This window comes from Vidua chalybeata, chromosome 11 (assembly GCF_026979565.1).
Source record: "Vidua chalybeata isolate OUT-0048 chromosome 11, bVidCha1 merged haplotype, whole genome shotgun sequence".
In the NCBI taxonomy this organism is placed as follows: domain Eukaryota; kingdom Metazoa; phylum Chordata; class Aves; order Passeriformes; family Viduidae; genus Vidua; species Vidua chalybeata.
Window position 1 is genome coordinate 1,514,303 of NC_071540.1, and position 67,668 is coordinate 1,581,970.

Consider the following 67,668-nt stretch of genomic DNA (forward strand, 5'->3'; position numbering starts at 1 on the left):
CCTACCACCAATTAAGGTTTAATTTTAGAAAAACTGTCCTTCCAAAAAGAAATATTTACCTTACATGAATCAAAACATTGCAACCTTAGGAACACTTTAAAAGCACATAAATTTTTGCTAGTTCTTGCTTACCCTGGACTTAGAGGGAAAGCAAGTTCTAGGCAAAAACTTCTAGAAATGTTGAACCTTAAAAAAAAAAAAAAAAAAAAAAAAAAAAAAAAAAAAAAAAGAAAATAAAAAGAAAGCCATGGCTGGAATGTAAGTCTATAGGATGACAACCCCATCATTCTCTACTGTGCCCCTTAAGCCCCTTTTCTCCACCCCATCTCCTCAACATATTTCTTTTCCCACTTTGGAATGAAAACTGGAATGTGTCCCAACACGAGCAGACAACCACCTACTCCCACTCAGTGCATCCCCTGGCCAGCAGCGACCACCCCAGGCTCAGCCCAGTCCAGAGTGGCCAGGGGTCCTTTCCCAGCACCCATGAGAACACGTGGCACGGGTCTCCAGCAGGCAGGCAGGTGTGCAGAGGCTCAGGGAGGACAGACAGACACAGTTTGGGATGGACAGGCCCCGCTGCCTGAGTTATTGCTGAGTGCCTCTGGCTCCTTGGCACGTCTGGGTGCTCCATCTGCTCCTGTGGGTGCCCCTCCTCCCTCACCCAGCCAGGCAGGGCTGCTCTGTCTCTGGGGCAGCTGAAGGAACAGTGGATCCTCAGAGATAGAAGGAAACTGCTGTGCAGTTAATCCAAAGCAAAGACATACTTCAGAACAGACATATATTATATATTTTGTGAGCTATATAATATATGCACATGTCTATGTGGAGGCCTTGAGAGGATCTTCCTTTTGAACCATCACCATTTCTGCCTCCATGACAGCAGCTTCTGGCTCCACGCATCTCTGCACACGTGCAGGGCTGGGCATCCTCGCCACCCTCGGATCCACCTTTTCCTCCTTAAATAAAGCAAAACCCTTATTCCATGAGGGACCTGAGTGCTGTTTTCCCTTTCAGTGCCACTGAGGGCGGCCCTCACGCGTCCAGGCGCTGGATCTCGGGGCGGTGCACCACCTCCCTGGACTCTGTCCGAGCGCGGATGTAGTCGCTGCTCTGCCGGCTGCTCTGCTGCCTGCTGCTCAGCTGCCACTTTTGAACTGCCAAAAACGTGTTCACAGCATACACTGCCATCGCCAGGAAACCAAACACCTAGAGGAGCACAAAGAGATGTCACAGACGAGTTGTGAAAACAAGAAGAAAAGTAGTTTCACAGCAAAGTCCCCAGAAGTTCCGTTTCCTACGTTATTTGCACTGACAAATCATCATGGTCTGGGAAATTATGTTTTTTTTTTTTCTCAGTGAACTAGAGAATCTGCAAAAGTGGCTAAGATCAATGAACCCAGGAAACAGAGTTCTCTGACTACCAACATGACAATTAAATCCTGCAGTGCAGCCCAGTGTAAAGAACTCCCTTGTACAGAAACCAGCTCTTCATCCAAAAGCTCATTCATTCCTTGGGGTGCACACAAAAAGTGACAAGTCCAGAGCATCAGCCTCTATGCTTCTGCAGAACTCATGTGATTTTAAAAACCAGGTTAAAAAGAAATTAAACAAGAAAATAATAAGAGGTCACCAACTCACACACAAAAGTAATTTGTTTGAACTGAATGTTGCAGATTTAAAACCCTGAAGTGCTACTACACTCACTCCAAAGAACAAAAGATCATCTGTACTGAGCAAGAACTAAACAAATTATGTGTAAGCAGCTTCAATTTCTTACTTTTTGGCTCTATCATTTCCATAGGCTTGCAACATAGAGCACCAAAGAGAAAGGCAAGTTCAACTGTAAAGTGCTCTCTGCAAGTCATTTTTCTGCTGTTCTTGCCACGCCTTCAGACAAAGCTCCAAGGACGTTAGCATTCTTAAAATAAGAACTATCTCACAGCAAACTGTGAAAGTAGAAGTAAATTGTGATGGCAAAGGCAACAGGTGTATTCAATCAATGAGTAAAAGTTAATTTTAATACAAAGTAAGAGTCAGATAGAAACAAGTTTAAATTCTTACCACAGCAGCAATTTCTGCTCCAGTTTTATGGTTTAAAGCAGCCAGTACTACAGAGGCAATGAAAAAGAAGAAAGTGCTGAGTCCAGTGTTGACCAGATCCTAAAAAAAATAAATTCAGCAGCATTACTAAATGGTGATTGTTTGCTTTATCAGAAGTGATGACACAGAAGGTTGGAACAAGAAGTGCAGCAACCCTTTGCCAGTTCCTCTGCAGTTGCCCAAGTGTCCCACGAAGGCAGAGGCTGTCCCACAGGAGCACCAGGAGTGTGAGCTGCAGTCCCAGGGCACCCAGAGCACCCAGCAGCCCTGGAACATCACCTCAGCTCAGGCAGAGCTGTCAGCACAGGGCTCACACCCTGCTCCACCTTGTTCAGTGGGTGCTGACCCAGCCTGGCCAGCTGAACTGCAGAACCCCTGCTCCTCACATCCCAACAGAGCTCCTGCCCTGTCCACACACCAGACAGGAGCTTTCCCACCCATTCCTTGAGGCCTGCATTGAACAAAACTGCATGTCCTGTGCCACTTCTGGGAGTAACAGCTGCCAGCAGGGTAAGAACAGAGCTTTTTGCCTATTTATTGCATAAAACTGATATTTCAAGCAGACATTTTAGAACATACATGCTCAGGGAAAACTGCTTTGCCCCAAGCAAAGGAAAACGACTTGCTACACACAGTTCCTGTCACTGGTGTTCAGATGGTGATGTTGCCATGCCTCACCTCAAACAGGGTCATTAACATGTCACTGGAACCAAAGGAAGAATTCTGAATGGCAGGTATCTGCACAAAAATGATTACATCAATACAAGGCTAACTGATCAGACTCAAGGGAAAAATATTCAAGGGTAAGTAACAGAAGAAACAAAGTCTAGATTCGTCCAGGACAAGGTATTCAGTGTGTTATCATGACACCTTTCACATCTGATCTGTATGGACTCTGCACTGTCTGCATGCTCCCACTAAACTGGGGAACACCATTCCCAAACTACAAAAATACCATGAATGAACAGGTGAGGTCAGGGTGGAGAGATCAAGAAAGGACAATTCAGCACAAACATCAAATCAGTGAGAAGTGAATACTACCACAGACAAAAGGGATTGAAAGAAAACCTTCAATTCAAGATTGCTGTGTTACTTACAGGCTTGAGGTAAAAAAAAAAAAAAAAAACAAAAACACCACGCAAAACCCAAAAAACCCACACAAAACCACAGTGAACATGATAACTCCCACCATATAAAAGCAATCACAATAATTAGAATTCAAGGACGATTTATTCTACTTGACTCTCTTCTGCCACATGTAAGGCAGGCTCACTTCCTGTTACAGCTCCTTCACTTTTTCCATTTTTTTTAATAATTATTTTACTTTTTCCCCAAAGTGCAATGAGAAGTCAGGCTTAGAAGACTTAAGACATAACTCTGAACTTACTCCACTGGGTATGAATGCCACAGCTGTGCTCCAGTTACACAAGGGCTTTGGAGGGAACAGTGCTGTCCAGCCAGCCCCAAAACATCTCTTTTCCCAGCCACGATTACAGAATGCTGCAGAAAGTAGCTGCAGAAAATAACTGCAGAAATGGAAGGTTCTGGCACTGTGTTACTCACATAAAACAATCTATTTTGAGGGTACTGACTCAGCAACAGCTGGTTATCAAAACTGAGTGTCCAGACTGCACAAGGCATCTCTGTGGCTGAGCCTCATTTCAAACAGGGACTTTCCCAAGGAACTGGAGAGGTTCCCACGGCTCATGGCCACTTCCACACTCATATCCAGATGTCACGAGCCCAGTAAGACCCAAACTCTAATCAAATAGTAAAGAAGCAAAAGCAAACTGTGGGTCTCACAAATTCCTAGCAATTTTTCACCTGCCTGTGTACAGAGATATTTTTTTTTCCCTGCTCAAGCTCCCTGAGATAGATGCTACCCGAGACGTAGGACATCAAACAAATCCAAATTCTATTAACTAGCTATTGCAGTTTTAATTATGTAACCTTTGCTTTGAAGAGATAAAATTGAAACTTTATATAAACAGCAGCATTAGAAAGTAAATGGCACTACACAGTTTCCCCAGGTGTGCCCCTCTGCAGCTCTGAGTTCACAGCTCTAACTGTGCTCCTGCAGCTGCCAACACGAGCTGTGGTTCTCACCTGCACAAACCTTTTTCCCACTAGAGGGGAAGTCTCACTATACCTGCAACAGACCCAGATTCAACACTTTCATCAAGTGTCCAAAAATTGGACAGGGTACAGAGAAGAGCCACAGAAGTTATTGAAAGGAGAAGAAAATTTCTCACAGTATGAATCAAAAGAACCTAAACTGCTTTAAATATTAAAAAGATTGAGCTGTGTACGCAAAGACTCCAATGTTCAAATAGTTAAAAACACTGGTTGTTTTAAAAGCTTAACATCAGAAAGCCAACAAAACTGACAGCAAAACAAAATCAACAGCTGCCAAGTCAAGGCAGAAGTCATATTCAAAATGAAGCGAATTTTAATTGTAGGAGACCTAACCATCAGAATAAACAGCCAAAGATGCATTTAATATTTCACCCTTTCACATTCACCTGGATTATTCCAGGTTATGCTTTTTCAGACACAGACATTTTGTACTTCCTTAGTACCACACTTTAAGACTGCATGGATGGCACATGATGCTCTATGGTTTATGGGGTCAGATATGCTCATTAATTAATCCTGCTGACCTCTGAGGTTTAGAATCTGTCACCCTGGGGACCTTTCCAAAGGAGCACAGGTGTAAGCAAGAGGGCCAGGCCTGCCTACAACATGACACATTTATCACCCAGCTCCATGCTACAAATGGACCTGAAGGCTTCTTCCAAGCTGCAAAATACAAAATCCTGCTGAAATTAAACTACTGATGCCTTTTCTAATGGGCTTTGATATAAGTACATCAGCAACTTATCATCATCACTGGCATTTTATTCTAGTTTACTTTTACAAATAATATCAAATTCCACACAGATAATTCAACAATTTAAATCTAAAGAAGTGATTCTATCTTGAGGCTCCAATTTATTCATCTCTGCAACTCCATTTTCCCCATTTAGGTCAAACCTTTCTAATGCAATTAAAAACTGATTCACATTCATATAGTAAGACTGTTTTTGAAAAAGCTAAAATGAAAATGATTTTATACCCCCAGAGCAGACTTTGGAGCTTAAGGAGCAATAACAGCAGTAACTGTCATATACACAGGTAATGGTAACATCACAGATGCAAATAGCAGTGGAGGTCCTTAATCCAAAATGTGGGAGCTACTACTTAGAGCAGAAAGAAAAGCAAAAAATACACAATAGTTTTGGGCAAAGTAAAAGGAAAAAATAAAAGAAAACAAACTACAGCAAGAAGCAGAGGACACTCCCTAAAATACTGCAAGTTTTTTCCACGTAAGAGAAAATGAATAATCGTGACAATAAGAAGAATAAACTAACTGAAAAAATATGAGCTGCTTCAAATCTCTCCATGATGGAGCTGAAGTTCTCGCTATTATATTTATAGATAAAGTAAAACCACATCACAGAGGTAGAAGAATTTCTTCTGAAATTACAGCAACCTCATGAGACAAAGTATGCTGTGTCATAAAACACTGTACAGAGATACCATCCATAAGAGAATCAAATCTTTGAGCTGAATCAAACCCACTCCAGGCTGCTGCTGCTCCCTTTCTCCTTTCCAAAATGATTTCAAATGAACAAATGACTTCTGGTCACTTGCAAGTTTATTTGCAAGTGATTCTGTTCAGTCCCCAGTGGTCCTGTCAGTCCAACAGAGAGCATCCAAGGCCATGGATTTACTCTCTGTCCCACTCAGGGGGAGGACAAGGCAGAGGAGATGTTGTAACTCATGGATGAACATGGGCTTATGCCAAGATAAATATTTTATGCTAGAAGAGAGCAATGCTTCTGTTCTGGGGATTCTGCCGTGAAGGTGGGAAGCCCCATTCCATGATTCTGTAACCATCCCACACTTGTTTTTAAGGGTCCAGGCAGGTGTAGCTCCTGGATTAATGAGGATGGAAAAGCTGAACCGGTACTACAAAGGAGAGCTCTGTTAACAGACCTGGTAACTTGCACCAACTTCCACGCTGCTGCTCAGCCTTTCAGGCTGGGACACCACCAGGAGCTGCCTCTGATGCTCAGAGGCTCCAGCAGCATCTACATGTCTTTATCCACAGCTCGCCACAACTTCACACAAGCTTTCAGGAATCATTCAATCAAAATTCCTGCCCTGCCTCTTTATCCTGTACGTCATTCTGCACAAGTGACCAGGTACTCTTTAAAAGGCAGGCAGTGCCATATTGCAGTTGAAACTCATGTAAACAGAGATATGACATTTAAACTGGTGCCTGCTCTTGTAATTTGCTTTCTGAAATCCAAAAGTTTACATCTTGATGGAGATTAAAGTGGCTAAACTAATGTATTCTGGAAGCAAAGCCTGCACATTTCAACAGCCTGACTTTGCCACAAAAGGTGAGAAAAGTCAGTGGCCTGCTGGTGTCTGATTTATTTTCCACAGAAGACAGAGCTCAAAGTAACATTTCCTTTTAGTTTTGTTTTGGTGTGCTGGTTTGTTTGTCAGGGGAAGAAAGGGGGAGTGTGGTTACTAATATTTTTTCATTATTATTTTAAATTTTTTTGTACAATGACCTTATTTTTTCCTCCAACCAGTACTTTATTTGCAAGGTTTGGGAACATCTTCCCTTGCTTGTACATGAAGCTATCAAGTTGCAGGTTATAAACATACCAGTCAGTCCTCTAAACCAAACACCTCTGGTCAATCTCCCAGAATTTTGTTCTGTTATTAAACAGAACAAAATTATTGTTCTGTTATTAAAATACTATGTTTGAGTATTTTGCACTACAATTAAAAATGGAAACATCAAGCAAAAATAAGTGCTAGGTAGAAAGAACCAAATTAACCCTATGAGCATTAATTGCCATCTCTTTTTTTCCCCTAATATACTTAAGAGTTACCTAGGTAAACACAAGATACACTTAAGCACTGCTTACCCAACAGAAGAGCCCATGAACATAAATTTCAGAAAGTTACTGTCACAAAGCAATAGACCACACCTGCAATAACTACCAAAATACAAGATGTTTTTTGTATTTAAAACTTGAGACTGCATTTATTATAGAGTAACATTCACACCATGCACCAAATGAGAACAGTCCACGAAGAGCCCAGAGGAAGTTAATTCTTACAGTTGTTTTTAAACTTATTAAATGTTCATTTTTATCCTTAATAGGTACTGCTATTTTGAGAGCAGTAAGTATAAGGGTGAAGGATGACTGACTTAATTTTTCATTCAACAGCTAAAGAAAGCAAGATGTCTTTTCAAAACAGAAGGGGAAAAAATAAATTAGAAATAAAGAGCAAGATTGCCCTGTGAAGGCCTTTGAGCTACAGCTTTGTAATTATACTGTGCAGAGTCAAGGCTGGTACAGGACAGCTTTGTCATTCAGGCACTACATGAAATATTCTGCCAACTCCTTCAAGTGTCAGTTGCTTTGCCACACAAGGTTTCACTGCTGAAAAAAAAAAAACCAACACCAAAAAAACAAAACAAAACAAAAACAAACAAACAAAAAAACAGCCCTGCAGAGATGACTAAATCAATGTTCAGGCAGCACAGAACTCCCCAGCTGGTCTGTGTGTCCTAACACACACACCTGGGTCCCTGTTTGCTCCCTGGTGCTTCTCTGGGACTGAGTCCAGCCCAGTGGAACTCTGATTTTGTGCTGTGCTCAGTTCTGTGCCTTACTTCTAAGCTGCTCTAAGCTGAAAAACTGCAGTCAGAACTGGACTCCCAAAAATACACTACCATAACTCCAGTGAGTGCTTCAAGAAAATAATTTAAAACAAAAAATCATTGATCAAAATGTCTTGGAAGATTTTTTTTCCCTACACACAGCCAAAGAACTCATTCTACTGGCTGATCACTTAATGATTTACATTGGTACTCAGATAATCAGGTTTGCCTTGTCACACAAACTTCCATCCAAGGGATGCTGCCAAATGTCAGTGTTCCCAGCTCCTGGGCTCCACTGAGGTGTCTCCCTGAGCAGGAGAAAGGATGCCATTCACAGCACAGCAGATCCCAGTGCAGGATCCCAGTCACAGCACAGCAGATCCCAGTGCAGGATCCCAGTCACAGCACAGCACATCCCAGTGCAGGATCCCAGTTACATCCCTGGGACTCCAACACCTTTCCTGCTCCTGCAGGGCCAGCTCATGCTCACCCCTTGGATACCAGACCTTCAGATCTCCCTGTACATCACATGAGATGCAAATAATTAATTTTAGAAAAAAGAAAAAAGGATCATTTAGGCAAAGACTAAACTGTAGCAGAATTCATTAGCTCTCTCTGAAAGCAAACGTGCCCAAGCTGCTGGTGGAGCAGGAGCTGCTGTGCTCCCCACTCCCCTGGGCCACTCCTGTCTCCCTGCAGAATGGGCTCCCTTTGAGCTATGAGGCATAAAGGAAATGGAAATTTCCACTGACAGGTTCCCCAGCTTTTGCATTTTTGCATAATATTGATAGTGCTGCACAACACAGACAAGGGACTGTTCTTTCATCTTGCTGGAACAAATCAGCCTCTCTCCAACACACCCAGACAGGGCTCTTTTCTGCCCTCACCAGCTCCATGTCTCTTGCAGGTTTACCTCAGGAAAATATGAAGATGATTGGCAAGTCTCTAATTAGGATCAAAACAAATGGCTTTTCCCCAGATAGCTAAAAAGATAAATTTTTTTAAATTTTAGCAACTTTGCATATCTGTTAGATCCTAGTCTATACTCACCCACATTTTCATTCCAGCCAGGGACAGGGGACATCTGCCAATATCCAGAACACACCGGAAAGAATTCTAATTTTAATAAACTTTTAAAGGAAACAATCCTGTGTTGGACAATAGCAGTTGGCCAGGTACTTTCTAATACATAGGATCATTTGAAAGCAAATGTTCTCAATGGTTCCTAGGAAGAAGTGCTATTTTTAAAGAAAGATTTCTTTCTAAATTTAAGTTGATTAAATTCCTTCAAGCACTGCAACAGCCTCTTCTTCTCACACAGCTTCTAAAAACAATGCTTGAGACTTTCCATAAGGGAAATATGCATTATAAAGTCATATATATTTTTGAAAGCATGTATCTTGATGAATTTATACATAAGCAGGAGTGACTTCCTCCTAAAGCACTGAGGGATGTGAAGGATTGTTGTTCAGAAAGCCACTCCTGTAGTAACTGTGTCACATACTGCAAAGTATAAAAATAACCATCAAAACACAGGGAAGTAATAAATTTTGAAAGAGGCAAATAATGTATGAACATGCATTTAAATTGTAAAAAATAAAATGCCAAAAAAAGCAAAAGGAAAAAAAAGTCAGCCAGAACCCTACATTCTAAAAATTCCTACTAACTTGGCCAAAGTAATGTCCCACAGGTGTTTTATCAGCAAGCTTTGATCTCACACTTTGTACTTGCAGGAGCAGAAACAGCTGTAGAATCACAGAATGGTTTCAAACACTCTGAATACTGAAGGTAATCTCTCACTCCTGTCAGAAGAACAGTCCCAACTGTTTGTTAAAATCAAATAATCATAAATAAGAATCAAATATAATCAGATTGCTGAAATCTGTAAGAAACACCAGAAAGAAGGATGGTCTCATCAGTTCAGAAAGACATAAGCTGCCAGTTCCCTTCTCACTTCTGGAGAACTCTGGCATAAGGATGGCAGAAGCATTTCATCTTCAGTACACAGCTAACAGATTGAGCCTTGGGAGGTCATGGCAGATTCCTTCTGCCTCTGGATCTGGCAATCTGAACTGCAGCAAAGCGCTGCAGTGTATTCCAGGTGCCCTTTGCTTGACCTCCAACCTGCTCACATTGCTCCAATGATGTTTAGGTAGGGGGTGCAGAGCATGACCACTGCTCAAAAACTGAAATACCTTCATAAAACAAAACAAAGCCCAAAGCACAACTGATTGGATTTTTAACCCCGCCCCCTTCCCCAAAATACCTCCTAACAGGTGCTATGCAGGCACAATTGATGCCACCACAAAGGGATAATTTCTGGACAGTTCAGCCAGAGAACACCCTATCTATCTACCAAGCACTCCTAGAAAGAGTTCATCAATTAACTATGCAGCCCCAGGGTAGAGAAGATCATCTAATTCCACATTCCAGTCTCAACTGAACCAAGTCATTTAGGCTGAGAAACTAAGCAAACTGTTACATTAATAAATTACATTTTAATTTTTTTTTTTAATCACACAGAAGCCTAAAAACCTCTGGGACTCTGACAGTACTTGCAAAATTACTGTTATAACACTGAACACTGGCACAATTGTATCTGTACTGTCCAAAGAAGTTGGTATAAATATTGCCCTTGAAGTTGACAGATCTTTTGCTAGAGTGACTTAACATGTTGATTTTGTGACCTGTGTTTATGCAACCCAGTCTGAAAGTTTAACTCAGAATAGAGCATGAAAATAGAGACGTGTACAAAAGGAATGTGCATCGCCAGCAGTTCTCTTCCTAAAACTCCTCATATCTGAGAACACATTAAGCAGTGCCGGTCAATGTTTAATAATTAGGTGCACAGGCAATACAAAACACCTGATTTTCACAGAAAGCACTTAATTTTCTACACTACTGCCCAATGATTGTATTAGTCTATGTAAGAAAATATATGTACAAATTTGTCCTAACATAAAAAACCTCCAGGTTAAGAGAGAACAACATGCTGCTGTAAAAACAGCATCTGTCAAAGTTAAGTAACTACAGGCTGCATTTTTATCCCCTTCACCCACAATTCCTGCTGGCATTAGCAGGAAGTTTGTCCTCCCAAAGACAATCTACCAGAACATGATTTTAGTTCTATTTAGTGTAGTTTAATCTTGCTGCATTTCACAGCTCATTCTGCTGTTAGCATTCAAAATAAATGTAAGTAAAATGTATACTTTACCCAGCATAAAGAACACTCATACACAATATTAAACAACAGGAGAAAGCAAAGCAAACATTTTTAACACAGTGAGGATTCAAATGAACTTACAGTAAGATTCCAGTTGATCTGGGGTATTCTTGTGTGAAGGTTGAGACTGAACAAAAGCAGGAGAGCTCCGGTGACCACCAGTGCACTGCAGCTCACGAACTCAAAGAAATAAAGGCCCTCGCAAGGGGAGCATTCCATGATGGTCTCTATGCAGATGAACGCGGTCAGCGCCAAAAGCTGGGAAGAAAAACAAGTGGGGAAAAAAATAAATAGATTTCCACATTTTGAAAGTAGCCACAAATATTCCTAAAATTTCCATTGGGAACATGATCAGTTTACACTCAGGAATGTGTGATTTTAGTTTACAACAGGGCACTCTGTAGGGAGCAAAAACAAAAGCAAAGCAGTGTAAGATTTTCTGGATTTGTCCCATTCAACAAAGAGCACTGGAGCAAAATTATAAGGACCCGAACATCAAAATGACCAAGACACCCCAAAAGGCATGAAACCCCTGGCTGGCAGGCCACTGGCTTAACATGCAAACAGCACCTCAAACATTTTACTTCATTTTTTACTCATGATACACTATTCCAAAACTAGAAGATGGAATGCATTTGTCAACCCTAAGCACAATTACAGAGTATTAATGTTGTGTGATTGTGAAAGACATGTCAATAAAGATTATTACTTAAAATTCACTACCAATTGAGATCTAAATCAATTCAAAATAGAACAGATTCAGGATTTCCACCAGTCTCCAAATATGCCTGTCTTTTTCACATTTATCATCATCAGTACACTATATTTCATATAAAAGCATATTTTATCATTCCCTTATAGCACAATAAAACAAGCAGCTAAGAGATGAAGGAAAATCCCCTGGTGCTGCAATCACAAACATGGAACTGGGATAATGATAGGTCACACTAAATTCAGAGGATGTATTGAAAGAGTTGACACGTGTGCACTCTGAATTCAACAAGAGTTGAATTCACCATTTAGGATAAAACGCTGACACTCGCTGTACTTGAAAATAAAGTCTGTCCAGGGGACAAAACTAAAATATATCCCCCTCAGAGCCCAGTATCAGCCAGCAGGGACAGCTGCCATTGCTGTGAGGCACCACTGGCACACCACGGGCACACAGCTCCCACACCACGCCTGGAACAGTTGCATGGATGGTTTGGGGTTTTTTGTTGTTTTGTTGGGGTTTCTGCATTTTCCCGGACAAGCAAGGAAGGCCTTAAGAATGTTTTGCTTTGGTTTTCAGGATAACCACCCCCATCCACCCACTGACATTTTTTAGAAAGAATTCTCTTCTTGCTGTGCCACAAAATTCTATCGAGGCTGCAATAAGCACTTCAATCTGAGGATGAGGAACTAAGGGAGATTCTTTCCTCAGAGCCAAATATTCAACAATCTGAATGTTTTGCACAAACTTAAGTTTAGAAGATCGACAGAAGCCAGGATAAAAACCAATTTCTGCTAAATCCTTCTTTGCCAATTTCAATGTTTTGCAGATACACTTCCTTCAGGCACTTTTTATGCTTCATCCATTGGTTTGTCTTTGCCTCCCACAACAAAACTTGCAAAATGAAGAAAAAGGATTTTGAAAGAAGCAACCAAGAAAGCATTTTTGCCACTTACATGAGCAGTAATTCTAAGAAAAGGACAATACCCCTCATGCTCATTTGTCACGTACTTCAGAATACAGCAGAAAATGTAAATTTAAAACCAGATTAAAACTCAGCAAAACTACTTTAATAAAAAAACCTCACACTTGCTTGGAAAGCCTCTCACAGTTCTCTTAGCACATGTTCATTAAGGACAGCAGATGCCACACTAATTTTTGTCAGCTAACAGAGCAGGCCAATTCACATCAAACAAATTCTCAATGGATACCCAGTGATTAAAACTTCAGATTTTATCTTTGACATTGAATAGCTTCAGAAAGAAAGACCATGAGTGAAATAGAGTATTTAGAATCAAAGCAGAATCCAAGTCAATCTATGATTTCAGCAATGGCACACATACAAAAAAAATTACTGTCCAGACACAGCCTCATTTTTGAAGTATTAAACTTTATGTAATGAAGTTCATCTTCTCTGTAAACACAAGCCTCAAAACTGAAGATGACACTGAATGCAATTTAAAAAAACAAAAGACGCTTTAAAAACCAATCTTTGTTCTTTCAAGAAGGATCAACATCACATATTAATGCTAAATGTTAGCCAGCAAAATTTCTACTTCTGGATTCTCCAATATAATAAAGTTTCTATTTTTCTTGACACTATTTTTAATATATTATGACACTTGTATTTTTTTCCTTCCAAAAGATATAGTTCTGCAATATTCTCTAGAAATACTGTAGTACAAGCCCCAAATATTAGGTTCATTTTCTCAAAACACTAACAACTCTGAATTGTGCCACCAACATGAGGCTGAAGGAGCCAAAATCTCTGGCACATCAGTTGCTGCAGAGGGCAACAACTCTGGTGTTTTGCTGATAAACTTCAGCACTGACTCTTCTCCACATCAGGCAACACTGCTTCTTCAAGGCCAACACACCCATCTTGGCTGGCAAAGCTCAAAAGAGACACACAAGTTTCCTGCAAACAGCACTGGAAATTAATTATGTACTGGAGAGGCACTTGGAGCAATGAACTCAAATAATCCTGTGCTATTTACATATTCCCAATCCCAGAATTAATAAACTCCAGAGCAACTCTACATTTAGATTTCATTTTATCCCTTAAGAAACTATAAAATACATTTACCTGTGACAGACTCTTATAAGAAAAAAGCCTTAGCTGTGTACACTTAGGCCTGACTTTACCCAAAGCATTTCAAATGCAAGTAAAGATGTGCCATCAGTTTAGGACGTGCAGCAGCAGCAGGGTTCAGTGGCCTGGGGTGTGGCAGCCCAAGTCCACTGATAAATTGATCAGAGAGGCTGGGAGAAAACCTCAGCTGCTTCCCTGTCTGATGGAGGGAGAGAGGAAAAGGACAATACTCCCATACACACAATTTATTTCTAACTCTTTGGCACTTCAAGTAAGATTACAACTTAATCTGTTAGCATTTTTTCTTGTAATAAAAATATATGTTCCCCTTCTCAAAAATTGCCCATGATGCCAGAGCTACAGATAATACCCTCCTGCCACCTGCCACTCCTGTCTCACAGCAAAGCCATGGCAAAACATGAAATCCACACTAATCAGAAAAAAAGTCTGTCTTTCTGTCTTCCTACAGACACTCCTTTTTTCCTAATCACAATAGAAATCTCAATTCTTAATACAAAATATATTCTCTTTAAAACATCAGGATAATCTTGTCCTTCTACACATTTATAAACTTGCCAGAAGCATCCTTACAACTTGTAGTTACAAGTTATATGAAACTTCTATAAAACATACCTACTATCGCTTTCACTGGCCATTCACTCCGAGAGGAATCTAACTTTGTTTTCAATAAAAAAGTAAACTACTCAGAATACATGAGATGAAAGTGAAATACGCAAGGTTGGTTGCACAGCCCCATGACTTAGGGAGTTTAAGTGTTGTGCAAATGCTGCCACATGAACCAAAGCTGCTTCTCAAAGGCCATGGCTCATCCAGTGATAGGGTTCATTAAAAAACCCCAACCATGTGTTAACATTCATTATCATTGTGGGTTTTAATTGATGAAATAAATAACTTATGAGGCAGTGTACAATGTAAATGAGGAGTTGAATTAACATGAAACACCCCCTGGCTGGCACGGCTGTGAGGCAGAGTGAGCTCCCTCCCTGCAGGGAAGTCCCTTCTCCAGAGCTTCCTTGGCTCTGCCTGCTGCCACAGCTCACATCCCAGATAAAACTGCTGCCTTGCCTTTCCATGCTGACTGCACACTCTCTCCTGGGAAGAGGAAGCAAGGATCAAGAGCTTCCAGCCCTCCTGGGAAGCCTCCATGCTCCATCCAAGTTTGCACTGCTCCAGGCGACTGAGACATAAAGCTGCGGAGAAAAACCCCAACAGCTACAGCTCAGTCCTTGCTTCTTAACACTCATAAATCAGGATCCTGCTTCTGCCTCCCACAACTGCAGTTCCAAGACTAGCTTAAAAAACCCAGAAAGCCAGGGGAATGGCATCATATCAGAGCACAGGTCTTGGCCAACAAAATACACCATGACATTTGTCCAACACAAGAGGCAACCCCCACTTTCAAATCACACATCTTTTCATAGTTTAGGGTGATGAGATTTGACAAGTTTTTCCACAAGCAGAAGTTTCAAGGCTGGTTTACCAAGGAAAAATGAGAAGCTGAATGTGGTGGAAATCTCCTCTTACATGAATTATTGCTCTCTCCCACAAATAACAGAGCTACAGCTTTCTTGGGCTGAGGCAAGAGAGAAAGTTTTCTCTGATGGACAAAACAAACCTTTTCATCTGTTTTTCTCTGCACCAAGTACTTTGGAGAGTTTTCTATTGCACTCTAATTCCTCCAACACCCTAGAATTTGTATAGCCCTCTTTTCCTACTAATCTTTGTCTTTTTTTAGCAGTTGCTTTTGGTTTCTCTTCTACTTCCACTCTTCTTAGAGTAAGTACAGTGAATGTTGCATTAAAGTGCAATTTTGCCATGACGGAAACATCTGCTAATTCTGGATGCTCAGGTCCATGCAGAGGTATCCCAGGCCAGCTGCAGTAACACCTTTCTCTTGCAAGGATCTGGTCTACAAAGCAGGCTCAGAAGGAATGAGCTATGCTCAGGTAAAGGAGGAAAGGTCTGGCTCTGCCAGCGTGCGCAGTGCAGCTGCAGTGCTGTGACAGAGAGCATCTCTGCCCTTCGTCCCCCAGCTGCCACCACCACATCTCACAGGCAGGAGGAAAAAGCCCCAAGCAGAGGGTTAAATAGGAGACGTGCTTCCCAATTATGCCATTTTGTGCTTTGAGCCCTGAATAAACTGGCAAGTGTTACTGCCCAGGGTGTGCAGCACTGCCGAGGCAATTCCTGCACTGCACCCAGAGCAGCTCCATGGAGCCACCACAATTTAGGGCCACGGAATTCCTGAGAGAGAGCCTCTGCTCCCGGATCCAATGTCCTTGGAGTCAGCCACATCAGCCTCCCACCATTACTGCAATTCATCTCAACTTTCCTGCAAACTCCCCTGGAGAAGGGCCCTTAATGAAGAAATCATCTGCCTCGGGGCTATGTAAATGGCTCATATTTACAGCACTTTCTTGGCAACAAAGGCACATCAGACATAAAACACTCTATTTCTCCAAAATGGGGAAAACCTGCTGTGACAGGTACCAACGCTGAAAAAGAACTTTTAGGAGGTTGCTAATGATATTTTTCCTGTCAGAATATGTTGTGTTATATTTTTGAGGAAAATAATCAAAGAACTTTGCACTAAAAATAAAAAAAAAGACAGTTCTGCAACGAAAACAAAGTAAAAAATGAGTTTTCCTGTTTATCTAAAACATTACCACAGAAAGCCTTATTGTGTGGTTAAATGACATAATTACGCATGATTTCCAAAAAAAACCACAAAATGGTCAGCATTTTTTCTGCCTGAAAAATACCCACAGAATTTTAGTAAGAATGTCACACTAGCAAGACATTTTTACATCCAGACTGTTTAAATTAATGGTACAGCAGAATACACATGCACAAAATAGGGAGGAATATATTGCTTTTACACCGCTTAAAGTATCTGAAGACTTTGAACTTTCTGGAATTAAAATCTAGATTTATTGTTCTCATTTCCTTGGCCCAGCAGTCCCAACTTTATGCATGAAACGAAGTGGGTCTCATTCCTTGCAAAGCACATGCACTTCCCACATCTGAAACAGCTGGCACAGATATGAATATTTGGGATCATATGGCTCAAACACAGTCCTGCTCCTCCAGCAGGAAACCATCTTTTACCCTATGCAAAAAATGACTGATTTCCCGCCTGCTCCGCATCCTCAAGACTCCATGAAAAGAGTTATTAACTCTGGTGAGAGGCTAAAAGGGGCCTTAAATCACAAAGCAGCATTAAAATTTCCCTGCAAGACAGAAAGTTTAGGAAAACAACACTTACCAGAGAGGGAAGGTTAAGCACCACCAGTGATTCAGCACCCTGGATAAACTGAATTGTGCTCTAATGGCACAAATACAATTAAACCAAACCAGAGAAGTTCACCAGGCCTCCCAATTCACCTCTCATCTGGTTTTGCTGGTGATGGTAGAAAAAAAAGCAGAAAATATGAGTTTCAGATCATCGTTGCACCTCTAGTGCTTTACATGGAGCTGCAAAGTTTTCATTATTTCTTAGTACACTTTTGGCTGTAATGTGGCAAAACTCCAGTGCATCAAATACTGTGGAATCTTTACTAAATCAGCTGATCTTTTGTCACCTCCAGCAGTTTTCTATAACCCTAAGATTCAGCTACTGCTGACTTCCCCTTCCCAATTTAGGCAAAAGACCAATTCTAAATACAAAACATATTGCTGAGGCCTGAAACATTTTGATGGTGTATTAGGAGAAAGGGTCATATTTATGAGTGAGGGTAATCAACACTCAAAATCAACAACAGAATGATATTTTTTTCAGAACATTTATGACATCAAAACTAAGGCTTATTCTACAAAAAAGTGAACTGAACTACAGGGAACAGAAGGAATTCTCAACTGGGTAAACCAGAAATGCATCAATTTTTAAAGTGAACTTAATCATAGAATCTAGAACAAAAAAAAGCTACAGACATGCTGTGGTGACTTATTTCCTGCAAACTGCATTAGTACAGAGTTTTGTTATTGCTTGGACACACTTATGCAACAAACATTCTTATCTGCTAGATAAATGCAAAACCAATTCCATTTCAAGTACCACAGTAGGTTTTGACAGGCAAAACAAATATAGTTCTTCCTAGGAAAACAAAAACAATTAACCCCCCCCCCCCCCAAAAAAAAAAGTATGATTTAGATGTATTTTGGGTTTTTAGATGTATTTGGGTCAACAAGCAGTTGACCCAACGAACCACTGAACTGCATCTGAAGCCAAGGCACACTGCAAGGAGGTTTTTGTTTTAGGCACATGACATTTCCCCATTGAAATCTGAATGAGATTCAAACAAACCTTCCAGATTAGACAAAAATGAATGTAGTGTGCCACCTGTCCCATAAACAAAAGCCCATAAACAGTTTTTTAGCTACTCCACCCTAAAGGAAGGTTCATTTGAAGACCATACAGAAATCCATCTTTTAAACAAAGCTAAACAAAATATGCAAAATATAACTGGTTTCTCCCACCAATTCCTCTCTACAGGAACCTGTGCCTCCAGTCCCCAGAAACTATAATTCTTGTGTAGTACAAATCAAAATATTTTCATAAGCAACAAGTCCTTCAAGACAATAACGAACAAAATCCCAGAGTCTCACATTTCTAACTTTCCCATTCATATTCTGCATTAATCACTTCATTCCTGAACAACCCAGTGAAGTGAACAACTCATAAATGGAAAGGTTTATTTTGTATCTACAGTACATGAATTGTGCCAATGGTTACAGTGAGTGTCATTAAACAGAAAAACTAAGGGAGGTAGACGGCTCTTCACTATATCCCGATGTCTGAGGCTCAATTTTTGCATTCATTGTCTCGTGCTCGTTCTGGCAGTGTCTGCAAATAGAGATTTTACAGCCCTCTCTAATTCCCAAGCCTCACATGCTGGTCTGTTAATGATGCTCCCTGGTGCCAGCCAGAGCAGGTTCCTCAGAGGCAGCTGCAGCTCATCAAGGTCAGGCAGTAAAATTCTGTCAGGAAGCCTCAGTGTGCCCCTGCCTGGCCCAGGGGAGCAGAGAGGGACAGGCCAGCAGCCCAGGGAGCTCTGCACACAAACCACTGCAGTGCAGCCAGACCTCAGAACAGGGCTCCAGGGTGCTGATAAAAACCATAATTAAAGCACTCATACAACAGTGAGTGGAAATTCTTAAACAGCAGGACTACCCAGCTAGGTTCTTCAATTTTATCACGATCTGACCAGCATTTGCATATCATGTTCTTCAACAAGACAGGCAAAAATAGGTCAAAGAAACCATGGTACATTTCTTTGGTGCCACACTGAATGTAATTTTGTATGCACTGAGTCATCTGCATCTTCCTCAGCCACTGCCAGCTGCAAGTAGTGGGGGTAGAAGGGATAATAAAGTATTTTCCCATTAGTCCCATTTGCTGCTATAGTCTTATTCATGCAGGCTTTACCACAGTAGTAACACAGAGTAAAAACTGGCTACAGGTAACAAAATGGAGACTAAATCCAGCTTAACTGCTCTGTTAGCAAGCCTCACTTTCAGGCACCAAAGCAAGGAAATAAAACCTTCCTTAAAAGTCACTGCCAAATCCTGTCGGTTTTACAGACTAATTTAATAGTATCACTGAAGTCAGCAGTCAGCAGTTTTGTATCAGCATTTATGAGCTGTTAGTAACACCTGTGTGGGACACTCAGGAGGTACCTCCCAGTACAGCCCCACCTTTCCCTCCCCAACCTCCCAGCAAGGGTGCAGGGTCCTCTCCATTCCACTCCCTGGCACTTTACGTCAAGCTGTAAGGACACAGAGCTTTTCTTATCTTTGCTATTTAAACAAAATGGGCAGATATAACTGCCCTGTTTTTGTCTTGGGGCTGCACACACACACACTTTGCTGGAATACAGCACATCCTACTTGCATGATTTTTAAATGAAGTACAAAAAACTCCTATTGCTTCACTTATGAGAATTCTCTGTTCAGCTGTTAAAAAAGAAAAAAAAAATCAATACTTCTGAACTGGCTTCATGTTCCCATCCATGTTCACAGGCCAGCCTATGCTGGAAACCTGGCTAGTCAAAACAATATTAAAACACAGTACTGTAAATCTGGTAACAAACACATAAATTAACACATAAATTTATTAGTTTTAAGAAGTAAAGGTATAATCATAAAATTTGTCAAGTATTTGGTCTGTACTGTCTCTACTTTAAATAGCCTGTTTGGCTATTTTAAAAAGTGAAAGTTCTATTTCATCATTATCAGAATCTGTCTGTATCCTTTAAAACCCCATTTAATCCCAATTATGAGTAAACATCAAACATCCCACAAATACTAAGACAAGAAAGAAATTTTAATGAGAAAACAGACAAGAACTTAAAGTAGCCCTACAGAGTCCATTGAAGTTTTTTGGGTTTGTTTTTGTTTAAAAGAAATGGTGCAAAATGTCCCTGCAATCCCAACGTTCCCTAGACCATAACCCCAAGGCCCCCTTAGATGCCATGCCTTAAAAGGCAAAAAGAGTCCAGACATCCTGGTGAAAGAGAACATTAAAACAAGAGATGTGGCCAGGACGTGCAGAGCCCTGCCAGCTGCACTGGGGAACGTGCGGAGCCTCCGTGCTGGTGGGACCGGCTGACACGGGATGCAGGAGTAATTCCCCCAGAGCAGCACCCCCAGAGCCCCCCGATGCCACTGCCCAGCTGCACATCCCAGGATTTTCCAGTGCAGAGCAGCCGTGCCCCTGGAAAATGCTGTGAGCAGCACAGAGGCTCTGCAGCGCTGCCCTCGCCTCCAGCACCACCCTGCACACCAGGGGCTGCACAGCAGCCTGCAACTGCACAGCTGCACCACAGCAACTCAAAATGTTGCTAATTGCAACAGCATCTCTGCTTTACGTATCACTGTGTTTAACAAAAGGTTTCATCTACATTAGACAAAAAGTTTCTAAGTATTAAATGCAACACTAGTTTCTTTCAGAAGAGCCTGTCATCAAACAGCTAATTAATCTATTCACGACATTCAAGTGGCAGTATCAGTTTCTACCATGAAAATAATTTCTAGCATGAAAATAATTTCCTGAGACAGAAGTTACTACAGATTGTTAAAGACTTGGAGAACTTAAGCATTTAATAATATTCACAACCATGTTCATTGCTTTCTCACCACAAGTATTTCAGTTTAAAAATGTACAAAAGTACAGAAAAGTCCTAATATGGAAATAGTTGTAGTCAATTCATCAAATAATTTGGAAAAAATCTGCCAGACCTGTTTTGAGCAATGCTGTATCACTGGCAGACTTGCAGCATTTGAAAACGCCCTGGGTTAGCTTCAGAGAAAGTCACAGCAGAAGCAGCACCTCGTGCAACTCGGACACTGCACACGACGTGTTCCTGCTCACTGGCACTGCTGGGCTTTCGGGCTCTCCTGAATGAAGCAAACTGCCCCAACCAGGTCAGCTCACTTGGAAACTGAACACTTTGGGCATGTACATATGAGCTAAAGGAAATCTAAAGACATGCAAGCATCGCCACCTGAATATCAAGTTACACATTAACAGAAGTTTACTTGGATGCTGGAACACTTGTCTGGGTAAAAATGCATCATACTCTTCCACAAGCTAAGGCATTACACACCAGAGCCTTAATTACAGTTCATTAGACACCACAGGAGTGACATCAGGAATCTGATACTCTGAGTTATAGTTCCCAGTTTAATTTGCACACAGTGAGATTAAAACACCAGAGGATCTCTGCTCACCTGAATCCCCACTGTGGACTGTGGGTGGCCTCTCACTCTGAGTGAGAGCTACACCAGCTCCAGGACCTCTCTGCCCATTGCCAGCAATATTTCTGACCCATCTTTTCTCTACTCGTGGTCAGATGTTCTTAGACCTATTCTGCAGCACGTGTGGTGCTGCTTCGCCCCTCCCGTATTCTGGAGTTGATGGTACAAGTTCCAGGGAAACCTAAACATTACTTCCATGTTTTGGAAGCAACTACGCAAACCATCTGACAATTAGGTGACTCTTCTTCTTTTTAAATAAGAATGTATTTTTAATTGCAGCTCTAATAAGTGGTGACTTTAGCACTATAGAACAAAATCAGTTGACCCATTGGTAAGATGATGCCTTAGAGTGGCTACCTAGAACAGAGGCTAGACAAGGTTAAGAGAATAAAAGGAGGTATTTATTAAAGACCTTCAAAGGGTACACTTTGGGCACTCAAAAGACTCCAGGAGGGGCTACTCCCAAGATGGACGATGGGGTTTTTCAGACAATTATGTTTGGTCCATTTACATATCAGGGGTTAATCCTCCAATTACAGCTTCAGGTAATGAAGTCATATTCCCCCAGTTTGCTCCCCTCCAACTCACTTGTGTTTATACTTTTTGGGGCCTGAGGCTGTAGGGTGTCCTTGAATTTCAGGACTAAAGGGACCTTCATGACCAAAACGTGAAGAGAGTTAACTAACACTCTATATGGAGTTGATACACTAATGCAGTACAGGATTTGAAAAATATAAAAGCTAAAATCCTAAGGCATCAAGAAGTCTCTTCACTGTGCATTTAGTTTTCTTTGTATGCAAAATTTCAGTACAAAATTATTTGCTGAGGTCCTGAAACAAGAGAGATTTTGATGAAATGCAACTTCAAGCACAGGATGATGATGGCTACTGGGAAGTGTGCAGGTTGATTTGACAAAACAACGCACTCTCACCAGAAGTAACAGATTCCTCCAACACTGATTATGTTACAAGAAAAACAAAACCTCTTAAATTTCTAGTCCTTGTCTTCTTATCTCAAGATGATAATTAAATCACTAGGGAGCCTCATCAACAAAAGATATTACCAGAAACATTACAAGAAGTAAAAGTAGCTTTCCAATTATGAATACCATGTGAACTACATTAGTGTAGTGCATCTATTACTATTGCACTGGTTCATAATAGAAGGGAAAAAAATACTTGGTACAGACATTGTAGGAATTTCTTCTGAAATTTTCTTCTGAAATCAGAATTTAAAAACTATCTACCGTCTTAAGAGGGAATTTGGAGTTTACTGGCAGGAAGATATGACCATGGCCAGATGGTAGTTAAGAGACATCATGAAAGAAAACAAAATCCATTCACCTTTCTGTGGGAAGACAGCCACAGTCATTTCTTTAGTTGTTCACAGAAACAATTAAAAAAGCAAAGCTAAACAGAATTATCTTATTACTCTTCCACAGTAAATGTTAGCATAAAAATATCACCACACAGCAACACAGATCCACAACCTTTAAAAAGAAATCTTTTTGAAGAAAAGTCAAGAGTTTCAGAGGCACTGAAGAGACACCTGAAGACTATTTCTAAGCTTATTTGTGCATTACAAATTTGATCCTGTCAATATGATATGACAACAGTTTTTTCCTAAGATCAAATACCAAAGATCACCAGTATCTGCTGTGATACTCAACATCTTCTGAACAAGCAGCTACAAATGCCACCAAAAATCAAAGCTCAGCACATGACAGAAAAAAATCACAATGATTTCTTACAGTAGCACACATTCATTGTTTGGAGAGTATAAGAGAATAAAAAGATGGACAATGCAGTTCATCACAGTGACTATTAATTGCCAGTGTGATCCTGAGATGAAAGAGGAGAAGTGTCTGGAGAAGTGACATTGCAGAGTGGTGGGACCCAGCCCAAAGGCCAGCACTGCTCAGGCTGTGGCTGCTGACAGCCCCTTGTCCAGCACTGTCCAAACCCTTCTGTCCTGCCTCGTGCAGCAGGAACAGGGCTGGCTGAGGGCAGGAAGCTCAGGGGGAGTTACAGCAAGGGGCAGCGTTAGCACAGGAACAAAGAGCTATAAATTACTCCAACTAAATCCACAACAAAAAGGAGGAATGATTCTATTCCTCCAAAGTGCAGAATAAACAAAGAGAACCTTAAGGTGAAACCACCACCTGTGAATGAAAAAGGCAGGTACAGGGTTGGGGGGACCCAAAGTTCCCTCTGAGTGTCTCCTGCAGTGCTCTGCTTTCCACGAGGAGCACCGAGTGCTTCCCAGCAGGACTTATGGCCTGGCTGCTGTGACATCCTCAGAACATCTCCCCCTGTCCTCTATTAACTTCCTGGGACTGAATTAACACCCCACTGACAGAAACCCAAACTTCACCACAACCAATGCAAAAGCAATCCACCTTTATTCACAATGATCCAGTGGTCCCCTGGTAACTTCCCTGACTTACAGATGGCAGCTGCCTGCAAAGCACCCAGCCCCCTGCTCCAGCCACCCATTCCCAGTCGGGAATCACACCCAGAGCACTGCAGGGGCAAAGGAGCAGGCAAGTCAGACAGGCCCTCAGATGTGACACATCACACACAGGTGGGAGGTTGGGGGCTCCATCTAATCCCCCCCTCCAGCTGAGATGCTGAGCCCAAGACACAATAAGGCTGCAATAACTAAGTGTGAGATTAATGAATACCTCCAAATAGATTTCAACCAGATTCTAATAGTCAGCAATTAGCTTATTCCTTGGAACATAAATGTTATTACTTTTATTTTCTAATACAATTAACAATGAGAATTCTCAATAGTCTTATTACCCATGTAGGCATGCATTCCTGGCTTTTGACTTTTGTTTTCTTCATCACAACAGAACCTGACAGCCAAGAGTTTCACTGTAGTCCTGGCCTCGGCAACCCATTCCTGAATCTGGAAATGTATAATGACAGTAAGCCACAACTTTTTTTTCTATGCTCAGATACTCTCCACCAATGAAGATGGAACTTTTTATTCTGAAAACTGTGAACTGTGAATTCTGAAATCTGAACTGCTGTTCCCACCAGATTTCATGTAGCTCAAACGGCTTCCTCTCCTGGCAATATCAAATGCTATAGACAAGAAGACGAGAGCAAGCATGGAGCGATACTTCCCAGTGCACTCATCAGCATCTCGCAGCTCAGAGAAGCATTACCAAGCAGAAGTATTACCTTCTTTAAAAGGAATCTCTGATGGATTTTTGTAGCATTTGGAACAAACACATGAGGAGAAAAAAGTCGAGGGCTGTCTGAGCCACAGAAGCCATCACCAACCACCACAAATGCCATCCATCCTCTCAGCCAGCACATGCTAAAGGGTTTCTGCCTCTTGTTGCTCCCACCAGAAGGCTGCTCTGTGATCACACCGCTCCAGGGAAACCATTCCTAACTGGTGCCAATGTCACGGGAACTGACCAGGCACCATTCACACCCACTGGCCCAGCTGCTAAAGGTGGTACATGTTACTTTAAATCAAGTGCTTGTGCAAACCTGGTAGTATTCCCGTGAAAATCAATGGGGTTTCCAACAGGATCCTGCCTGGTTGTCCTTTCCTTCAAGCCTATGAACAGCCCACCTGTAGCCACACTCCCAGAAAACCTGAGCAGCAGAAGAAGGGCAGCCATGACTGGCCATGGCAATTTCAGTAGGAAATATGTCTATACCCAGCTTCAATGACAGTAAGATCCTTGGAGGTGCAGAATTATAATAACTAAAGAAAAATAATAATAATGCATTTTGAAAAGCTGAAAGCTAAAATGAAGGGGGGGGGGGGAAAGCAGACAGTCTCATCTAAAATGAAACTAATTTCAGCAAAGAGGGGCTACATGCTAACCAGCTCATCTCCTTGGCATGACAGAATGGGCCCCTCCTGACTCCCCACAGTAAACACCTCTTTTCAGCAAGCACACTCAGGAAAAGGAGAGATTGTCATTAGGAAATTAAAGGGAATGGGGAGAATGTACTGAAATAAAACAAATTATTTGAAGATATCCATAGCAAAGTTTTCTGGTTATATCCATTTCATCATTGTACAAAAGTCTCTGTGGGAAGTATTAAAGCCCTTAAAAGCATGAGAAACAAATTCATGCCAGAAACAAATGAGAATAACGTCTCAAGAACATTCCTGCTCTGCTCTCCAAGGACAGCCACCTCTCAACACCTTCCATGAGAAAAGGTACTGCTACTTTTAAATGCCAGAAGGTCAATGGAGACAACCTCTCCAAAGGAAAAACATTTCTTTGGTTAGCACACAAATGCACTGGCTTCTCCCTGACTTTCCTTTTGAGTTCAAAGTCCCATTAGAACAAAACCAAAAGGCACAAACCAAACATGAAACCTCCAAGCTACTTTAAGTCCTCTCCCCCTTCCACTTCCCTTTGTGTGTTACTTCCCACCTGTCTGGTGACATCCTCAGGTGTCAGGAGCCCTGCACACTCCTTTTCTGATGTGGTCCAACACTCCCCACCTTCCTCCAAGCTGCTGCTGTAAAGAGGCTACAGCTGCATTCCCAGTACAGCAGATGTTCCCTCACAGATCCCAACAAACACACACAACTATTTCAACAGAACACTGAGAGACAGGCAAAGGACTCCTTTCTGAAAAGCTCACCAGCCTGGCAATAACACTGTCAAAATCAGGGAGGTCAGTTCAACGCTAAGCTGTTTCACATGGGCCCTTTTCCTTCCTCACTGCTCCTCACACTGCTATTACTGACCACTGGCCAAGGACTAGGAACTCTTCAGCTTGGCCATAAAGAGGAAATGTAATTCCTAAACTGTAGTTTTCCAGTCTGAAACTTTTCCAGTTTTTGAAACTTATCAAAAACCAAAATAAGGCTAAGAAATAAGCTGCACAACACCATACATGAAACATCATCATAACCCATTATGTTGGTGTCCCTTCAAAGGATACTTTGGGGCATATTGTCTTGAATCATTAATGACTTAAAATTATTGTCCTCTCTAGTAGCACTTACATTACTCCATATGCCTACAATGTCACCATGGTTTCCCTCTTGTAACAACCCCTTCATTTCAATCCATAAAGATAAATCTACAACAAATTAACAGATCCTTACACCTATTTTAAGTGATAGGGGGTTTTCCCCATTCCCTGTTCCTTCTGCTTTTGACAATCAAAAATGGGCATTTGGAAGCAGTGCCATCCAAGCCACAAAGAGCAGCAGTTTTCCTTCTCTCAGCACCACAGGGCAGTTTGTGGAAAGCCCTACAACCAAAGAGTAGAACAAGCAGCAGCAGTGTTTGCCTTGAGCTGATATTTTGCCTGTCAATCACAAATGTATTTTAAGATAAATCCTGATGCTAAATTAAGCACATGCATTGTAAATTTCCTGTAACATTCATTTTTACTATAATACACTTAGAGACTTTTATCTTACCTTTTTCCTTTTTGTAATGCTTTTTTGAGTGCCAGGAGCTCCTTCTTGTTTATAAGACATAGAGTTCTACACCACAGACTTTGTTACATTTCAGTTCCTACAGCATTTTTGTAAAGGCATTATTGAATATTGTAATTGAAATAATTATACTTGGCAAATAAGCAACCTAAGTACACAGTGGAATGTGCTCTCTCTCTTTTCCAACACTGCTCAGTTTTCCATTGGTTTGCAAATGTCAGTAGTCTGCTCTTCCATTACCATGAATGAGGAGTTTTTTTAAGTACAAGTAACAAGGCTGAGGTGGTGCACAGCCTTCCACCCTACACTAGCTAATTTAATTTCTTCTTAACTGCTGCCCCTCTGCATTCATACACTTCTGGGAACCACATGCAATAGCTCAGATCATTCTCATGAAAAGGGCACAAAGCATGGCTCAGCTCCTCTCAAGACACTGCTCTGCAAGTATAAATCGCCCCAACGATGAACTGGGAGCAGCAGTGTCTTTTTCCAGGGACAAGGAAACCTCTCTAACTCCAGCAGAGGCTGGTTTTCCCCCATCTTTCTTGACATGACTTAAAAACTTACGAGGTGTACTCCATGTATCTTTGGGATTTGTTCCAAGTAAGTCAGATTTAATAATAAAGGATTCAGTTACAATCAGTAATTAGTCATTTTAATGACAAGTTTTTAACAAGACTTGCCACAGTTATTAGTGTACTGCAGAAAGGATCTGCAGTAGGAACTGAAACAAAAATCCCGAGGGCAGATTATTTCAGCATATCAGGCAGCACCAACCCAGGACTTCCACCACATAGAGAGTTTTTAACAGCTCGAAGACAGGTAGATGTTGCACGGTGATGACAGATCCTTTGGCTCCAGTCCTGAACACACACAACGCACACACTGCTGGTCCCTGTTGTTTTACTGGGCTAACATGCTCACTGCTACCACTTGCAGAGCACACATCCTACCGTGCACGGAGGAGATGAGACGAAAACAAATCACACTTCCAAATCCTGGATTTTACTGGGCATTCATAAAAAATGAATTCATCACCAGAGTCCTCTATAAACTTGTGTGCAGCTGAAGCCAGGATACTTCCAATGTGTTTTTCATGAAACCTGTACGTGCAAGTCTTGCACTAACCAGCAGCGGTTTTAAATGCCAAAGTTATAAATATGAAATATTAAAATGTTTCTGGCCTCACACATCTCAAAGAACTTGTTTAAGTTCCAAGAATTTGCAGCATCCTCCAGCGGCACGACCCTAAATCTGAACCCAAAACCCAGGATGCAACAGCATTCTGTAACAAAATTACTTTAAAATCTATTTCAAGGTGATTGCCATTTTCATAAAACACATCTTTTCGTAATATCCTAAAAAACACATTTGTTGATTTGAAAAATATATAGTGACTTGGAAAGCAGATCAGATGAAGGCAAACATCAGCACTAGCACCACAGAAACTGCTGAAATGTTTTGGTGTTTATTACGTGTTTCACTGCTGGGGTGGTCCAAGCCTTGCACGGGCTCCATCAAACTGAACCAGCTCAGGGGTCCAAAGTACACGAACGAACCCAGCTCACGTTAAATTTCACAACACAAAACCTCACGTTTGGTGTTCGGGTTTTTTTTAAGGGTTTCTTTCTTTTTACTCGGTGCGCTTACGAGAACTTCAGACCGCTAAGGGCAAGCAGACGAGCGAGGGCTCTGCGAGCTCCGAGCGGATCCCGGGCCCCCCGCGCTCCGCACCCGGCACCGCGCGGGTCCCACGGGAGAACGCCGGAGCCTCACGCGACGCCGTGAGCGGGGTCAGAAGGTGTGGTGCAGGTACCGAGCCTGCCGTGCCGTGCTGTCCCGGCCCTGCAGCGGTTTGCTCGGCACGCCGGCGCTCCGCGGGCACACGGCCCAGGTGGAACGCGCTCCCGCGGCCCCGGCAGCGCCGCACGGCCCGGCCGCGCCCGCCCCTCACGGCGCCCGGCCGCAGCCCCGCTCCCCGCCGCGGTACTCACCACCTCGGCCAGCTTCAGCCTGCCCAAGGTGCCCCGCAGGTAGTCCAGGTCGCAGCGCAGGCCGCCCAGCCCGCGGCGCTGGCTGACGGGCTCCGTGGTGGGTTGGTAGGGGCTGCTGGCCGCCGAGATCATGGAGGCGCTGGACGCCTCGCCGTCGAAGCCTTCCAGGTCATCGCCGTTCCTCATGGTGCCGGTGCCGCCGGGGGGTGACCGCGGGCTCCGGGCCGAGCGCCGTGCTCAGCTAAGGCAGCGAGGGCTGCATGGCCGCTCCGCGCGCGACTCAGGCGCAGCGGTTCTGGGAGCGCCCGGGCAGCATCGCGCGGAGCGGGGCCGCGCCGCGGTGCGGTGCGGAGAGGCGCGGAGCGCTGCCGCGGTGCGGTGCGGCGCGGAGCGGCGCGCAGGGTGCGCGGAGCGGAGCCGCGCTGTCCCGGTGCGGAGCCGTGCCCCGGCCGGGGGCGCGCAGCCCTGAGCGCCGCAGCCCGCCCCGCCGCTCGGGGGCGCACTCCCGGCTCCGCTGTCCTGGTCCCGGTCCCGGCGCTGGACCCGGTCCCGGTCCCGGTCCCGGTCCCGGCAGAGCAGCCCAGCTCCGCGCGGCGCCGCCGCAGCCGCTCCTCCCCCTACGCGGAGCGGAAAGGGCGGGCAGGGCCCGCCCCGGAGGGCGCGCAGCCGGGCGGTGCCTGCGCCGCGCCCGCCCCGCGGGGAGGGCCGCGCACCTGCCCCGGGCACCGCGCCCGTCCCCGCCGGGGCTGCTGCCGCTCCCCCGCCCGGCCCGCGGCCGCTCGGCTTTCTGCAGCCGCTGCTGGCACCGAGGTGCGCTCACGGCCCCAGCTCGGCCCGCTCGGAGTAGGCTCCGGGCTCCGGGACCGGCTCGCGGCCGAGCCCCTGCGCTGACGCTGCGCCCGAGCGGCTCCGGCAGCGGAAACCTCCGCACCGTTCTTCCACGAATGTTGTCTTTCGAAACAGTGGCGTTTTCCAAGGTAGCCTTGACTGGCTCTGAATCAGGTTTTGGGGGTACTTTTCCTTTTGCTGTGTCACGACAAATAAGGACAAATTGCAACATCACCTGGCACATCCAGGTGAGTGAAATGCAGCTAAGGTATTTTTTTTTTAACGCAGCCATACTGCTGTGTACCACGGTGAAGTTCAAGTGTTCCATGTTGCATCCTGTGATCTGCCATGGTTATCAGCCAGGCTCTGATAGACTCGTGCTCTTCTCACTGATAATCTACACTGTCACCTGTAGCACATTACAGGACTTTAACACATTAACAATTCTAGCATCTTCCCCTGACCTCCAAGAATCTGCTACAGTTCTTATGTTTTCCATGAACACTGGATTATCCACCTGGGGATTTCCTTTCCAGTTACCTGTGTGTTCTACTTCATGTCTCCCTTTCAGTTCCATTGAAATTCCTTTCATCCTACTTTTCACAGGTTCTGCCCTGTACACGTGATTTTTAATTTCAAGATATTTTTCTTCTTTCATTTGGCCTCTGAATAAATATCTCCAAAGAAGGAGGGATGTCACTGTCGAGCAGGACGGGAACAGAGAACTCTAGATCAGAAGGCAAAGAAAAGAGCTCTGATTTATTTCAAATATACCGCTCTATATATAGAGGACATCGAGAAGACTAATTTTATTGGTCTTAGAGTAAAAACATCTCACACCACTGGTGTATAGTGAATGACGCACAGTGGCAGAGCATATCTATAAACAATGTGAATAACAAGATAGATTAGAAAATTATTTACATTCTTTCTTAACTGTTTTCCAGGCTCTTGCGTGGCTAGAAAACCTTTCTCTTTCTCTCTGACTGAGCTGAGAATATCCACAGAGGGGCAAGGAGAGAGAACCAGGAAAAGAGTCGTGACTTGGTTAACTGGAGCTGCAGCTGACTGTGCAAAGTCCTTCCACAGCTTCTCTGCTACACCCTGTGTAGCCTGGTGAGGCTGATATTCTCAAGCAAGGTGAAGAGTTGGGAGATATGTAAAAGAAAGTCATTGCCCTTTGGTGAAGGGACAGAAAAAAATGAAAAAACATGAGCAAAGCATGGAGAAAGAGGGTAACTTTTGCTTCGGTCACATGAACCTCGCCTAACAATAGGAAATCACGTAAAGGGGAAAATCCCACTATGGTACAGGGCTGGACTAATAGGTCTTTACAGTCTCTTATTTCAGTTCTTGTATAACTCTGGGGAAATCGGAACTCTCACAAAGCTCTTTTTCTTGCAGGAAGCATCACGGGTATGTGGTTGTCATTTAGGAGAGTGTCTCTGGATTGTAACTGAAGGCTCCATGGCTGTTTCAGGAACACAGGTTATGCTTACCTGCAGAGACATTTAACCTTGAAGGACTGCTGTTGCAGTTCTGGAAAACTGCCCTGAGCAAAACAAGGAAAACAATTCTGAAACATCCAGTGAATATTATTTTGGTCAATCTTTCGCAATTCTAACCAAAACACATCAGTGTGTGTTGGAAGAGAATCTAAAGGTGTGTTGAAGAAGGACAAAGGGGGAAGATGGTTGAGTGGTTTAGGAAAAGCTGAGGTGGTAGGAGATCTTTATTCTGGCTGTTTGCTTAGTTCTACCAGCACACCCTTCTGCAAACTTCTTAATAACTTCCTTCTCCCCTGGAGTGGAGGACATGAAGTGTAAATGTATTTAAATCATGAGAGCAGTGTGGGGGTGCCGGGAGGTGCAAGCTCCTCTGGTTTTGGGCAGCCAGTTCCCTGGGTAGGGAGAGCACAGCGAGCGAGCTCTGCTCCAGCAGGACATTCTGGGGCAAGAGGAGGGCTGGTCCCAGCGTTTGCTGAGTGTCCCAGCTCCCAGGGCACAGCCCTGCCAGGAGGGACCACACCCAGCTCAGGCTGTGCTGGGATCTCTGCCGTGCTCCTGGATGGGTGGGTGGGCTGGACTGACTTGGCAAGGCCTGCTGAGGTTGCTGCCAACATTTAACAAAGGAATCCTTTACACACATTCTTGCCTGATACGGCACCTTTTCAGCTCTGCAGCACGGGAAGGAAAAAAAATGTCTACGTTTAATATGTAAATAGAAGTAGTGATCCAGGAAAAAGGTCACTGCATTCATCCCCTCGGATCAGATCGCTCTCAGATAACTTTGGCTTTGTGAGTTTCCAGCACAGGCTGCCATTCCATTGTGTGCCTGCTCACGGGGACCAGGAAAATGGGGAACAGCGTCAGTGATCAGCACTCAAGACACCACCATAGTATCGAGCTAATCAGATCAGGGAATTAATCACCGAGTTCTTCACATGAGCTAAAATGCAACTGAAGAGTGAAAACAAGGAAGAAACCAAGTATGCTGTTCAGAGACACTGCAATTAAATGATCTGTTTGTTACAAAACAGGTCAGCTTTGACAGAATTAAAAACTCCCCATCAAAAAGAATCTCCAGGACACTGGTCATAAATTAAAACCAGCCAGTCAGTTAGGTGTAAAAAACAGCTGAAAGAGAATCTTAAATATTCTCAGTGAACAAACTGAACAAAGAGACCTTCATCTCTCAACCTTCATCTCGGCTATTCCTACAACCTCTCATAAACTTGTGAACCAATTGTGGGTTCTTTTCATTAAGCACATTTAAGTGCTATTTCCAAGATTAAAACTGTGATTCTATTCCAGCAGAATAGGAACATCAATTTAAAACCAGATTTTTAAAGTGCATTTATGTAGTTTAAACACACTTAAAAGTATTTTAATGCTTAAACATAAAATTTTGTAGATCTGAATGGTGCTTATTAGGAATGGTGCTTTAATGCATTTGAGAGTGTAAAAGGCATTGGAATCCTAACAGGAAAGTTACATCTGTGCAAGTACCTGAAAAGAGCTGAGAGGTTCTTTAAGAAAAGACTCTGGTATTTCCATGTGATCTACCAAAGGGAAGGAGCATTGGTATGCTGCCAAATTCCAAAAGAGCTGAGCAGTGATTAGAGTTTAACTTTGGCATCAGACAGGAGACTTTTTTTCTCCTTGAAATTCTCAATGTAAAAAGTGCTGAAGCTTTTTCTCAGCTTTTCAGTTGGGGGAAAAGAAAAAAGCCAAGCCCTACCCTCAAAAGCTAATAAAGAACTTGCTTTAGGAAAACATCTGGTAGCTTTGAGTGCCTTAGTGCAGGGAATTGTGCATTTTCCCAGTGTGGGAGTGTGATGTGCACACTGGTTCTGAAGCCATGAGCAGCATGGGAGGTGGGCAAATAATTTTGCTGAGTCAGAAGTAGGAATTAATACAAGAAGAAGAAACTGCAAGTTCTTGCACAGATTTTAAGCAGAAGGAAATTTGTCTGGGATGGTGGGGAGTCATGAGGTCAGTTTTCTGTAATGCTGCTGAACAATCCCATGTGTGACAATCCCATGTCACCACATCCTGCCACAGCTGGGCACTGCAGCCTCCCAGCAGGACACCACTGGGAAAGGCACCTCAGGAACAGTGAGGAGACCTGGATTCCATAGCTGGGAGTCAAAAACCAGTCTTACCAGCTGAGGAAAGGGGTCAAAGCACAGCCCTGATAGCTGAGGGAAGTTCAGAGAGAAGCAGAGAGGAGAAGCAGAGAGAAGCTGAGGTGAAGGGCAGCCTCTAAGAGCTTCTTGCAAGTTCCACTGGCTGAGAGAACCATGCCCATTTGGCCAGGGTCTCTTGGGCACACACCACAGCACACTGAGGGACTCCTGGGCTTTTCATCTGGTTAAAAAAGTGCAGCTTCAGTAGCCAAAAGTGATAGTGAGTCCTACTCCTCTCCTCAGCTACAACATTGGCCTGTGCAGACTTTTCACCACCTCCACCTGGATTCCAGCCCTGAGGCCTTGGAAAACAAAGAGAGCAGCCCTGAAGCCCCGGAGGCTTCAGCCTCTGGTGACAGTCCCCAGCCCCAGGGGTGCCACCAGCTCTCACAGCTGGGACCAGAGGCAGCAGCTTAATTCCCCACAGGACCCTGCCGAGGAGCTATACAGGATTAAGGGGACAGGTAAAAGTGTCACTGCTGAAACTTCACCATCACTATCAGGAAACAGTGTTTCCCTTTCAAAAACAAACTAAAAAGAAAAAAAATCCTTCTCCCTCCCCCCCCCCCCAAAACAAAACCAAGAAAGGCAATGCTGCCAAACAGATCAGTCAGACCCTTACCTTGCAGACGTGAACACGACTTCATGTGCTTTTAACAGTGAGCCATTCACAGAACCATTTTATTTTTTTTTTTTTTTTTTTTTTTACTCCGGGATTAGGGACTGACATCTCATTCTGTATCATCTACTCAGCCAGTTTGGTAGAGAATGAAGTCGTCACTGGCTCCATTCACCTCCAAAAACTTCTAAGGGTATCTGCAATCTGCAAGTGCCAGAGAGGGGTTACTGTGCAGCCACAGCTGGGCTAAAGGGCAGCAGACATTCTACAGAGCAGAAGGTGAAATGAATTTCTATAAAAAAAGAGAAGCAAAATGCCAGATTCTTAAGAAAAGTGCCAGCAGACCTTTAATGGTACTGGGAACCAGCCAAGACTGTAAGTTACATTTCTTTTGAAAGAATCCTGTATAATGAAGCACACTGAAAAACTATGCAGAGAGACTGACAGCAGTGTTTATTTTATTCATGGCACTACATTTATCCCAGGAACCGAGGGGAAAAAAAGCCCTGGACTGGGAAAAAAGGTGGTGGTCTTCCAATAACACCATAAAATCATACAGACCTAGAGCAGAAGGCCAGAACACTCTTGTTCCCTCTGCATGGACATGGGGATGCTGTCCCTGCAACATCAGAAGTTTTATAGCAAGTGATGGAGCACGCATGGTACACCAGACCTTGGAGGGAAAGAGCCAGGGTTTATTTTTTGAGGAGGTGGGAAGATGAAGGGAAGGATGAAAAAAATTGTATAAACCATGTTTTATAAGAAAAGTTTTAAAGGTCCCTTAGCAGGCTTAAAAAAAAGATGAAGTACACTCACTACATTCTTTCTTTCCACGGACGGAACGGGCCAGCGAAAACAACTGACCTCAACTGTTTGAATCCTGTGTGTGTTGTTATGCAACAACCCAGCCAGTCCCCTGCACTTCTCCTGGGGAACTGCACATGGTAGAGAAGTTCATTCTTTAATTACCCTCCTGAATTTGTTTTACTTACAGCTAACCTGCATCTGATTGCTAACATCAGCAACTGTAACAGCAGTTCAAAGCATATTCCCTTTTGCAACAGCACCTAATTTCTCCATACGATAGAACTCTGTATTCAGCTCATCTGGCTCGTTCCTTCACAGAGTATTTCTTTCGGTACATGGGTCTTCTACATAGAAGGGAAAGTTTTGGCTTTTTTGCCTTTTTTCAACAGAAAAAACAATTTCAAATCTTCCATCACTGGCTATAAACCCAAGGCAAGCATATGGCCCCAGCTCTCCACAGCCATACACAGAGGAACTAATAAATCCTGATTCCTTGCAGGCTTGTCTGCTCTTCCCACCTTCCCCACCTCACCCCTCCCACCGAGGCCACTGCCCCAGCCCCCTCCCCAGGGTCCCCTTGCACAGGGAGCAGCTTAGCTCCTATTTCTGTCCTCCAACTACTGCTAGAGCAGAAGGAAGCCAGCGCTGCGCCAGGTTCCGTGTGTGCAGACCACAGATCTTTGTTTGGCTGGGCTCGCCTAGGAACCAGCCAAACTTCCTTGGCAATCCCTGCCTAAAGCAGAGGAAATCTTTGGATTTATCGTCTCCACCAAGCCCTTAATTTTCATGCAACTGGGATTAAGTCAGCTGTCTGCGAGATCTTTCTTTTCACTGAAACTGGCCAAAAGATTTCAGTTATTTTTGAGGATGGGGTAGAACAGGACAGAGCACAAATGCAAAAGCAGTGGAAACCATGCTAAAAATATTTCAAATATGACAACATTCTCTTTATAGTTGTGTTGTACTTCTGTTCAGCTGAAAGGTGACTTGGGAGAAATGTTGACGGGTTTTGCCGTTTTAATATTTCAGATCCTGCCAATTTCTCTGGCAGTTTCTCAGCATTGCAAGATACTGGTCAAAACATCCTGATTCAGCCAGTTAAGCACAGCTAATTATAGTCACCTGCTGACAATCCAGTGTTGTCCTGCGGCATGTGTGCTCTTCCCAGGAAAACAAACCTGGGAGTAAAGATTCAGGTTCACAGCATAAACAAATGCCAGTATTAATTCAGTAGCCCCCATCTCTTGCACAGATCAAAGGCTGATATTCCCTTGCTTGTTTCCAAACCAGCCCATCACCACAGGAGCTCCCAACTCTTACCAAAGCTTGAGCCCAGCTGTGGAGGTCAGGCTCCATCACTGACCTCCACCACTGAGCAAGAGAGACTTGTGGGTTTGGTTAGAAGTGCCCAGAGCTCTCCCTCCAGGACTTCTGCCTTTATTTTGCATTCAAGAGATTTTCTATGCAGTCAGTGACTGGTCTTTAATGAAATGGAATTCTCTCCTACTTCTCCCTCTCTGCCTGTAGGCACAGTAACTGAGCTCTTTCTGAAGATCAGAAAATTTGGTACATCTTCACTTTCTAATAATCTCCAGAGCATCATCAGTATACCAAGTGCTTCATGGGTAATCATTTTCCTCCTCTGGGAAAGAGAGGTTTTAATTTGGTGCCCCCAGGGCACAGCACTGTCCTGCAGTCCCTCTCATTGAGGCCATGGACAACACACAGAATGGATCTCATCCATCCATCCATCCATCCATCCATCCATCCATCCATCCATCCATCCATCCATCCATCCCCATTTCTCAGTGGTCTCACTCCCTCTGTTCTGTCAATTAAGTCCATTCCACTCCCTCTCTAAAAGGCAAGTCCTCAGCTTTTGGAATGCTGTCAGACTGGTCAGGTGACATTTTTCTTTCCTCAGCTTCAATATTTCATTGCACATGCTTGCAGTATTTGCAACTCCATTTCTGGCATGTTTTGAGGGATTGTTTTGGGCAAGCCCAAGTTAAAGATGACATTTTAATGTCATAAAGCTACACTGCATGTTACATACAAAACATTTGTACTGAAAACTCAGACACTTTTCAAAGGCAGCTTGTGCAAGCTAATACAGCTTTCTTGTGGAAAGACATAACTGTTAGTTTTCAGTGCAGGACACTGCTATTTCAGCTTTTGTTCTGAAAGAAATAAACCCGTTAAACCAGTGTCAATTTAATAAACTCGAAATTAGAAAGGAGAACAGCTTAACTCATATTAACAAAATTCATAGAACTGAATGAAATTGCTTTTCTTTAGGGAAAAATCAGCAGCTCACTCTTTGGAAGATACTTGGATGACAAAAATAATCTGCCAAACAGGAATTACTGAGGGAAGCTGACGAGCAGTGCCTTTGCAGGCATATCCAGCATTGTTACCTTCAGGCACCGATCCCACAGCTGCCACCTCCTGGGCTTAGAATATTTGAGCTCCAAAAACGTTCAGCAAAACATAATTGTAATTAAGTGTCAGGGAAAGGAGAGTGAGGGACCTTTTCCTTCAGATAAAGTGTTACTACTCAGAGTGTTGGTTCCGCTGCACAAAGTCTGCTACAGACTTTGTCTACAGGCAACAGAGAAAATTAATTGCTTCCCTTGGTTCTGACATCATCTCACAGACCTCCTGCATGTAATTACTAAGGTGCTTCCCGTAAAACCCTCCAGGAACTCGCAGCCTGGGGCTCTGACTCCTGGAACAAACCAGGGATTACACAGCTCTTTCAGAGGGTGACAGTGCTCCAGATCCACTCACACTGCCGGGTCACACCGCTGGCGTCAGTCACTGCTGGCCACGGCAGCACCGCGCTCCCGGGGCACTGCTGCACTCAGCACGAGACACGGCTGCGGTGCTGATACTGCAACATGGTGCTAATACTGCAACATGTCCGTGGTGCTGATACTGCAAACCTTTTCATTCTTTTAAGACAGGTGAAGCAGAATTAGGTGCCCTATCCTTCAGGTTTTTGGAGACATGCCTGATTTGGAAGCAATATAACAAGCATATTTATACTATCACTTGTCAAGAACTTCATTTGAGAAAATTCCTTGAGCTTTTCTCTAAACATTTGAATTTCACTGAGGTACATGTGGAAGCAGAGATTGCTTCCTTTCACTCTTCCAGGGAGCAGAAATCCCACTCGATCCCATCCCATGCTCACTTGCAGTGTCCATTCTGTGGAGCTGCTGATAAACCGCTTACAGGGGTGCAGGAATCTCACAGGAGCCAGCAGTGTCCCAAAGCAGCAGCTCTGACTATTGGCCTTTGTGATTATTTGTGCTTCTTATCTACTCCACACAATCTAAGTGGGTCAGTGAAGGAGAAACTAATTGTTACAAAGGCTGTAGCATGTCAGGCTGGAATTTTAATGTCAATTCCTTGAAGGGAAACTGAATTCCTGCAAAAGAGTGCCTTTGGAATTAAACTGTGTCTATCCTATGAATATATTATTTATTTTTAAATGAAAAAGACCATATAACAGACACGTTTGGGTTTGGTTACCAAACAGTCCATTCAGCTCTAAACACAGACCCAGATAAGCAGAGTCTCCTCTTAACCCCCAGCTTCTCTTATGCAGGTATTTGAACTGCAATGACTCATAAATTCACTGTTTTGTTCAAGCAGAGGCTCTTGCCTGAGCATTTAATTCTCTAACAAAACCCTGCCACACCTGAAAAGCCAGAGGGGTTAATGCCACCCATTTGGAACAGCACAGGCAGTGAAAGACTCCTCTTCTAAGAACAGCTTAGAAAGCTTAAAGCAGCCTTCAGAAAGATTTTTCTGCACCAAAGCCTTATTATCCCAATTTTTCCCCCCTAACTTGGGGATGCTTTGCTTTGAAAAAAATAAATTACAATTGAAGAGCAGCAAAGTAAATGTAAGAGTTATAAGAAGTTTTTCCACTTCCATCCACTGTCACCATCTTTCTAAAGTCACTTTCAACTTCACCTCATCTGAAGATAAAGTCTTTACTTGGTTTTCTCCCAAACTAATATCATATATCATATCATAAATATAATTGTCTTCATATACTCAAAAAATATTTTCTAGAGCCCATCTTAAAGGGCTAAAATTGATTATTCACAATAATGAACTAATGAAAATATTATGGCAATTCTAAAATGAGAATTGTTTCATGGCCTCATAGGGATTCTCTTCTGGAGAAATGATATTCCAGAAAGCCAAAGCTTAGCTGATTTATATTTCAGAGGCAGGGTGACTCAACATTCATACCTAGAGCTTTAATCTGTGCAAGGGAACAGAGGCATCCAGTTTATATGAAATGAAAAAAACAATGAAAACAAGCAGCAGAATCCTAATTAAATGCCCACTCCTTCTGTGCTTACTGGGAAGCTCTTCTTACACCCAGCCAAGTGAGAACACTTGATTATTGGCAGAGAAGAGGAATTTTCAACATTCCAGCAATTCACTCCTTCAACTTCCCATAGCCTGGATTTGAATCCTGCTAATTCAGGACCAGTGCTGCGCTTGGGAACAGTATTCCACAAAATACACCTGGTGAAGCACACAGCTGTCTCCCCAGCCCCATGAAATACATTATTTTGTACCAAAGCAGTAGTGCTGTGAGCTGCCACAAGCACAGCTCTGCTCAACTGGCACAGGACACAGATCCCAGCTCCAGAGGACTGGCACTGGCAGGGGCTGGGCCAAGCCCCTGCCTGGCAGCTGTCACTAACTCAGGGACACAACTCACAGCCAACCTGCTCCTCCTGCTCACAGAGCTCACCCATACCCTGCTCCCACACAAACAGCTCCAGGAGGGCATCTCCCAGACAAAAGCACAGCAGAAAGCAGTCTGGATTCATGTTTATTGAAGCCAGTGGTTAAAGACGTCCTCGTTTTGCCAGCACTAGAAAGCAAGGTTCCACATGACTGCATACTGCACCTGGTTAAAGCCATACAAGTGGACTAAGGTTTGTTTCATACATTTGCAGTCCTAATTGTTAAGTTGGAAGAAAAACCAATAAACTTAGTATACAGGACAGTGAACTTTCATTTACAGCATGTATATTGTTAAGTTCACGATGTACAGAGCAGTCACTTTCAACGTAGTTAAATTAAATAAAATACAAAATTCTGTTCAGTTTAAACAGTTGGTTTTTTTAAAATGCCAATAAAAAAAGTGCAAACTTAAAATCAAGCAGCATAACCACAGCATTTTTATGGAGGGCCAATCTTTAAAGTTTTCTATTTGCTTCAAGTTGAATGCTTTCATCTTTTGTTTTCTTAGTTTAAACATGAACAGTAGATGCAGTCACTATAATGCATATAAATATAGGCATATAATAGTTTAAACAGTCTACCATACAAGTGTATCTGCAAATAAAATGAAGTTTCACTTGAAAATGTAAAGGCTGTTTGCATTTGGCCTTTGGTTCCAATGCTTGAAGACACCAGAATAACAACTGTGCAGCTCACCAAAGCCAGCAGGCTTTGGCACCCACAGGATGCTACATTACTTACACCTCTCTTCAGTAAACTAGGAGCATTCACTTGCAATTAGAAACTGGAAATCTGTCCCTGTTTTGTCTTTCTTCAAAGCTGGTAAGTTATCACACAGTAACAGTTTTGATCCATTTTAGTATACTCAACATTTTTATACATCTGGAAAATACTTAAACTGTAAGTTTTAGCCATATTGCTAGAAAAGTGCTTATCAGGTTACATGACAAAAAAGGCAGTTTCAGACTGAGGTTTTCAAACTATGCCATTACAATCACACACCTCAGTTTTCCTGTCCAATTTTTGATGGTTTAGTCTCCAATCTCACTTCTTAGTGTCAGGAGGACAGTGTGTAATTACTTCTGGTGTGGTAAATTGCAACTGGCACCCATTACACCAGAAAGTGCATCCACATCACCATCAGCCAGCCACAGTCTTAGTCTGTTATCTAGACAACTGTATAACTTCAGGTCATACCATTTCTTAAAAAAGTAAAAAAAAAAAAAAAAAAAAAAAAAAAGAAAAGAAAAAAATAAGAGTATTAAAAAAAAAAAAACAAAAAAACAACTGGCACAAGTAACATACTCATGATAATGTTTGTCAAAGAGGCAAGTAAATACTCTTAGCTTTCTAAATGTCTAGACAGACTTACACGAACAGCCTCTTGCTGTAACATAGGAGTTAACACCTAGCACTGTGTTAGTGGTCAGTCTAATTCTGTATCTTTAAGTAGCAATATATATTAGGGAAGTAATATCCAGACATCGGATTTAGTACAACAAGTTCATATCAATAAAAAGTAAACTCTGTATAATTCAAATTGTGGTTTATCCCTTCAGCATTAAGAGCACAGAATATGCTTGGTATTTTTAATTTCTGGTAGTGTGTCCATGTAAAACAAGCATACCATGTATAAAATCAAAGTGCCATTTCAGTAACCACTGCAGCTGTGTTTGTTTGTACAGAATGAGGGTTTATGTGACCATGGACAGGGCTCCCTTAGAGCAACAGGGACAACCACAACCCATCTTTCCAAATGAAATGCTACATGAAAGAAAACACAAAACAACTTCTTCAGGATGTCCATTGTGTACACATTCATACTTTTTAGGTTACCTTCAGAATTTGGAGTTGGCTGCACCTGCAGCAGATGTGGTTGGAACTAGGGCCTTGAAAGTTTTTTTTAAAAACCTCCATAGGTGTAAGGCAGGAATCCATTTTAGCTTGGTAGCTAATATTTAGTTAGAAAAAAGTAAGAAAGAAAAATACTGAGAGTGTTCTGTAGCACATTTCATTATGGGAAAATGATCCGTCACCCACCATTCTTCATAGGCCAGCCTCTTGGCATAAAAAAGGCAGAAGCTATCAGAAAACAGGATTTAAAATTAAATACAAATTGCCAAAACTACTGTTTTTCAAATAAAACCAAACAGTGACTGTTTGTACTACAGTGCACAATAAGTTCAAGCACCTTCTAAAGACACATCACATACTGTGCCAGGCACTTGGAGCTAAACAAGTTTAGTTTCTCCCTTTGTCAGCTACACCAGAAAGGGCATCCACACTCTTAAGACTTCTTTAAAAACTAAAACAAGATTTATAACAAGAATAAATTCCCATGGTTCTTAGTGTTTGGCCTGGAATTCTCCAATGTAAAGTAGTCTTTTAAAAACAGTGACTATTTACCCCCTGTGAAACACAGGATTTGACAACATTGCTCCTCTCCAGTCAATCCAACATTCTGGTTTCTTGCTGTCCCAAATCCGTTTCCCCTTTTAGGGCTCCATTCCCCACCTCGGCGTCTTTCCCCCAGTTAATGCTGTTCCACCACCACCACTCCAAGAATATAATGTATTGCAAACATACAAGTAGCCAATTCCAGAAACTCTGAAAGAGGGTTTCAGTTCTCTTCCTTGCCTTGTGTGCAGTCAGTAGTACTTTTAAGAGAATTCTCCATTTTGCTTCTCTGTGTTCTTCACAACAGGAAATGCAGCTGCACCTGTTTTACCTCCAAACCAAAAGAATTGCCCTATATAAACTCTAAATGGTTATCTTATACAGAGGGATTTTATATGCAAACTTCCTGAATGTGCACTTTTTACTGGGACAAGGCAATGATGTAGTAAGCTCATTCCCCCTGCCCCGAGAAAACTGATAGCATCTGCCATAGCAGAAAAATCCTGGTCTTATCAGATCACTATACATAGTTATTTGGTCATTTACATCAGCATTGTTCTGCCCATCAAGCTTCGTTCTCTGTTGGAGGAGAGTTTGTTGTTACCATGGGGTCAGGCTTGCGAGTGATCCTGTCCAGCTCCTCCTGAGCATTTGCCAAAACTGTCTTTTGTCCTGGAGAGAAAAAGAACACAAAGCAATTGAGTTTCAGCGAAATGTTTTAACCAAGAAGCACAAGTGTTCAATGAATCACCTTTAGATGACAATATATGATTTATTTCTCATTATTTTGCCACCTGCCAAAGGCTACAGAGCCTCGCACAATGCAGGGTATTTTTTGTGTAAATCTGATACTCAGGTTTGATTCACTTTAAAGAGATGAAAAGCTGAACTACACAGCAGGAAAAAGCACACCAGCACCAGTGATATGTTTATAGCAACATTTAAAAATAACTATATTTAGAATCTTCCGTAAAAATCAACTATACACAATTCTATTATTGGCATTGATAGCAAGGACTTTATTTAAACCCAACTTTTAAGCACAAGGTATGTAGGACACCTGCTAAAAAAAGAAATCCCATTTATTTGGTTGCACTTGTACCCACTGCATTTGAAAATGAAACAAGTAACAGGAAGAACTCTCGTATCTACAGCCAACGCTTCCCTTAAAAAGGGGACAGGAATTGCATACTCATGTAATATCTCCAAGCAGGCATTTCAAAGCACTTCTTCAATTGGAACCAGACACGCTGAAGTATTTCATGGAAAGGCATATCTTACATTTCTATATTAGACTCAGAACTTTTTAACAATTCCCAAACTGAACCATCAGCTTACTTCAGTGTTTCTGAAAATTATAAACCCACAGACAAATTCATCACCAAAACTGGAACAATATATCCTAATGCATGGCTCATACAAGCATTTAAGATTAAAAAGCTACACTTTTAGACAAAAAGTATATTATATAACCATGTACAGCTTCCTTACATAGCCAAAGAATTTAACAAGCATCTGTTTTCCAGCTCAAATGTGTGTGAAATATTTTGTGGATTTTTTCCAGGGTACATGCTGAAAACATTAAGAAGGCAAGATTTGACTGGTAGAGATTCAAGTGTTTTTTTCCAAAGTACAAAGACATAACCAAGTTAAAAAGTTACCTTTAATCACTAGGAAGGTTTTAGACCTAAGCACTAGTCACAAGCCACAGCACTCTACACAGCATCTACTCAAAGTAGAAGTATTTAAGCAAAATTTGGGAGTTAGTACATTAATTAATGTACTGTAACAGAACTTAAAATACAAAACACTTCACGTGTAGACTAATGGCACCTGGGAGTTTAAAAAGCCTAAACCCAAAAACAATAAAGGCCACACAAAATCTTCACTTAAACAAGAGCAGATCTAAACAAAAACTATGACTTCGTTTTTTGTGCTGGATGAACTGGCTTCTTAGGGCTCCAAAATAACCCCAAGCAGTGTCCTGCAAATACCTCATGTGGACAGGAAAAACTCTCACAGTGCAGGGGAACACACTCCCCCCTTTACCACCATGGGGAGCACCTTCCAAAGAAGAAGAAATACAGGGAGCTTTTTTTACGAAAATAAGAGTTTCCCCTCAAGTATGAGTGAGAGTGACACTTTCTTTCAGTTTCCCTACAAATTTGTCGAGGAGTGATGGCCTCATTCAGTGAGAGGTATTCTGGACAATTACATGCCCCTAGTTCTGTACAATTAATTCCGCTTGCTGGATGAGAGTGAGAGCAGGGAACCTGAGTTCTTTATCCTCTGTACAGGAATAGAGAGGAAAGGCAGCCTTAGAATTTGCAAGAATCTTCTTGTGAATATAAATGGAATAACTGTATGACTATAGAAGTTCAGATGTAGAAAAATAATCCACCACAGAAATAACCAATTGAAGTTTTTTGAAATATCACGGTCTAGACATCAAATAGAGTCCAGAAACAAAGGCAAACAAGAAGCACTGCACAGCAAGAAAAATGGACATGACACTGCCCAGAAGAGAGATTTTTCTCAGGTAAGAATTGTCACAGTAGAAACCAATCCATCAATGAGGCTGACCAGTACTGTTGAGACCCACAATGTCACTCTCTGACACCGCTGAGCAGGACGGGAACAGAGAACTCCAGATTAGAAGGCAAAGAGAATGAACTCTCCTTTATTTCAAATGCACCGCTCTATATACAGAGAACATCGTGCAGACTAATTTCATTGGTCGTAGAGTAAAAACATCTCACACCATTGGTGCGCAGTGAATGACACACAGTAGCAGAACATATCTATAAACAATGTGAATAACAAGATAGATTAGAGAATTATTTACATTCTTTCCCAACTGCTTCCCAGGCTCTTGCCTGGTTAGAAAACCTTTCTCTTTCTCTCTGACTGAGCTGAGAATATCCACAACTCTCATCCTGGGACAGAATCTCAACATTTCAACCCCAGGCTATTCCTAGCTATGAGAGAAACAGATGGTCTCCTTAAAGATAAATATTTTTGTCATCAACCTTCTGAAAACACCAGGCTCTTTAAACAGTTTAGACATTTGAAATGCTTACAAAGATAATTTTAGCACATTCACTCACACAGAGGATGCTGCTGGAAATAATGCTTTCTCCAAGATGTTTTGCTCAACTCTTTCACAAAGGAACAGGTCATCTCTTCTGGTCTCACCAGCACCAGGTACCTCACAAACCCAACAAGAGCTTTTCAGGGAGCAGCATGAGGAGCACTTATCTTCTCAGCACAGTTTAATCTTACACTGGTTCGCATTAGATGTGAGCACAGCAGGTGACAAGAACAGGCACCTTCTCCTGTGAGTGAAAGCCAACTGTTCTGCTACCAAAGCCAGGAAAGGAATAGGAGCTGCCAACTCAATGTAGCCAAGAAAAGCCAACCTTGAGATCATTCAGGAGAAGCACTTCCACCCAAGAAAGGGAACTGCTGGAGCTCAGTAAAATATTCTGATCATTCTTGTTCAGGACAAGAATAAGGCAATGATGGGAACTAATCAAGAAACTAGTGGGGAAAACAGAGCTCAGCCTCTAGAAGGAGGCCAGAAGAGAACTTGTCTAATTTAGTCTATCAAAATCAAAGAAGGTAAGGAAGGATGTATGATTGCTGTCTCTACATTAGAAATTATAGAAGACAATTATAGAGACAATTATATAGAAATTACAGAGACAATTATATTGTCTTTACAATAGAAATTATCTATTCCAATTAGAAGTTAATGCTGACACAAGGGAAAAAAAAAAGGCAAAAAAAGCTTGTTATCTTTGAAAAGTCCTGGAAGGCACAGAGTGTTCTAGAAGAATGAAAGCCCATTACAGACTAGTTTAGCAGTTTTTCCAGAAAATGCAGTTATGTTTTAGGCACTTAGAACAGCCTACAAGCCCAAGAACCAACAGGGTCTGTCCTGACAAGTTCTGCCAAGCCACCCACATTTCTATGAAAGGATAACAGTCTTGTGGAGAAGGGAGAAGTGGTCAATATCACATCTCACATCACCTTCACAGAAATAAAAAAAAAAAAAAAGCCTTGATATTTCAGAAAAAATTAATGGATTTTAATTCATAAAATTACCCATTAGTTATCCATAGCACTGATCAGTACTTTTATTCAGCAATCTACCCTGTCCCACTGTTGAAAAGAGTAGATATATAGGTAAGTGTGCCTGAAGAGACAACAAAGGATTTGGAAAGATAGGATTGAGGAAAAAGTTATTTACATAGATTACCATGCATGATGATAGAATGGAAAACAATGACTAAGCAAACACACAAGCTTTTGAGACACTGAATTTGATACAGACTAGAAACCCTCCGACCAAGAGGCAGAAACTGTATTAAACAGGTTGAATTGTTATTAAAAAATCCTGCTCAGTGTCACACAGATGAAATCAATCCCATGTCCCCCTGAGAGATGTGAACAGAACACATCTGTAGCACAGAACGACTCCCCCCTTCCTAGGGCAGGCAGTGCCATGTCTGTCACCTCCAGCTGTTTCTGAGCACAAAGCAAACGGGGTGAGCAGAGTGCCAGGGGGACAGAACTGTCACAGCCAAACAACATGGCCTGCACACAAGTCTGTTCTTGCAGGCCACACACAAGTCACAGGCAAAGGAGAACAGCTTTCAAACCCAAACACTGCTGCAAACACAAAGGGGCTACACTGAGCTCCGCTGCCACCCAAACAAGACCAAGAGTACTGGGATTCAGAAACACTGGGCAAGGGAAAAAAGTAACTGAGAAATTAAGTACTGGAATAGGCTTCCTGGAAAGGTGACATTACAGCTTTTATTTCCGAGTCTGTTTGATTTTTAATCACTACTCATGTTCTACCTGACTTCGCTTCAGATAGAAAGCATGGATGAAATAACACCTAAAAATATTTCCAGTTCTATTTCTATAAAAGTTACTTTGACTTTGTGAATAAAACATGAGGCTGCATTTGATGAAGCAGGGGACATCTTTCAGTGTTTAAGTGAAGAGGGCATTCTGGATTATGAAAGAATTAGTTCAGTGCTTTTATAACACGGAAACAATATGATTATGGAAATAATATATAATACAAATCCCTTTTGTTATCTTCATAATAATTAAATTTAATAAAGACAAATTTACAGGATTCATCATGCTGAAACAAAACACACAAAAATCACACCTGATTTGCTGTAAATCCAATCCTAGGCATTTTTGAGCTTTTAGAACATGAGACGTCATATATAAACGTTAAAATTAAATTAAAAAATACCCAGACTCCAACTGCCTTGGCTCTCTGATTGACAGAACCATCAGCGTGGCTGGGAGCAGATATTTCTCATCTCCAGTTCAGAATGTCTGGGCCTTAACTTCCCCTCTCAATATGAGGAACTGTGGGTTTGGCATCACCATTTAACACCCACAAGATTGCACAAGCTTGGGATCAGAAGTAGTGTATCGATCAATAATTTAATAGTAAAAGAATTCTGGAAGGAAAGCTCCTGAACATTCAGTGTGATGGGAATGCTGGTATTGAACAGAAACAGTCAAAGAAAGCAGTAAATTCCATCTGTCAGGTGGACAATGCATTTTGCAGCACCAAGGTCTGGGTAGGTACCAAGCACTCTGACAGGTTTCTTTCATTTTCACTGAACTGCTGCATTATTTATCAGCAAGGATTTCCCACAGTGCACTCACAGCACACACACAGAAGGCACCCATTTGTCAGTGTTACCAGCTGTGTTGGATCGCAATAAAATACTAAATAATTAAAGAGTGAACAACTTCAAGCTGTCACAAGCAGAGATTCATTTCAGCTTGAACTCCGGGGAGATTTCAATAGTTTCACTGCTAACTCCAGCCCAAACCCAAAAAACTGCATCTCCTTCGCAACAGCAAAGTATCAAGAAAAGAAAGGAAGGAATTCTGAAGTTGAAAAATAAATCAGCACTTTCAGCATAGGATCAAGACTCAAGTGCCACTGAAATCCCAGTGCAACATCACTCTAAGAATTAACAGAATTTAACAGAAGCCCTGGAGATGTGATGTTGCAGTAGTTTAGTTCTTCTTTTAAAGACATTTTGGTACTGTCATCTGTCAAGGTCTGTCACTTTCCTCACCAGTGTAAGAGACACACCCAGGGACCAAGGAGCCATATAAACTATTAAAAGCAAACTGCAATTACAAGGCCAATACCTGATTTCTTGGCTGTGCTTTGCACTCCTCCAGCACCAGGACTCCCAGGAGAGCCAGTCTTTTTGCTCAAGAGACTGTTAAAGAAACTAGCCAAGACACCTTCACTTGCAGCATTATCTAAAGAAAAAAACAAATATGTTTTGAACACTGAGAGCTCGTAAATTATAACTTATTTTCACATGCATATAAATCTCTTGCCAATCAAGGAAAAAAACTCAGCTCTGAGAAAGTCTTGTCCTTGTTCAGTTTGAATACCCCAGTCCTTTGCATACCTTGGCATAGGCAGAGATAGCTGAATGCACATTCCTGCTTTTCTGGAATGATTGGGGGGGTGTAATGAAATGTTAATCTAAATATTTGTACATTTTAAAGTTTTTAATAAATGTAAAAGCCAAGAGCACAGTATTAAGTACAGACATGAAATTCAAAGACTGATAAGACCATTAGCAACCTGCATAGATGTTCTAGTACAGCCTTTCATGCCACACTGCTTTTAACAAATCAAAACTTGGCAATTCAGCAATGAGACAGGACCCAGAAGGGCATTTTACCCTCTGGAAGTGAGGCATGGCCCTACAGTGCACAACAAAAACAACACTGGCCCTGCAGACCTTCTTAATGCCCAGAAGGGAAAGAAACCCCTCAATACCATGGAGCTGCATCTCAGGGAAAGATCTCATTTCCAAGTGACTCCATCTGCTACAGCAAATGGCATTCCAGAGAGGGCTTAGTGGAACAGGGTTTGCTGTGGATTCCAGACTAAGTGATATGAAGCATAAAACTCTTTGTAGTTTAGAGAAGTCTCCACCCTAATAATCCACCTGATGCAGAATAAATGTATTGAGGCAATTTGAGGAAATCAGGATGCATTTGACCTTTGTCTTACTGCTGGAATAGACAGAACTCTATTCCAAGTCACACAAATGACCACAAAAGAAAAAATTCAATCCAAAGTTGTATCATAAATGCATTTCTGTTATTAAACTAACTATACAATTAGTGAATAAATACCCAAATCTTTCTACAGAAGAGGATTCACATTAAGGGAAATAACATATGATAGAACAGTAAAATGCTCATTCATACTTTTAATATTTGGATCTGGTTTCTTAACTGATGTGATTGGTGAGGCACTGGGTACATTGGCGGGACCAGCTCTGCCTTGAGTCCTTGGGGATCCTGCAGGGCCTCTTGCAGGAGATTCCTTTAAAAGTCCAAATCACACAAATCAGAGAAGAATTTCACAGGAGTAGTTACATTAAACAAGTTTAACATCATATATTTTTTCAGCCTTTCTATGGGCACTCTGGAGAAATAAAACAAACAAGCACCCAAAACATCCGTTATTTTGGGGATGCGCCTCTACTACAGGAAAGGCAGAATCACTGCAGGAAATTTTCAGTTCAATAATCCAGTATTTCCACAGTGAATTCATAAGCAACATTTTATTATTTATTTTCATTATTTATTTTCATTATTTATTTCCTTTCTGCAATTTGAGGATATTATATAGGCTACATTTAAATATAAAAAATGGACCTCTGCAGGTTAGAATCATTCCCTTTTCCCTTGAAGGAAACAAAACACCTCCTACTCTTTTCCTTGGATCTACTTACTGATGCTCTTGTAGGCGTTGCTGGCTGTTTGGCAAGGAATGACTGCAAAAACAACAGATTAAGCATATTAAATATATTTCAAAGAATACAGAGGAATAAAATACAGTGAAGCTGAGTAACCATAAATTTACTTGATCGTTTTCTTGATATTTACAGGATTCTTCTTTGATATTTCCATACTTCCCCACTCTGCCTCTAGAGAACTGACTGCAAGGAGTAAATAAGCTTTGGGCCTTTGTCTCACACAGCCAGTGCAGAACTCAAAGCCAGAACCACAGACACCCCAGTCTGTAACCACCAGGACATTTATAATCACCTTGATAGGGAAGTATTGTAATATTTTTTAAACTATAGAGTAATAAAGAAAATAACAAGTTACATCATAGCCAAATTTGACATATTGAAGTCTTTCAAGCCTCTGGTTGTAAGGAAACTGCAATGCTCAAATGTTAGGTTTTAAAAGTATTTCTATTTCACAGATCAGTACAACTTTGTGGTGAAATACAAAGTCTCTTCTTCCTCTTCTCCATGTACCTTCTTTCTGTTTTCAGCATATCTTCCCTGCAACTTGCCAAGTTAAGTGACCATATTTCCTACTTGCATTTGTTAGAATAAAGTCTTACTTCACAATTACATCTGAATTTGCAAAGCTGAGAAACAACTACCTGGTGATTTAAATGAGGAATGAAAAATTAAAGGCAATAACAAGGGAGAAATTAAAGTGAAATCTTACATAGTAAGGACTTATTTTCATTTTTCCATTCTTACCTGCTGCTTCATAAGAAATACTTGCTCATCTTCTGCTGCCAGCTCTTTATCATGGACTAACTGTTGAACAAAACATTTTGTTGTTATAAGTAAAAATTGAAATTACCATAACTGGTTTTTATGCTTTGGTGATCAAAAGGGAAGAGAGAAGGGCAAATCTTTAAGACTATTGTTCACTTTTTTTTTAACTGTTCTTTCACATTTAAAATAATAGTACCATTAAAGAAGTTGCCATTAAAAAATACTGTAAAATAAAAAAATATTGGAGCAGATGAACAGTGATGCCAGCACTGTCCTACAGAGATGAGCACTTGGTAAGTAGCCACATTCCTCTTAAGTTTGGATATTGATCTCATCAGCATCTCTTCAACAAACTGAGATGATCTTGCTTTGCCTTCACATGGCAATCTCAAAGCCATGTGAGTACAAATGGAAATGTCCTACAAGAGAATCCTCCATTTTCTGGGTGTGTTTCTGCCCCATGCATGCAAAAATAGTAAATGTAAAATAGCTATTCCTGGACTGCCTTTCATTCATGGTTTCTGGGTTTGCTTGCAGTATTTTAAATAACTAATAAATGAAAGCCTGACGTTTCACATATTTAGATTAAAAAAAAAGGTTACATTTACATTTGGAGTTCTTCAATATTAATAGTCCTTAGCAGCCATTCAAGCAAACTCTACTTATTTTTTGTGGTACAGAAAGAAATAACCCCTTTTTACCTTTCTGACAGGAGGTTTTACAATGAAGTCCTCATACGCATCTTCTGGTTTTACTGTTGTGAAGTTTTCATGTAAAATGGCAATTTTCTTCTCATTGTCCCAACCAGCAGGTCTGTAAAGAAATAAAGCTTTTGATTTTTCTGCAAACAACATTTATTGAGAACATTTATTTACTGCCCTCTACTTAAATAAGGCAATTTCCCTACAGATCAGCCCTATTTCTCAGCTAAATTCCAAGGATACAAAAACTGGAGTGGTATAGTCTGAGTCAAGTAATATGCACTAAGTTGCTGTTTAAATCTGGGATTCCACAAGACTTGCATACTAAGCTTTTGAACAACATACCATTCAATTTACTTTTATATCCATGTTACATGTAGTGCAGTGCTAAATAAAAACCCCTCTGACACTGTGCTGCTTGTCCCAGTGACTCACATAAAAACTGCATCCTTCTCTACCACTAAGGCAGGCGTGGTAAACTGGAAACCGTAGGTTTTATGTACAATGTACTTATACAACAGGTCAAGGTTCTTCTCCTCCTTAACTGATGTATAAATCAAGGCGGCCCCATCTGGGCTTCTAGTTAAGGAAAATTAGGCAATATACAGTTTCTAAATTATAATAAGAATTTCAAAACAGGAGTTAATAGATTTATAGCTACTAGACTTATCCTTGAGCAGTAGTTCAAGGCAGAACTAGAGACATTTAGTATGCAGGGCTGGAAGGGATATAACAGGGCAAGGCTCATGGCACTTTTTTTTGACATACACAAAAGTTATCCATCCTCCCAGGCTCACATGGAAACTGCATCCTACTTCACTTGGAAAAAGTCAAAAACTTAATACACACATGCGATCTCAGGCTTACATGGAAATTGCAAATTCTGAAGAAAGAACACTTCACAAAATGTAAGGCCAATGCTTTGTAAAGGAACAAAAGGTCCAAGTCCCATGCACAATTAAAAAACTATAAAATATTTTATACACCTGTCAACTTTTTCAAAAAAACAAATGCTATACATACTTACCTAAGGTTAGGTACGTGTAGCACATACTCTAACCAATAACTAAATACCAAGCAATCTTGCAGAGCAATTTCTTGGATGAATGTTATGTGTAATTCAACATGAAAACATCTCTTCTTGCTTCCAGATTAGAGGCAATCTCCTGAGCACAGAAAAGGATACACTGTAAGCAGAATCTGCGGATGTGTGACTGAATGAAGTCAAAGTGTTCTTCCCTGTAGTCGTGCTCCTTCTCCAGGACACTCACTGCATCACACTGGGAGAGGCAGGAAAACAAGCCAGAAAAACCCAGGAATTTAATCCCAGCACATCTTAAAACACCTTCCCTTATCTTACACACTCCCATCACATTTGAGTCTCTGGTTCTAAAATAGCATTGATAAATCAAACGCTAAAGTAATTAACATATAATTGATAAGGTTATCACTATTCCATCAAAGTAAAAATTGATGTCGATGGCAGAAGCTCACTTGTAGAACAAATCCCTCCACTGTTAATCCAGAGTTCATTTTGCCTGTCTGCAGAAAGCATGCCTTTAACAGAGAAGCCCACGCATAGCAGCAAAGAGAAGCAGAGCCTCACTTTTGTGCACACCACGAGCACGGGAATGCCCAGGTTGTGAGTCAGCACGTTGTCTCCGAGGGGAAGGGAAACATGTTCATCCTCCTGGCCAGATGAGGGGCCTCTCCTCTGTGGCGATCCTTGGTAACCTTCTTCAGGCTCTACATACTCCTGAAACTCCTTTATAACTATTAAAAGAGAGAAATTCTTAGGCTACAACAAAGGAACTAGTTCTTTTAAAATCATAATTAATCTACAACTAACTAGAAATCTCAAGGTTTTTTTTTAAATTTTTATACTACATGAGAACTGAATGCAAGTTAAGCCTTGTTGCCCTTTCCAACACCACAACACTCCTCCATCAAAACTTACAGGAAGCTAAATCAAGTGGGATCTGGAGCCATTATAAATAATCACAATTATCTGCAAAAATGCATATTCCTGAACATTTCATTGTAGGGCAGTTGACAACAGAAAACATAGATGTGGTTTAGCAACACAGCCTATACCCTGCAATTTGTACCTATTGTGGAAGAAAGCACTGTGAAAATGTAAAAGTACACAGAGAACACCAACCTGAAACAACCACTTTTTCTTACAAACAATTATTTTAGTTCCTATTACTCTACCTTTCTGTTGCAGGCATCCAATGCTATAAATATTAAAACCTACCTGCATAAACACAGATTCAAGGGCATCTGCAGGCTACCTGAAGATACTCACTTGTATTCTGGAAAACTACAGTGGGGTCCAGAGGAAACTCAATGCTTTTTATGTTTTCAGTATTTTAATTTTATGGCAACAGTGGGTGCTCCAATAATCCCGAATACTATCCAATACTGAAGCACCTAAGGATTAGTATTAAGGCCATTTTGGAAAAGCACTGTGAGCCCACACATGCTTTATCAAATCTGGGCTGCAATCTACACTTTAATGTCTTTTGTTCAAGACAAAAGCCACAGACCAGCTAAATCTGTGTCCTGGATGTGGCTGCTCCAGGCACACACTGCCCCGAGGCCCTGGGCTCTCCTCCTCACTCAGCCATAAGGAACTCTCACGGAAAGAGCCAAACAAACTCCATGATCTGCCCCCACAAAGGCTCCTTCATTTTAGAAATAGTGTGGGAGCAGAGTGACTGTAGAGACAGTGAGGAAAACTCCTTGGAAAAGCCACCAATCTCCAGCCCAGCCACACAGAGAGGCTTCTCAGAACACCCTCTGAACCAGGGAAGGAACTGCAATGAGCCTCCTGAGCTTTAGGAAGTGGTAAAACCTCAGGGAAGTTTCTTATACAAGCCTTGCAAAAAGAAGTCATGGTACCTTTTCAAAACAGGAACCATTCCTGCAGTGGTATGGGTGTGTGGAAAGAAGAACAGATCAGAAAACTCTTCTGTTTAAAGCTGCACAATCTACAATGTTTAGTTGAAATATAAAATTGTGTGATTCTTGTGGAAAAGAAGAGAGCTCCATTCCAGAGAAAATCCTGAAATCCCCAAACTAAATATAGACCATAAGACTTCCAATCACCAATTCAATATATGCTGGAGTGAAAGGAAATACAAACAAATTGAAACCAAATGCAGTTGCTTTTAACGTGGGGAGGCAGTGCCTTCTTGTGGAGAAGAAACAGCAGTGCTCCAAAGGATGCTTTCTCCAGGACTGTTTCTTAGTCAGCTACAGCAAATCAAAATTCCATCATATATTCTGCACATTCCACGTGTTTATTATCTCACCAAAAACATTTAACTAGAAAAGGAGTTTTTTGAAGTACCTCTTTCCTTTATTAGCTTTCCCATTACTATTTACTATTGAGGCCAAGTGTATTAGAGCAGTTTAAAGAACAGCATCTGCATCTCCCACAATGGTTCAGATGAGTCTCTCTGACTTAATCACACAGAAAAGACTATTTGACAATACAGCTCTCAATTTACCACAGCATTATAATCAGACAGGATTCCTTTCCTGAGTTTTGCAAAACAATCTTTTCTTTACTGAGCATAAACGCCTTCAAATTTGGGGAAAAAAGGCCTCTCCCAAAAAGAGTAACACTCCACAACATGAGAAAATACAAGATGCTCTAAGAATTTTACAAATGTAAATAAGAGCAAATGCAACGTGGAAATTTCAGAAGTCTAATGGTTTCATCCTCATGAATTTCTGCTGAATGGGAATGAAGGGCACAATCCCAGAGAGCCACAACTCCCAGCCCCTCCTTGCCCCAGGAGTCAGCAGGACCCAGCAGCAGCACCAAGGCCACACCTCACACACAGAGGGAGAAAACCTTTCCGTGTGGAGCTGAGCTCTGTGTGGATTCCCAGGGATGCACCTGGCCTGGCATTAACCCCTGCCAGACACGGAGCAATGGGACACAATGCTGGGGCCAACAGGGCAGCCCTGAACAAACAACTGCTGAGTTACAGAAGGTACCAGCCAGAGCAAGACCCTCTGACTACAGCACCCTGAGCACACAGACACCACCTGAACTCAGGAACAAGTGGAACTGCCCGACAGCAACAGGCTCTTCAACACTGCTCCAGGCTTCCACTCAACCCCCATTCCCTTCAAAATTTAGTCCTAAGAAATCCAAGTGAACCTAGACCCCTGGCACTGTCAGATGCCCCGATGAACAAACTGCACTCCCACAAAGTAATAAAGCAGCTTATTGCAGTTAAAACATTTATTTGACACACAGCAATTTCCTATTTTTTCTTACAGAGCTATGTCTCATTTGAGCTTCATTCTCAGGCTTCTAATGGATATAAAGTATCCATATATAAAGGATATAAAGTTGTACATCCAAACAGCTCATGAAATTTTTCATTCATCCTTTTTTTCTATGAGCTATGAATATTGTCTCCTCCCCACAGGTCTAATTGAGGAATCATCTTCTATATGGTATGGAAAACAACTCCTTTCTTTATTAAGAAGTGGTGAAAATTACTTTGATTTAAGGTTTTTCAACAGGAAATACTCCTAAGATGATGCACATAAAATAGGAAGCGAGAAAAACAACAGTTCCTTTGGAAATCTGTAATATTCTGCCACCCATCACTAAGGTTGAGTATTCAGAATGGCCTATTATGTTTAAATAATTCTCACCAGGTGATGATGTGCCATTAAAATCACACCTCCACTACAGAGTGATGACTTATCTACCAAACTTGTGGCTCTTTAGAGTTTTGCATTAAACACAGCAAATGAAAGAGAGGTTCCAGCAAACTGTTTTGTTGCTGTTAGTCACATGAGGCACTGCAAGGTAACCCCATCAAAAACTGCTGCATCACTCAGGATATGCATTGACTGGAAGCACCACTGAGACAGCAATTCTCAGTTATTAGGTTTGGTTGTTCCAGCCACAGTAATCTGCTCAGGTTTGGAGTGCTCTTTAACTGCAATTTGGAAATGCAGGCAAATGTTACAACTTAAATGGATAAATCCCAAAGGCCCTAACAGCAAAATGAGGAAAATGAAGAATATTTTTCTGAGACAATCATTCCATATTTACATTCTTTCAAGTTTCACAATCACTTTTAGCTTTTTTGGTGCCCTATCTTTATTGATCATTAAAAATTTCAGTCTTGTGAAAAGAATTCCTAGACAGAAGATATTTGGATAAACTATTTTTTTAATCTTTTAGCTTAAGAAATCTTTCAGCTCTATGTCAAATCAGAAAAGCAAAAAGGTGGACAATCTGCAACTAATTCAGCTTGAATGGGACAGTACACAATTTGCAAAAACATGTTACTGTGTTTCAATTCTTTAGCTTCAAACACCCCAGAGGTCATTGGTGTAATTGCCATTTTACCAGTGCACCTCCTTTCTGCAGTTCTTGACTCCTGACAGCCACCTTATCTGCTCGGCTGTCTTAAAAAGGGAGGCAACATCCCTGAAATAATTATTCAAATCTTTGTTATTCAAATAATGAATAATCACAATGGAGCCTGAATTAAATGGACATAGTTGACATTATGTACCTGACTTCACATTAGCCAAGCTCTTAGCAAGGAACCCCCAGAGCAGCTCAGTGATGGAGTGAGTGTAGTCAGGCAATGCTCTGGGTACATTCCCAAGAAGGCAGCCTGTGGCTTCCATGTGTGTCCTGCTGCCCACTCTGGAAGCTCTTTAACTCCAAAGGGAAGTTTCTCACCCAGCCAGGCAAGCCAAGAGTCAGAATCTCAACCAGCAAACACAGCAGCAAGGGCTGGGTGCAGAAAGGCCTCCCAAACCCTGCCAGCAGAGACAAGCAGTCCAAAGTCCAGCTGCACTGACAAGGGTGAGCTAACAAAGGCATCTCTGGAAACCCTTAGGACCTTGGCAATGGAGAAGGAACAACCTTGCAGTACTTCCAGTGGAAGCCAGTGGGGCAGGACTGGGCAGTGTTTCCCCAAGGTTCCTGGTGCTGAGTGTGACAGCCAGGGAAAGCACTGTGGACATTCAGCTTAGGATGGAGGAGCAGGAGGGGAATACTCTGCAGGAGAAGTCAGGAAACACATCCATCCATGTGGTCTTATGCTGCAGGGAGCTTATATTCGGCACATCCCATCACTCTGCGCTTCATTTCTATGTTTCAACTGCCCTCATGTGAACTTTATTATCCCGGTTTTTACATATTTGGGCTGTTGCAAGCCAGTGACTTCATTTTCTAAGTGGCAGCCTAACCCAGGAGTTAGGCACAGGCAGCAGGACTTCAGTAAGGAGAGCTTTGCTGTGTAGCTTTAGGATGGGCAGCAGTCCTAAGGCAGTCACCAGGCACGTGTGCTCTACCCTGGCCAGTGCATTACCCTGACACAGTTACAACGGGCCTTTCCTCAGCACAGGCTGCTAAGAGAATTACAGGACATGGTGGCCAAAGTTCTGAGCACAGAGCTGGCCCTAGGGAAAGTCTGCAAGAAGCCAGAGATGTGTCCAGGTGACACAAGGGTCCTGCACAAGGCCTGAGAACAGGAGATGGAAATTTGAAGATATCAGGGCCCTGTGTGCCACAGCTGAGCCAGGGGATGGCCCTGGAGCCAGACATGGGGGAACTCAGCCCCTCTCCCATCTCCTCTTCCCTTGACTCCAGGAGAGCTCAGAACAAAGCAGGAGTTCCCATGATACTTTAATTTAGAATTCTCTAAGATACTGCTATTGGAAAGCCTTCTAAGTACCTCAGACAGGGCACTTGAGCTTTGCCATAGCTCCTTCACAGAGTGCACTGTGAAGGGAAGGCTGAAAAGCTTCTCTTTTCAAAAGGAAAATTTAAGTGCACAAACTTGCCCTTTATTTAGATTGCCATAACATTTGCTGTGTCTCACAAATGTGAAAATTGGGTGAAGTACTGGATTTTGATACTAGAACTGCCTTTCCATTTCCCATTCCCAAAAAATCTCTGATGCATGTTGTTTTCCCCTAAAAACTCTCATATTTTACTTTTTGTTTAAATGTAACTTGATGATCCAACCCAGGTGGTTTTGATTATTAAGTTTAAGCTGCAGCTGGTATGCTGTAGTCACAAGGCTTCTGGGAACATAATATTTAACATTCAGAAAGGATTATCAGCTATACAAATACACCTGAGTGCTCACAGGTCAAACAGATCACACTGTTCGCTATAGGTAGCTCAGGAACCTACCAGATCATATCTGCAAGGGTTCCACACTCCAGCACAGAGAGCCACCAGCCCGGAGCAAAAGCAGCAAGCACAAAGGATCAGTCTGAATCTACTTCATCTGAAAGGACTAGAAGTTGCTAAGGTCTTTTCCCCTGAAGGAATTTATTTTGGAGTAATTCAATATGAAAACAGAAAAAAAAAAAATCTTAAGAAGCATTCAATGACACTTTAGGAAAGCACTGCAGGATCCAATACTGCAACAATGACTGCCTGCCAGTGCTAGATTCCATCCTGCCATGGATATGCCAGGAAAGAAGGTTAATTTATACAACATTCTTAAAGTCACAGGGTAGGAATGGATGTAGTGAGACACAATTAGCTGCACCAGGTTCACAGAAACCAGAACCAGTTCTGAGCCACCAGAAAAACAAGGGCAGAGAGACTTTCTGTAAGACAACCACAGTATGGGAATGGGACCTGGCTGAGATATCACAGCAAACCAGACATCTCACTTCATCACTGAACTTTGTCACCATCTTTTAAAAACTGAATCTGTCATTTTATTGAGTTATTTTTTCAAATTGCCCTTTTTAAAAATCAAATTATCAATATCTCATTATTGCCCAGGATCTAGACCAATAATTCACCTGATGTTTTCTCAGCACAGCAAAACTAGAAGAGTTGTTTTAAAGCCTAACACAGTATATTTGAATTAGTGTTGCAATCACAACTTAAGAGTAATTTTTATCCAACCCATTCTCAAAACACTGACTCAAAGAAATACATCAAATGTTGTGAGAGCTAATTAAAAAACCAACAGCAACGTATAGATGCACAAAGACTTACATTTCTGCTCCATGTGCCTCATCTCTTCTGGAGGAATTTTCATCTTATCAATGTGTTCTTGCAAAACACTGGCCCATTTCTGTAAAGACTCCATAACAGTCCAAGGTCTAGACATATCTGCAACAAAGACCACGATGGTGTCTTGCAGGGATTCAGCAGAAACTGCGAACTTCAGCAGCCCTTTGTGGTACAAGTCTCCATCCAGGATCCAGACGTTGCAGCGAGTGTGATCTGAAAGGAAAGGGCACAGTTGGAAGCCAGCAGATGCCAGGGTTTGCTTTGCCAGGCTGGGAATGACCAGGTGAGAGTACCAGTGCTCAGTGGAAGGAGCTACCAGCACACTTTGCCAGCTTGTTTATAGGATGGGTTCATGTGTAAATGCCTATATTAGTCAGAAATGCTTTCATTTCTGGGTCCAGAATATTTTCCTTTAAAAAGAGAATTTCTGTTCTTGAGCTTTTACCCAGGACAGCTGTCAGGACAGTTTTTAATCGCTGCACAACATTCCTGCATTAGAAACACTCACAGTGAACCCAGAACACAGGGGATATGTAAGTGCAGGCCCAAAGGGGTTGCCCTGCCCCAGCCCAGCAGGGGATGAACGCTGCCCTTGGTGTCTCCCAGACACATAAGCTGGTTTCACACACTCAAGAAACCTCCCAGCAGAAATAAGCTGCAAACAAGATACCAGCAATAAGCAGCTTAAGTTTCTAGCACAGGAGTGGGAGGAGCAAATACAGGATGAACTTCCCACCTTCCCAACAAGGTTGTGCCACCTGCTGTTAACTCACACTGACTTAACACTGGCTCCTTCTGCAGCCTCCTGACCAAATGAGCACTGGGGAAATGACCTGGTATTGCAGCTTTTGTGTTTGTCCCACAAGTGTTTTTGATAGTGGCGGGATGTTTAGTTGGAATGCAAGGCAGAGTATAGGGGGATAGGCTGGATCAGACAGCTGGCATTTTACCCCAAAACTGAACTCTTGGCAAGAGTATAAGAACTGAAAAAGGAGTTTCCTCCAGAAATTAATTATGTATCAGGTACCATGAACAACCAATTATTTCAAATAAAAAAAAATAGAAAAAAGAAAAGAGAGAGCGAGAGAAAGAGAGAGAGCGCAGATTATCCTCAGAACTTCCTGCTGAAGAAGAACAACTCCATTGTTTCTATCTTCTAGACTCTTCCTAGTACCTCTCCCTAAGTATTAAGTATTCCTTACTTTACTACAGCTATCCAGAGGGAACAGTGAGTCTCTCTTGCACTACATACACAATATGCCACTTCTGAAACACACAGATCTGCAAACCAGCCACTGCAGAACCCAGATTTTCAAAGGAGCTACTGAGCTTCATAATTACTCTGCCTCACTGTACTTCCGTGTCCTGAATCTTTCAGCTTCGCAAAATAAATCCAGTTACTATGGCTATCATAACTTTATTCTGGGAAGGAATCCACCTCTCCTGACTGCAGAAAAAGGCAAAAGCTTGGCTAAGAAATCTGGAAGAAGAAAAGATGACAGTTAAATACATCCTACCTGTTTAATCAGGCCTTGGACACAACTACTGAGCAGCCCAGTTTCAGACACCTCATCAAGGTGCTGTATGTGGCAGTCTACGTTTAGCATTTGTTGCAAGTTCTGTTGGGCTGGCCTAAGACATTCCAACATCAGCCATCACACAAACAGGCCAACAGCCACGCTGTGAACTTACAGCTCCTGTCACTGCCAGCTGCACCCCTCGATTCGCTCTCCAGTGATCAGTGAGGGTAAGCCCTGTAGAGCTCAGAAATGCACCTGTGCAACCCAGCCCTGTTCCCCTCCCTCACCCTGCTCAGGACACCAATCACTGGCAACACAGGGATTCCCACGGCACTGCAAGTCTGAATCTAGAGCTCCCAAAGACCTCTGAGGACAGAGGGAAGGTCTAGGAAAAGTCTGGAAAAACAGAGAGCAAGGTAGGACACAATATGAACACATTTACATGTTTGCTATTACACAACAGACATGAAATACCTGTGCAGGACTCTCTGCATTCTAGAAACATCCTATGTACATGCCCTAAAGCAGCAGCCTCCCAGTAAATAAAAACCCTGTGAGTTTTCTATGAGCTAAAGGTTATTAATAGACAGGGACTGTGTGTATGTACAACAGTATCCTTGGAGCATGAATGGAAGTTTTGAAAACCTAATGCAAATCTACCCATACTTTATACAAGCTTACAGCTCTCCTCACCACTGATGGATTCTCCCGTGGGCAATACTCTGCAGAAAAGACTTTCACACCTTGGCAAGTTAGAAAAATTAATAATATCCAAATTCACTGCTTCTAAGTCATGTTTTAAAGCCAATATCTAAGGTTAAAATTGTTTTGTTTGCTCTGCACCTTTGCTCCCCTTAAGGATTTAATTTTTCCTTAACCTGTAGAATGCAGACTGAACTAGAATACAGGTGGTACTAGAACGCAGCTGGAACTACCACTCAAAATCAATCTGCTAGGAAGCCTGGAAGCCTTGCACTCACATTAAAATGTACTCTAGCAAAAAAAAAAAAAAAAAAAGTAACATTGTATGAAAAGGAATGGTTTTGCTCCTTTCTAACAGGACAGTGGAATGTCTTGTGATTTACATTTGCTAAAACATAAAACACACTTAAAAATACAGCACTGGATGCTCACAATTTGGCAAGGACTTGGTGGTAAATTCAGCTTTGTCAGCATCACATCAAGCTCCTACTTAGTAATGAATGTTAACTGGGCCCTTCTTACTGGCCATGACACAAAATACAAAAACAGAGCAAACAATTACCAGGTCCTGTTGGAAAAGCAGGAGCTACTTATCACAGACTATTACAAAAGCTGCTAAAATCACATCTCTAAATCCTGTCAATATTCCATTATCCCTTTAGTCCTGAAAAAGATTTTCCAGCTTTGATGAATTTTATTGCACATGGTTGATTCTGTGAACTGCAACTACATCTGCATCTATTCAAAAGATATCAGTGGCAATTAGATATCCCTTGCTCAAGCTGGGAAGAGAAGCAAAAAAGAAAACATTCAAGAGAACCACTTTAAAGATCTTGACAAAAAAAAAAAAAAAAAAAAAGAGAATCTTCTCATTAGAAACTAGTGCAGCAGCAAGACTTGGCTCAACCTGGAACAACCAGTTCAGCTGGAATATGCATATGATATGACTGAGGCCAGTCCAAATCTGAGGCAAAACCCAAGACTGCTTTGTTTTGTTACAAGTAAGAATGCAACCCCAGAATGGCTCCTCTTCCCTGCACGTTGGGTACAGGCGAGGTGAAAAATGTCCCAGTGGTGCTTGTGGCTCCAGCTGACACACACAACACAGAGCAGGCCATGCAGTCTGGCTCCCTGGTCTGCACTACATCCCCACTGTAACCCTGCCCTGGCCCTGCAAGGGCCTCTGAAAGTTACTCTGGAAACACAGATCCTTTAGGAAAATCATGCACAGCTTCTCTTCTACCTCCTATGAATTCAGATTCTCAGTCCTCAAAAGCAGACTAACCAGTAGAGAAAAAACATCTGTTCATCATAAAGACAGGCAAAAAACTAAAACTTGCCACACTCCCTGAGAAATTCCACTAATGGAGGACTCTGGGGCCTGAGCTCCAAGATCAGTTAATATTCAAAGCTAAATTTGCAGGCAGGCAGTGCTATAAATGCTTTCATCCAGATGAACTATGGTGTCATGTACACAGGAACAGCCATATGCTCTAAGGATAATGTAGCTGGAGATTTAGGAGAATCCTCTCTCTCCCAGGATTGCTTCTCAGGTCTCTCCAAACCTCTTCATGAGCAAAAAAGCCTTGGCCTAGGCAGCTTTTGGGGTAGTGATAAAATATAACTTTAAAATAAAAAGGTATCTTTTCCCTAGGAAAGAGACTTTTCAGACAGAGATTCAGTAGCAGACTTAGAATCTAAGTACCCTGAGCCCTGGGAACCAAAACCCACATGTCACACTGAGCAGTGACACCTGGAAGAGCTGGAGCAGCTGGACACAGCACAGTGCCCATGTGCCTCCAGCTGCCAAGAAACCAGCAGGGGACAGGGAAAACCAAACAGTCCATGGGCACTTCTGTGAGCCACAGGGGGCCTGCAAGGCAGAGATGCTTCCTGGACTTTCCTACAAACTGAAAAGAACAATTTAATTGCTGAGCTGATCTTAAGGAGGAAAGTAACTGTAAACCAAGATTGCATCCAACAATCCAGAAAAATTCTACTTTAGATGTAGGAGCAGCCAGGTTAAAACATCCCTTAAAGAGGAACAGGGAGGGTAGACCACGGCACAGGAAACAACACAGATTTTCCTTAAGGTTTCCAGGGGGAAGTGGGAAGTAGATAATGAATGACTCAGCATTATGAGGAAAATATTTCTCCTTGACAGAGTAAACTTATCTGAAATGAAGAAGAATAAGACTAAGAGAGCAAATAAATCTTCTATCACCTGGGAAAGAAACTGAGATCATCTCCCTCCACTGCAGAGTTTCAGTTATCAGTGTTGATCTGGCACCCCTGGAAATCCTCGTGATCCGGTCTTGGCTAGGTTGGAGTCTAATAAAAAGCAGAGACCCTCAGAACCATTCATCTACTCCTGAGCTCCTGAATGCCTACCCTGAGGTTCTTTATGGCTTCCAGAATTGTGGGCCAATTATAAAGCCTTTGTTCCCCAATCTGGATATGAGCATACACTCATCTGAAGCACAGAGAGTTTAAAAACCAAATCCAAACCTGTCCTAGAGAAGAAAGAGCGTTAACTCTGCCTGCTGGGAGGTCCTGACCCACTTTGCTATTTATTTTGCTTGCGGATGACACTAATGAGACAGAAAGGGAAAAGGCACGTATTATTAGCTCCTAACACACCCATTAGAGGTTGCATGAAGACCTCAATTGGCCAGCTGAGCCTGTAGTCAGTCAAAAATATCTCTTTTTTTTTCCTGCTAGTGCTGCCTGAGTTATTATGACAAGCCTCTCCTAATCACTTCAAATACTTATCACTTTCAGCCAGTCAGGAATAGCCCCAAAATATTTCCATTGTAGGGATGTATTTGATGTTTGATAGATAACACCAAGAAAAATAGCACAGCCAACATTTTTCTGCTTGTAATAGCATCTCCTTTGAAGCTGCAAGAGGTCTGACACAGGCTGTCTCAGCCCTCCTAATCATAGGGGCTTTTTCCACCCTGAAGTTTTTATGCAGAACTAAAGCAGACTGTGCATGGTGGAAAAGCACTTATACCCATAACCTAAAGGAGCATTTAAAATTACAGCCCAAAGATTTTTAGGAACTGCAAGGAGGCCCCTGGAAGATATGGCAATGTACTCATCCTTTCATTGTGCCTAACTTAGTATCCAAAGGCAGCTTCCTGCCACGTGGCCCAATCTCCATAACCACCAGTCACATATGGCACTTAATCACTCCTGCAAGCCTTCAGTGCATCTCCAGTTTCAAAATATCATTATAGGATCTTCCTGGTCTGCTTGTTCCCAGGAACAGGGATGAACCACCAGCACTGCTTCCCTCTTCTGAGCTCTAAAGGAAGTCACAAATAAGAAGACTTACATTCCCCATTTTTAAAGACAAACCAACCCAAGGAGGTCAAGCAGCTTGCCCAAAATGAGATCAGCAGAGGCACATTTAGGAGCAAAGATAACAAACTCACTCCCCATCTCCTCCTGTCCCAAAACCTTCCCGAAAGTAATCTGATAATTTTAAATGGTCTCTTGGCATAATATCGCTCCATGCAGGAGAGACATGAGATCAGCAGCAGCAACAAAAAGACAAGGGGCAAAGAGATCAGCTCCAACTTGAGAAAAGGAAACACCAATTCCAACTTTAAGTTCCGTTCTTCACTCAGTCAACTAAAGCAAAACATCTGTTATAGCTAACCAAAATCCCACATACAGCCCCTATGAGAAACACCCTGTGTCCAGAAATCCACGCTGAGCGTGAAATTCTTATGGATGTATCCCTCCCTTTCTCTAGTCACAAAGTAGCCACAGCAACGCCACTGCTGCTGCTACAAAGTCACCATCAGCAAAGGGATCTTCCCTGGCCCAGAAGGGATCCCCAGAGCTGCCCTGCCCCAGGCACAGGTCAGGCTCTCAGAAGGGCAAGAGGGAGAACGGACATTGACTGTGAAACCTTCCCCTCCACAGAAATGGACAACCAGCACCCAAAACTCCCAGCGCCATGCTGAACCAGCTGCCGGGGTGTAGCCCAGAACACACTCATCAAACCACAATTATTAAAACAGCACGGCAGCTAATTAATTAGAGATTGCATTTGAAACGAACTTACCATCTCTGTCTTCATCATGAATATTCAGATACAAGTATTCCAGTCCTCTTCCTTTCTTGCCATGCTCCGCTCCCTGTATTTTAGCCATGAGTGTGGTTTTGCCTGAACCATCATCACCTGCCAGTAAGTTTGTAGAGGAAAAAAAGACACCTTCAGAATTACATTTGACTTCATAGAAAAGATTTTTTTCACAACTTGCTTAATTAATGAGAAACATCCTTGTACACTTCTGAATCTCTGCTGTTCTCTATCAAATATTTCAGCTAAATCTAATGGCTTATATCAGAACAATAAGAATGAAGAACTATCTTATTCTTTATTATTACTTAAAATAGGCTATAAATCTAACAGTGGAAATCAAAGAGAAAGTAAATCCATAAGCACAAAACAAGATCACAGATCAAATTACATAACCCAACTGTAACGAACCCATGTGTCAGTTTGCTCCAATCGGTGTTTGAAAAACACTTTGTTTCTACAAATAAAAAAGCAACAAACCAACACCCAACTGGTTGTGTGTGTTACTTACCAAAAACAAGAATATTCTTGCCCGATGGCAATTTAGATCTGGACCGTGTAGAGACTTCGCTGAGGATGGAGGACCTGGGGAAGCAGCAGAGCGGCCGCGTTACCCCGCGGCACGGAGCGAGCCGGCTGTGACAGCACCATGAGCTCAGCACATCCGCACCCAACAGCCGGCACATGCGGGCTGTGCCCGAGCAGGGCTGTCACAGCCACAGGCCCACTGCTCTCTGAACCACCACAAGCATGCCACCTTCTACAGAAGAGCTTTTATGATTTCTAAACCATAGAATGGCATTTTAAGTTCTCCTCCTTTGTAAGAGGCCGCAATACTGCAGAACATTACTCTTCAACTAACTCTCATCACAATCGATTGCTGTATTCGATACACGCCTTTCTGCCATTACAGGTATTTTTTTTAAGCGTTCTTTAGAAATAAAAGCCGAAAACACACGAGATCGCCTTTGCCGCAGCCGGCCCCGCGGATGTCCCGCAGAGCCGCGGTCCCGGGCCCCGATCCCTTCCTACCCCCGTTCTCCCGTTCCTGCGCCCGCGGGGCTCCCGTCACGCACCCCCGGACCCCCCGGCGCTGCCCGCCAGCCCCGCCGCCGCCGCCCGCGGGGCCTGAGCGCGGCCCCGACCGGCCGAGGGCCCGCTCCAGCCCGGCGGAGCCCGGGCTCGCCCCGCCGTGCAGGGCCCGGGCGGCCGCGGACGCTCACCAGAGGTTCTGCCCCTCGTCCTCCTCGCCGGGCAGCTCGGCCCCGCCGGGCCCGTCCGGCCCCAGCAGCTTCTTCTCCGCCAGCACCGGCGCCATCTTGGAGCCGCCGCCACAAAGAGTGACCTCACCGGGCCGCGAGGACCCCGCCCCGCCCTGCCCGTCCGCGCGCGCCGCCGGCCCCGTCGGCCCCGCCGGCCCCTCCGCCCCGCGCCCGCCCCGCCGGCGCCGCGCCCGCCCCGCGATCAGGCGGTGCCCGGGCAGCCCCGGCCGCGGCCCGCCCTGCGCGCGCCGTCCTGGGGCCGCCAGCGCCCCCTGCTGCCCGCGGGAGCGGCGCCTGCTCAGGTACCTCCGGCTGCACCCCCTCCAGACCTGCTCAGGTACCTCCTCCTGCACCCCCTCCAGACCTGCTCAGGTACCTCCGGCTGCACCCCCTCCAGACCTGCTCAGGTACCTCCTCCTGCACCCCCTCCAGACCTGCTCAGGTACCTCCGGCTGCACCCGGCACCTGCTCAGGTACCTCCGGCTGCACCCCCTCCAGACCTGCTCAGGTACCTCCTCCTGCACCCCCGGCACCTGCTCAGGTACCTCCTCCTGCACC

The 67,668-nt window shown here is 42.6% G+C and overlaps 2 protein-coding genes across 3 annotated transcripts; both read right to left on the reverse strand.

Annotated features, from left to right (window-relative positions):
* Nucleotides 1-767: 767 nt before the first annotated feature.
* CMTM4 (CKLF like MARVEL transmembrane domain containing 4) lies at nt 768-29,406 on the reverse strand. 2 transcript variants are annotated; one of them, XM_053952935.1, is made up of 5 exons: nt 29,068-29,406; nt 11,139-11,315; nt 2,065-2,163; nt 1,040-1,209; nt 768-959 (listed from the first exon to the last, which is right to left on the reverse strand). In XM_053952935.1, the coding sequence occupies exons 1-5, from the start codon at nt 29,251-29,253 to the stop codon at nt 860-862; spliced, it is 732 nt and encodes a 243-aa protein (XP_053808910.1). In that variant the 5' UTR covers nt 29,254-29,406; the 3' UTR covers nt 768-859. The 2 variants fall into 2 exon arrangements, with proteins under 2 accessions (XP_053808910.1, XP_053808909.1); XM_053952934.1 differs by having other exon boundaries at nt 768-1,209; nt 29,068-29,404.
* Nucleotides 29,407-39,856: 10,450 nt separating this feature from the next.
* Nucleotides 39,857-67,201, reverse strand: DYNC1LI2 (dynein cytoplasmic 1 light intermediate chain 2). The gene is made up of 13 exons (XM_053952932.1): nt 67,072-67,201; nt 66,360-66,433; nt 65,831-65,947; nt 59,513-59,743; nt 53,099-53,265; nt 52,679-52,772; nt 51,928-52,063; nt 51,493-51,604; nt 50,771-50,830; nt 50,003-50,044; nt 49,473-49,590; nt 48,387-48,503; nt 39,857-42,857 (listed from the first exon to the last, which is right to left on the reverse strand). Exons 1-13 carry the CDS (start codon nt 67,164-67,166, stop codon nt 42,751-42,753), a joined length of 1,470 nt encoding a protein of 489 aa, XP_053808907.1. The 5' UTR covers nt 67,167-67,201; the 3' UTR covers nt 39,857-42,750.
* Nucleotides 67,202-67,668: the final 467 nt, after the last annotated feature.

Coding starts and splice junctions, on each gene's coding strand:
- DYNC1LI2 (XM_053952932.1), bottom strand. CDS start 67,166: ATGGCGCCGGTGCTGGCGGAGAAGAAGCTGCTGGGGCCGGACGGGCCC. Junction 59,744..65,830: donor TCATGATGAAGACAGAGATG/GTAAGTTCGTTT, acceptor CTTTCCTTTCAG/ATCACACTCGCTGCAACGTC. Junction 52,773..53,098: donor TGCTCGTGGTGTGCACAAAA/GTGAGGCTCTGC, acceptor TGCCTCTCCCAG/TGTGATGCAGTGAGTGTCCT.
- CMTM4 (XM_053952935.1), bottom strand. CDS start 29,253: ATGAGGAACGGCGATGACCTGGAAGGCTTCGACGGCGAGGCGTCCAGC. Junction 11,316..29,067: donor GGCTGAAGCTGGCCGAGGTG/GTGAGTACCGCG, acceptor TTTTCTTCCCAG/CTTTTGGCGCTGACCGCGTT. Junction 960..1,039: donor GAGATCCAGCGCCTGGACGC/GTGAGGGCCGCC, acceptor GCTTTATTTAAG/GAGGAAAAGGTGGATCCGAG.